At 42.8% G+C, this 72,089-nt stretch overlaps 1 protein-coding gene across 1 annotated transcript; it reads left to right on the top strand.

The window, feature by feature from the left end:
• Positions 1-18,240: 18,240 nt before the first annotated feature.
• LOC309540038 (sodium channel protein type 1 subunit alpha-like) lies at positions 18,241-65,154 on the top strand. The gene is made up of 24 exons (XM_082236625.1): positions 18,241-18,441; positions 19,943-20,071; positions 21,000-21,091; positions 22,072-22,308; positions 24,081-24,153; positions 25,703-25,844; positions 27,121-27,327; positions 28,973-29,260; positions 30,554-30,892; positions 34,077-34,209; positions 34,971-35,209; positions 36,082-36,255; positions 37,167-37,523; positions 39,181-39,615; positions 46,500-46,617; positions 49,269-49,423; positions 50,488-50,661; positions 51,969-52,091; positions 54,506-54,778; positions 55,068-55,121; positions 56,433-56,574; positions 59,331-59,431; positions 59,600-59,870; positions 60,871-65,154. Exons 1-24 carry the CDS (start codon positions 18,371-18,373, stop codon positions 62,028-62,030), a joined length of 5,487 nt encoding a protein of 1,828 aa, XP_082092751.1. The 5' UTR covers positions 18,241-18,370; the 3' UTR covers positions 62,031-65,154.
• The last annotated feature ends 6,935 nt before the right edge of the window (positions 65,155-72,089 follow it).

The following is a 72,089-nucleotide window of genomic DNA, read 5'->3' as shown; positions in this document are numbered from 1 at the left end:
CGTTCACTTTGCACAAATACACATGCAGGTTGTCAAAAGCTTTGGCCTTCTAATGGATCTCCATGGCCAATCACTTTTATAAAGATTCACTTGCAAAAGTGGATTATAGTTTTGTTTTTATGTTATATTTCACATCAAAATGAAATTGCAGGTGTATCTCAGTTGGTCACCATGTAGATAAAGGAGAAGTGATTGTTTCTCCTGCTAAAGGTAGCTAATATAGATGAAGCTCATATGTTTCTGGCATCTTGGAGAAACCACACATTGTGTTGTTTTCAATTATTCATTGACAATAAATATTTTTAAATGAAATTGTTGTTGAATAAAAAATAATGTGGCCTCCTCCTTTGAATGCGTTTGGATAACAGAAATGGATATTCTCCTTTCACCCTCCCCCCTTCTCTTCCTTCCTAGCATATTTATGTATTTATATGTTCAGGCAGGGTGAAGACTGCCTGCCTCATAAATCAGTACTGAAAGCATGAATGCAAGTCTCTTCAGATCATTAAAAAGATTTAAAATGGCTGTGGCCAGGATCCAAAGATCATTTGTGTGCGGTAATTGTCTACTGCTTGCAAGAGAACCTCCCTCACCCCTTCACACAACCAGCTTGAAGTAGAACATTGAATAAGGAAAAAGAAAGCTTTGGCCAGATGTTTTTGTACTTATTTATTTTCAATATTTATGGACAGCTTTTCACCGTGGATGGTCACAAAGCAGTTTATGCAGCAGTTAATAAAACAATCCTTACATCAAAATAATACGGTGTTTAAGATAAATAATAATAATCCACAGCAGGTATAGTGCAACTTATGATGTCCATTGAAATAGAAAGGGGATTCTTCAAGTACCTGAAGTTCAGTGAACAGCAGGACTTTTTGACCTCAGATGGAAAGGGGTTCCACAGAAACCTTAGGGCAGATCCACACCAAACTTTTAAAGCACATTGAACACACATTTAAATCACATGACTTCCCCCAAAGAGTCCTGAAAACTGTATTTCTGTGAGGGGAAACTACAGTGTCCACTCAGTGTGTTTTAAATAGGTCCCCCTCCCATCCGAAAAAAATCCCTCAACTAATTTTTGGTGGTTTTCTGTAAAGCACTATGACACACTTTCCATGCAAAAGTTCTTGAGCAATTAGTTACAGATTGCTTCTGTACCTAAAAAAAAAAAAAAAAAAGCAATGTGTACTGACTGCTGGTTATGATACATTGAACAAAGAGACAGCACTATTATACAAATTTGTCTTCACACTGAATGGTTTCAGCCAGTCGGAAGAGGGAATAATTACTATGCTTATTAAGTTTATAGACCACACTATATATATTAGAAGTAGAAACATGCATGCAATATTAATTTAAGGGTTTTTAAATGGAAAAGTGTAGTAGAGCAGGATAAGACCCTATAAGATTTAGTTGCTTCATGCAGGAGCCAACATACATTTATAGAAGAATTATTCTACTCTTTCTGAAATGGTACATTCTAAAATCAGCCTTCCTCTTGTCTTCACACCTGATCATATCAATGGCACACATTTTCTTACTTGCTGTCCATTCAGCATCCTGTTTTGCTTAATTTTTCCTTGGCTCCCTGCTTCCTCCACCCTTTCTTTCCATTTCCTGCTTCTTCACTCCCAGCCCACCTCTGCCCTTGCCTTTAGTCCTTACAACCGTTACATTCAGGCAGTACTTAATTTATACAGTGACAACTTATTGGGTCCCATCATTGGGGGGGGGGGAGGAGGCACACCCATCTACTCTGAAAATACTTCCCAAATATGGGAGACGAGGAGGCACCCTAGACCTGCTCAAGAACACAGTCTTCTTTACTGATTCACCTAACCCAAGGTCTGGAATCTAACACTGAAAACAGGTTCTGAGTCTAGTAAGCAAATCTTGGTGCAAATTAAAGTGCACACACCATTTTAAACATGGATAGAAATTTGAAACCCAAATCAAAATGTGATCTCTTTTCATAATTTTTCAAGTATGACCTCTGTTTTGAAATACCTTCCGAACCACATTTGTGCATATGCTAAAGGCACTTCCAGCTGCTGAGGTTGTTGTTTATCAAATAAATATGCTTTATTTTATTTACTGCTGATTCAGTGGAGTAAATTGTTAATTGGATGTGTTTTCTTGCTTTGTAGAATTCCATTACCCAATTTCATTATTAGCTCTGAGGGACCTGTAGTAATTGTTGGCCACTGTGCCTCGGGGGATTCAAAAGATGGAGTTCATTTCAGCCCTGAGGGTACCACTTAAGCACTGTTGAATAGAGCAGTGGAGAAGAAACATTTAGTTGGAAGTCTCGTTGCTTTCTCCTCTGATTGTTTAAAAAAATAATGAAAGAAAGAGATCAAAAGAATACCACAGTGATATTTACAAATATAAATAGTCTTATATCTTCAAAAATGTATTGTTATGTGGCAACTAAAGGATAAGTTTGGCTTGAATGCATAAAAGGCAACATCACTTAGTGATTATATTTATCATGCGTGGAAACAAAGGATATTTCTATCGGTGGCATGCTGTAAGGTGGAATTAATTTCTAAAAACTCAATGAAAATGCATTCTAATGGCGCTGTTGCTGCTTCTGCTGCTGCTGTTATTTATTAAGTTTCTATAGTATCCTTCATCCGAGGATCACAGGGTGGTTTACAATATAAAAACATAAAAATAGTAACAAACGAAACCAGCACTTTGAATTGGGCCCGGAAACTAATTAGTAGCCAGTGCAGTTGCACCAAGATTGGCGTTATATTCTCAGACTGAATTCTATACCCAGCTGAGGTTTCTGAACCATCTTCAGAAGCAGCCTCTTGTATAATGTGATGTAGTAACCTAACCTAGAGGCTGCCAGAGCATAGACAACAGAAGTTAGGCTGTCTCTGTCCAGATATGAGTGCAGCTGGGCCACCCGCAGAAGCTGATGGAAGGTGCTCTGGACAGCTGAGGCCACCTGAGCATTAAGCAACAGCAAAGGATCCACACGTGCCCCCAACTGCATACCTGCTCCTTCAGAGGAAGTGTAACCCCATCAAGAGCAGGCAGCTTCCCATCCATCCAGTCTAGGGAGCTACCCACTAGCAGTGCCTCAGTCATACCTGGATTGAGCTTTGGTTTATTTTAGTTTGATATAAGATGCTCCCATTTCCTTGTGAGGGACATACAAAAAGCCAAAACACAGTATTCTATCTCATAGCACCAGTCCCAATTGAAGGTGCTCACTTTGGTCTACAAAAAACCATATGGCTTGAACCCAAGTTCTGAAAGGAGCGCTTCTCCATTGCCTGCAAACCCATGCCTTAAGATCTTCTGGGAAGACCTTGCTTATAGTTCCATATATTAACTGAAGCATGTTCCGCAATGACTTACAGTATGCGGGACCTTCTCGGTAAGGGTTCCCCAGTATCAGAACTCTCTTCCATTGGAGACCCATTTGTCCTCCTCATTGTTGCCTTTTTGATGTCTGTTCAAGACATATCTCTTCCATGTGGCCTTGGGGGCCTGAAGAGAGGTTGGCTGATTCTTGTTTACTGTGACTTTCTATACAGTTGCTATGTTGTGATTGAACCAGGAGCCGCAATATTTTATGATTTTATGTTGTGTTTCATTACATTCTTTTATATCTGCCAAAGATATTTTAAAGATCATATACCCAGTGCCACTGATAATAAATCAGTGCTATCAAGCGGGTGGTCTGAAAATACAGGATTGTATCCAAATAAGCCCTACTGATAGCAGACTCGCTGAAATTAATTATTTCTATTAATCTCAATCAATCTTCTCTAATTAGGGCTAACATTGGATGCAATCCCTGATTAATAAGAAAAAATAGGGCATTTTTTGTGCCCCCATATAATGGATTGAGGACCCCTCAGCACCCCCAGCTCAGAATTACAGTATAAACCACGGGTAGGCAAACTAAGGCCCGGGAACTGGATCTGGCCCAATCGCCTTCTCAATCCAGCCTGCGGACCGTCTGGGAATCAGCATGTTTTTACATGAGTAGAATGTGTCCTTTTGTTTAAAATGCATCTCTAGGTTATTTGTGGGGCATAGGAATTTGTTCATACCCCCCCAAAAAAAAAATATTTTAAAAATATAGCCCGGCCCCCCACAAGGTCTGAGGGACAGTGGACTGGCCCCCTGCTGAAAAAGTTTGCTGACCCCTGAGATAAACCAAACTTTTCTCAGTTCTTTCAAATCTAAACCCCCCCTCATGTTCTTCTCTTTGATAGTAGTGATTTATGGCATCTGACTGCCATCTAAAGGTACAAAGTGTATCTTCTAAAAAAATATTTTTGGCTGCTATAAAAGCCCACTCCTCCCTCCCAATTTATGAGTCTGAGTAGTTTTTCAAGCAGCTTTCTCGAGCCTTGTTTATATTTCAGGCAAGTTGTGTGCTAGGTGCCCTTTAATGGGTGCCTTGTTTAAAAGTAACCCTTCTGATGGAGAAGGAAAATTTGTTACTTAATGTCAAAGGTAGGCAACTTTCCCCCCCCCTGTCAAGGGCCACATTCCTTCAGAAATAATCTGGCGGGGGTTGCATGCTGGTTGTGTGCATGCATGGTTGTGGCCGGTGGTTAATGGCGCCAAAGCACAAAGTGGCTGAGTCCATCCTTTCATCTCTGCCACCTCTTCTCCTTCTCTTGCACTGCTCAGCTGGCTACCAGGGAAGGGACTGGGGGCCACATTAAATTAGGCTGCGGGCCGCATGCAAACCTAGGGTGACAGTTTGCTCACCCCTGCTTTAAGTAGCTGAGGCATCTTCCACAAAGGTCAAAGACACAACAGTGAGATTGCTTGTATGAAACCAAATAAAAACCCAGGAGCAGAGGTGGACCCAAATGCTCTTGTTTTCTTCGCAAGGAGCTGCATCGGCACCCACCCACTCTTGAGCAATGGAGGTGCAGTCTGGGCAGGCGGGCTCCAAGACACTCTGAGCCAGTGGCGTAGCGTGGGGGGTGCAGGGGGGGCGGCCACACCGGGCGCAACATCTGGGGGTTAGGGTTAGGGGGCGCAAATCCACGGGTTAGGGGGCGCAAATTACTTGCCTTGCCCCGGGTGCTGACAACCCACGCTACGCCACTGCTCTGAGCCAGAGTGGAGAGGCGCAATTTTTGTGCCGTTCCAGGTCTGCACCCTTGATGGGGGCAAACATATCCAGCCCCTAAGTATACCTCTGCCCAGAAGTATTCAGAGGCTTTCAGCCTTCTGTCCCCACCTTTCAGTTCTGGTAGAACTGGACAAAAGAACCAGGAGAACATGTGTCTGTTTCAGTGTGGAATCCTTCTGCCCCTACAGCAGGGGTCGGCAACCTAAGGCCCATGGGCCACAAACGGCCCATGGGGGTCTTTTCATCAGCCCACGAGCTGCCCAAGAGCCAAGCCACCTGCTTGGCGAGTCCCCGCATGCTGCGCTAAACAGGTGCAGCGCGGTGCGGGGACTTGATTCTGCTGCGTTGAAAATCATGCAGACACGATCCAGCCCATGGAGGGATGTCTCCTGGAGTGAACCGGCCCAGGTGAGGTAAACCTTGCCGACTCCCACTAACAGGGTGAAACAGCCTTTATAGGGATTGACTCCTTCACTTTCCCTGCAGTGGAGGGTGCAGAGAGTCCAAATTCTGCTCCTGTTCTTTCTCCCGAAAGTGATGCATTATTCAAGCAGGGCTGAAGAACTCAGACAGCAAGAGCTGGCTTTCTGCTTCATGTTTCAACTCAATTACTCTCTTGGAGTTGCTTTGTATTCATGGGGGCAGAATCATTTTGAGTGAGTTCTTTGGTCGTTCATTGGATTAGGGGCTGCTGTTAGCATGAAAAGCCCAGGACCATTCAGGGGGGAGAGGACCCACATGACCTGAATAATAGCATAGGAAGGAGCAAACCTAAGTAAAAATCTACCCTTAATGCAGGTTAATGATGAGTTCCAACTTAAGATAAAATGATTTGTTTGTGAGTCTACCCTCATATAGAAGATAAAAGTCAAAAAGGCCAAGTTGTGTGCAAATTAACACACCCTTACAAAATGTTATTCTGATAGATGACAAGATGGAGTAAAATTGAAGTATCCTTGGGTTCATTAGTCCAATTCTAAGGTTGCCATATTCCAAAGAGTAAAAACCAGGACATCCTGAAAGTTTTTGAGCTTTTTTAGACAATGCCAAATAATGAAAGTCCTCCCTCTTCTGCTGGTGGGCATTGCCTTGGGCTCACGTAGGGACTTTGAAAAATTGGAATCTATCCAAACCCAATTCCTCAGGGCCATACTCAGGATCCCCCCCTCCGTGGCAGGTGCGATCATGAGACTGGAAACCGATTGCCAAGCCTTTAGGTATGTGGCCCTGAAAACGAAGTTATGGCTATGGCTCAAGCTCTGTTTCAGACCGGTGGGTTTGGCCCCCTTGATTCTGAGGGATAACTTTAAATCTCCATGGGAAGGGGAGATAGTGGAGGAAGTGCAGAAGTGCGGGTTGTCCTCCCTTTATATAGAGTCCATGACGTATAGCCACGCAAAGGCGGTGATCGCGCAAAGATTAAGGGATATTGCCAGACAGGAGGACATAGCCCGTGTGAAACCTGGGTTGTTTCTGGGGGAGCAGTTGTATCGGGCTGCTCCAGCTCGCTACCTGGCGGATATCCACTACGTGGAATACCGCAGACTATTTACTGCGGCTAGGTTGAATGTTCTTGACTCGGCGGTCCTGAAGGGAAGATATGGAGGAGTCCCATATGACCAGAGATTATGCCACTGTGCATTGGGTGAGGTAGAATCCACAGAGCACATTTTATTGAGCTGTCCCTTCTACAACGATTTAAGACAGTATCTTATAACTCCATACTTACCCCAGGTCAGTTCCCGACAAAGAGGAAAGCAGACAGCATATCTGCTAAATAAGTCTTCTGGGAAAACAACCTTGTCAGTGGCTAAATTTCTTTTCCTGGCACTCAAGTGTCGGAAACGTATAACTGAATGCTTTGACGTGGGTTATCTGTGAGAGGTCTAGTACTGTGGCCCTACCTTACTTATGTACCCCCTATGATGTTATAGTTTTTAATTATTGTGCAATGCTTTAACTCTGACTATCGGTCGAATAAAGAAATTGATGATGACAATGCCAAATACGCTTTTTCCGTTTACTTGCTGAAAATCCAGGACAAAAATTCCCCCCAGACATCAAAAATTCACTTCCACATGGTAATGTATGGCAGTCCTAGATTATCGTACTGTAATTTCAGAAGCAGAAGAGAATGCAGTACAAACGACTTGAAGATTTCAAAGAATTGCTTGGTTTGGGGTTTTGCAACACTGCAATTTATTAACAGAGATAACCAGTAATTGTATTTCAGGGCCTAAATTATATCGCAGCTCAGGGGCGGGATACAAAACTCATATTTTGAAAGGTTATTTCACCTTTTAAAAAAGGAGCATATGCTTGTCTTGCTTATCTGTTTCTTAGCAACCAATTTTCAGAGGCTGCAATAGCAGGTTACAAGGGAAAGCAGAATAGGAAGAGAGAACCAAAGGAGGTGAGCCCAGACTCCAAACAGTCAGAATTATTCCACGGAATTGAACTTAGATTTATAGCATTTCCTGATTTAAAGGAGTTGGAGCTGAAATTGATTTCAGAGAGTGAGTAGAATGTATATTTAAAATACTGCATATGTAAACTAGGAAAGCAGATATGAAGAAAGGTTTTTTTAATATATATATATATATATAATTTAGATAGGTCAGTTTATTAGAGGCTTTGGAAAACAAGTTAATTTTGTAATAAATTCTGAGGAGCCAAGGTGTTAAAAGTAAAATGAGTCTATTTGATTTATCACCCACATGAAACATCTTTACTGAGGAGTAAATCTCACTAATAAACTCCTTCCTATTCAGTGTGCAAGGGTGCTTATGATTCAAGCCACAGCATGAACAGCCTTGCTGAGGAGTTTGTTTGTGCCTCTGTGCTATTTTCACTTTCTGCGATTAAAAAGCAGGTGTGGTGAAACTACTTCGAAACTGAGCCATGCATCTATTACCAGTGGAGAGCCTGGATTCCAATTTCCCTAGGCTTGGCCTTTTTCATATTTGCATGCTCTTCTTTGTGTATTTTTATGTCAACAGAATCACATCAGTGCCACCTGCTGCAAAGGTAAACAGCGCGATGGAACATGTCAACATTTCTCCCTTACTGCCGGCTACCTGATCAGGTTGCCCCTTTATGTAAACTAAGTGTGCCCTGTGAGATATGAAAAGGCCAGCTGCCGGCTGAAGGGAGCCATGCGCAGCCTTGTGTGTCAAAGCAGCTGGGGGAAAACATCCCTTTGGGATGACTTGCTCTAATTGCTGCTTCAGAGCAAGAGGAGTCCCTGGTACATTCTCTGCCATGGTGATGATGCTCAGGGCACACCCACAACAAGTTCGGCCGCTGGAGGGAGTGCGCCACTTAATTGCTTAAGCCTCAGCTCTGTTGTTCAGCTGTCAGCAGGCAGACACAACAAGCACGATTTGCATCACTTTATCCTACCTGTAGAGGCCTTGCCCTTTGTGACACTGATGACTCTTTTTATCAGTGGCCCAGGACTGAGCACTCTCAGCATCTTCCAGTGCTGAGTTTATAAGAGAGGAGCTGCAAGTGTCCGATCCTTGCATTTTCTCTCATAAATCCAAGACTTTGTTCACTTGAAAATCAATGTATTTTGCCTGTTTCAACAACATACACATAACAAAGAAATACATGAATCAGCAGAATGGGAAACTTAATTTAAGCCAGTTACCTAAAAACCAACCTTTTCTCTTGGTGATTGATATTACCTTGATTGAAACAACTCCAACCTTAATATGCTGCTGGAAATGCAACAGTTAACAAACAGAAAGGAGAAGCTTCTGCTTCAACTATCAGCTTAATTAAATTAGCCAGTATTAATGGTTACCAGCAGTCGTGAAATTTTAAGAGCGTGGGATCTCGGAGCCTGACACTTATTTTGGAAACAGGTTAATCGCATACTGTTATTAACACTTCCATTAATTAAGTTAACAGTGTATATGTAAAGCAGCACAGAATACCATTCTGTGGTTGTGAGTAGCATATCACGGTGGAATATGTGTGAGGTGGAAGCTGATGACACAGAGATGTGTTTTGCTCTGGGCTGTGGCTAATGGAGGAGCAAAATCTTTTGGGGTGTTGGTGCTGTGATCCTCTTCATCTTATATGTAAATAAAGCCATATGTCCTAAAGACACCACAGTCTTTGCTGACCTTCATTCCAAGGAAACCAAACCCCAGGTAAGTGTTTGGAACCCACTTGGAATCTCTCACTGCTTGGAGGTTGGGGTAGCATATAATGATATAAAGGCAGAGAGAGAGAGAGAGAGAGAGAGAGAGAGAGAGATGCAGACACATACACACTCAGCAGGGGAAGGTACATATGGACAAAGAGGAAGAGAGAGACATGCTCTCTCAAGCAGGCCAATAGAGGAGGGAGATTCCCTCTGTTTTTGCTCCCCATTACAGTGCTGGGAAGGAAAGCTCTCCTGCTACCTCAGAGCTGCAATATGGAATTTAAAAAGTTCTTTTCCTCCCCAGCACTGGAGTGGGTAGAGAAAATGTTTCCTGAGTACAGTGGTACCTCTGGTTATGTACTTCATTCGTTCCGGAGGTCTGTTCTTAACCTGAAACTGTTCTTAACCTGAAGCACCACTTTAGCTAATGGGGCCTCCTGCTGCTGCCGTGTCGCCAGAGCACGATTTCTGCTCTCATCCTGAAGCAAAGTTCTTAACCTGAAGCACTATTTTTGGGTTAGCGGAGTCTGTAACCTGAAGCATATGTAACCTGAAGTGTATGTAACCCAAGGTACCACTGTACTTAGAGAGACTTGCAGTGCTGCAGTGCTGCAGAAGAGGGAGACAAGGTGTTTTTGCAAAGTAAGTTGGTGGAAAAGCTCATGGTTTTGAAGGGCTGGTGGAACCCACCACAGCACCATAGCTGGAATGCCACAGGATCACAGTAGAGACACCTCAGCAAAGCTATGTTTGTTTAAAAAAAATAAAAATTGCCAAATTAGAGGGATCTTGGGGAGGCTGCAGAAAGTCTCTCGAGGGGTTGAATCCAACCTTGCATTGGAGGGTAACGACTGATTTCAAGAAATGTTTCCTGAAAGAAGATGACAAGAGGGAGACTGTAGGTCAAAATTAAGTTTGCCAAGAAGCAGGATGAGACGGGAGGAACTAGAAACCATAATTGCATATCACATTGCAAGGAAGCATTTGTCCAGGATGTTTCCTGTGGTTGCACATTCTGACAGGAAGCAGCGAAATGAAGGTGGCTTTTAAGTGTGCTCTTTTGAAATGCAGAATGTAGCTACGTGTAGGTAAAAGCATGGCACCCTTGTAATGCTGTGTACTTGCACTATTTTCGTTGTGTATGGGTGTATGGGTAAAAGAGAGGGGGGGATGATTACATGTGATGATCTATAGACCCTGGACAGAATAACATCCAGCTAAATGAAAGATAACAGTACCTGCCTCCACCCTATTTGTATGAAAAGCAAAGCTTCCATGGTCACAGATCATATATTTTATTCCAATCACATGAGACCTTAATCTGAACTGGGGCTTCAATAGGAAGCAAAGCACAAAGTTCCCCCTTTCTTCTATACCGGGGTCCGGATCCCTCCCTCCCATCCCCCACTTTCTACTAACTTTTGAAATGCTATTCAGACAACTGCTAGTTGCTTCTCATCTGATTTGGTCCTGAATTGTAATTAGTAAGGAAGACCAGATGCATTTCAGAAGAAGTGCTCAGGGAGATAATGGGAGATGGTTTGTGGGTAGGCAAAGTGCAGATCAGTTGCAGCCAATATGGTGCCCTTTGGATGTTGTTGGGTTATAAGTCCCTTCATTCCTGACCATTTGCCATGGAGGGCACCACATTTAGTTTCTCTGTCTGCACCAGGAGTAGCCTAAGTTCATTAGTAGCATTTAGAGTGTTCGTTAAAGTGACAGCTGCGTAGGGTTGCCACATTCCAAAAAGTAAAAACCAGGACACACCGAAAGTACGGTGGTACCTCGGGTTACAAACGCTTCAGGTTACAGTTGCTTCAGGTTACAGACTCTGCTAACCCATAAATATTACCTCAGGTTAAAAACTTTGCTTCAGGATGAGAACAGAAATCGTGCTCTGGCAGTGCAGCGGCAGCAGGAGGCCCCATTAGCTAAAGTGGTACCTCAGGTTAAGAACAGTTTCAGGTTAAGAACGGACCTCCACAACGAGTTAAGTTCTTAACCCGAGGTACCACTGTATAGCTTTCCCCCCTTTTTTTTAGAGTTTTAGACAAAACACGATTTTCAATTGACTTGCCTCTAAGACCCAGGACAAAGCACTGCATTTTGGGAACTACCCCCCCCCCGTCAATTCCATCTTTGAAAACCAGACAAATGGCAACCCTAATTTGAAAGTGCACCAGAACGTTATAGCTCCCACTGATTTGCTTCCACTTTGCTCGCTTGTTTTTTTTCCCTCTCTGTCTTAATGGCAAATGCATTTTTTTATTTCAGTTATAAAACTGTGGAGTATTTTGTGGACACACCCATATTAACAAAATAGCGAACAGTTAATTTTATAGATGGTTTAATATAGTTTTAAAATGCATGCCTTTCATTCTAAGTCCAGTATCAGGGAATATATTCCGAGAAAAGAATGCCCTTTTGACAGTACTGTATAGTCTTTCCCCTCATTGGGAAATATCGTAAACATGGTTATTTCCTAACCAGCAAAGTGACAGGAGGGTGCTGTCAGAAGCAAAACAGCTATTTTTCGTATGCTCAATTTTCATCTCAGTTGCTGCAGAGGATCTGCTTAAGACAAATGAACATCAACACAAAAGCAAAATGTGCAATATATTACACTATTTATTAGCCTTTTTAAAACACACCCACACACACCATGAAGTGTGTGTGTATCATCTTATTTACGAAATGAACCTAAGTCCTGCTTTTCTCTACTCACTGAAATAGCTCACCCCAAGTCCTCAACTGATTTGCTGGTTCAATTTTATGTCTCTGCCTCTTTCAATTATAGAATATAAATCTACTGGGCCTGTCTCGTGGCTATTTTAAAAATAGAATTCAAATGTCGCAAAGTTTTTAAAGAGATGATTTTGAAATATGTGGTCTGGATTGAAAGAAATGTGAAGCTGGCACTTTCCCCCCAAGGGGGCCTTTGTCTGCTTTCGCCTACAAACATTAAACAAGAGTTCCCCCCTCCCCAGTGCTGCCCAGCAAATCACTTTTCAGACTGATGGCAGTTTCAGGTTCGCAAGTTCAGCCTTCTCAGCACCCCCATTGCCCACTGCTGCTCCATGACCCAACAAAATTGCTTCTGCTCACAAACTGGATTCTCACGGCTTGCTTTGTATGAGAAATCCTGATATACCGTATGCTGCTACCCCTCTATTTTGAAAAGCTGGTTGCTTTTTATCCCTGTGGTCACTTCCCTGTGTTGTTTAGAAATAAAACTCCACTTAAGAAATGTCTCTGAAAAGGATTTTCTCCCCCCCCTTTTTTTAAAAAAGTTTTTATTATTAAAATAATTCAGCATTAATACACACATATTACGAATATAGAAGCATACAAACATACATTTCATACAATCCTTAAAAATGTCCAAACATACCTACACTCAATCCCACAGATCATTCCTTTTCTCATCACCATCCATCACCCCTCACCCCACCTTTGTGTTAGACTTCCAATCTACTCAATTGCAATTTCTTTCCACTTCTATTATTTTCTTTCACACACCTTTAACCTAATTTCATGCTCCTTTTTCTAGTACGCATTGTTATCCATCTTATTTATTTCAGTATTTAAAACAGAACTTGTTTATTCTAATAGGAGTTCTGATTTTTCCATATGGTTTTGCAAGTATCCTTTAAACACCTTCCAGTCCCTCCCTGTCTCCTCTTTTGAGATCCTTTTCTAACCCAGCTTTCCCTGGCCTGGCATCCTACTACACATGGTGTGGACTGCAACTCCCATGATCCCTTTGTCGAGTGGCCATATTCAAAGAGCTCATGGGAGTTGTAGTCCGAAATCTCTGGTGGGTATCAGGTTGGGGAAGGGCTACTCTAACCTGTGTCTCACTATGAAGACCTCACCCACCAAGCTTGGAGCTTTTCTTTAATCCTCACTCAACTGATGGGCAAACTACCTTGCTTGCCAGTATTGACCCGCAGCTGCCTTAAACTACCCTTTCCAGGATTATTTGGGGGAAGCCATGGCAGTTTAAAGGGACATGATATGGCTTTAAATGTTTAGTGCAGGTGGGGCCTTATTTGGAATTCTCACAGCTGAGCGGAACAAGCAGAAGGGGAGCACGGTCAAGCCGGTCCTTGGAGCGAATGTGGAGAAGCCAGTCTTCTGTACTCAAGAGGGAGGCTATAGTTAATTGTACAGAAGGTTCCTGCTCAGGTGTAGAATCCAGTTGTCGTGGCTGCACTGTTGGCCACAAACACATTTTAATTTATTACTTATTTGTGTTTTTTTTAAAAAAATCCCATGCTTTAGCCAAAAAGGCTTCCAAAAGAGCTTGTGTGATTGATTGATTGATTGATTGATTGATTTAAGACCCTGCACAGTAGCTTTTCATAGAATCTTAGAATCATAGAATTGCCAGGGACCCCTTCCAATGCAGGAATGTATAGCTGTCCCATACGGGGATCGAACCTGCAACCTTGGTGTCATCAGTGAGATAAGAGAAGTCAAGCTGAGCTGGTCTGTCAGCAGAGCCAGAACAGTGTCCCTGCTTCCCTTCTCGGCCCCCTCTGCTGCCTGATGAATGGCTCGTGACGGTGGAGGGAGAGGAATCTTCCTGCTCAAAAGAAAGTGAAAAGATGCATGTTTTATGCCTAACTGATCTGTAAAAATCAATGGGGCTATTTTTATTTATTTACTATACGTCTTAGGAATGAGCAAAAAGCAAATCCAGTTGTTTTTGGTTCTGCATGCAAATATGACGTAGGACCACACACTGGTTCTCCATAATATATGTAGATGGGTAAAAAAGGCTGGAGGGAAAAATCACATTGGGCAAGCAATGCACCCCTTTGGTTTCAGATAATACCTAGGGAAAGATAAAGAGACCCCTGACCGTGAGGTCCAGTCGTGACCGACTCTGGGGTTGTGGTGCTCATCTCACTTTACTGGCCAAGGGAGCTGGCGTACAGCTTCCGGGTCATGTGGCCAGCATGACTAAGTCGCTTCTGGCGAACCAGAGCAGTGCACGGAAACTCCATTTACCTTCCCGCCAGAGCAGTACCTATTTATCTACTTGCACTTGATGTGTTTTTGAACTGCTAGGTTGGCAGGAGCAGGGACCGAGCAACGGGAGCTCACCCTGTCGCGGGGATTTGAACTGCGACCTTCTGATCGGCAAGTCCTAGGCTCTGTGGTTTAGACTACAGTGCCACCCGCTTAGACCTGGGTAGATGAGTCTAAAAAACCCTGGAACACAAATTTTCACAGCCCTCTAGTGGCTATGGTGGCTCATTTACCAGATGTAATGTATTTAGCATTAACTCAGAAAGTGTATACTCTATTCTGGAGACTTAGTTTGGCTTTTTAGACTTTGCCCTTGTACTATCTGAAACCAAAGGGTTTCATGGCTTGCCAGATGTGAAATATATTGGCATTATTTTCAGCTCTCCTAACCCACTGATAGAAATGGCACCAGCCCATATACTTCAAATGATTTAAGTCCTTGCTTGAGCTCAATCCTGCAAGTACCTGCTAAGGATTGTTTCAGCAAAAGAAAATGTTAGCTTGGGATTTCTGAAAAAGTTAATTAGAAGTTGAGCATCCATGCCTCATTGACTCTCAATGGCCTTTAAAAGTCTCATCTCATTTGGCGGGGGTGGGATCTCAATGGCGTTGTTGTAAGTAACTCAGTTTTTGTGATTTAGGGTTTGTTTTCACATTGCTGCTGCCTCCCCCCTCCCTTTAACTTTATTTTTGTGTTTCTCTGTCTTGTAGGTTATTCTTTCCTAAGAATTAAAAGGTAATTAACATTTGCAGAATGAAAAGATGGCACAGGCACACCTCGCACCGCCAGGACCCGACTGCTTCTTCCGATTCACGCGGGAGTCCCTTGCGGCAATTGAGCAAAGGATTGCTGACGAAGAAGCAAAACAGAAAACTGATCAGGAGCAAAAGGATGAGGACAGTGAGGAAAACAAGCCAAAGCCAAACAATGACTTGGAAGCAGGGAAGACTTTGCCTTTTATTTATGGGGATGTACCCCCAGGAATGGTGTCGGAGCCCTTGGAAGACCTGGATCCTTATTATGCAGATAAAAAAGTAAGTGTTCATGAAGACCAAAGCCTTCAACATGGTTTCTCAGGTCCCGAAGCTATACAATGTACACAAGTAAAAGTATATTTGATCATAGTGCATTATCGCCAAATGTCTGTTGTTGTTAAAATTTGTATACTAGGGGCCTAGGACCCACGGGACCGCCTCTCCTTGTATGCCCTGTGGAGGACCTTAAGGTCCACAGATGACAACACCATGGAGGTCCCAAGTCGCAAGGTGGTTAGATTGGTTTCAACTAGGGCCAGGGCCTTTTTAGTACTGGCCCTGACTTGGTGGAACGCTCTGTCACAAGAGACTAGGGCCCTGTAGGACTTGACATCTTTCCGCAGGGCCTGCAAACAAGACAGAGCTGTTCTGCCTGGCCTTTGGTTTGGACTCAGTCTGACCCTTATGTTTTCCTCCCCTTATGGTTTTGACCTATGGGCTACTTTTAAAATGAGGCTGCATTTTAAATTGCATTTCAACCTGGATTTTAAATTGGGTCCGTCCCTCCCATTATGTTTCTATTGTAATTTTACTGGTGTTAGCCACCCTGAGCCCGGCTCTGGCCAGGGAGGGCAGGGTATAAATAAAATTTATTTATTATTATTATTATTATTATTATTATTATTATTATTATTACTGTCATATACCCACAAGCAGTGCTTTTTTCTGGGGGTACGCAGGGGGATATTTTGTGAATCTAGGTTTGGCCTCATTGAGGGGCAGTATTTCAATATGAGTAGGAAAATGAGAGTACCCCTAAATATGTTTTTAGGGGGGGGGAACATTGGCCACAAGTCTCAGGGCAGTTGCAACATAAACTCACAATATAAAAGTACAAAATACATAATAAAAGCAAAAGCAACCCAATAAACCTCTCCTCCCCAACACATTTTAAAAGGGTGTTGGATGTCAATCAGCCAAAGGCCTGGTTAAAGAGGAATGTCTTTGCCTGGCACCTAAAGGTGTATAATGAAGGCGCCAGGCGAACCTCCCTGGGGAGAGCATTCCACAAATGGGGAGCCACTGTGGAAAAGGCCATTTCTTTTATTGCCATCCTCTGGACCTTTTGTGGAAGAGGCACACGAAGAAGGGCCTCAGAAGATGATCTCAGGGTCTGGGTAGGTTCATGTGGAGAGAGGTGGTCCTTGAGGTATTGCAGTCCTGAGCCGTTTAAGGCTTTATAGGTCAAAACCAGCACTTTGAATTAGCCCGGAGACTAATTGGTAGCCAGAGCAGTCAGACCAGGATCTGTGTAATATACTCAAACTGTCCTGCCCCGGTGAGCAACCTGGCCACTGAGTTCTGCACCAGCTGAAGTTTCTGAACCATCTTCAGAGGCAGCCCTAGATATAACGGATTGCAGTAATCTAACCTTGAGGTTACTAGAGCATAGACAGTAGTTAGGCTATCCCTGTCCAGATAAGATATTAAACGCTAGACAACTCCTCTGCTGTTGCTTCAGTGACTAAATCCCACCCCAGAACTAACTGAATATTCATGCATCATTTGCTGTATGGGATATGTTGGTATTTCATTTAATCTGGCAGGCCTATAAGTGTTGGGACAGCATTCATGTCCTTATGGCATTTCTGTGATAACCAGTGCACAACATTCCGGGAACCTATAACTTAAATCTTCACACGGTGAGGCACCGCTTAGTTGTAATACGAAGTTGTAATACAAAATATGGATTTTCTGCTAAAAATAATAATCTGATTTCTGATGCCGCTATCGCTCCTCCTTTACAAATCAGAGGCAGGAACAGCTCGTGTGATAGGGCAGAGCTGCAGTAATGGCTTCCTGGTAGCAGCGACATGACAGGAAAGTTGAGGCTGTGTGAAAACATGAGTGGAAGTACTGGGGTGAAGGGTTGGGGGAGTTCAATCCTTCTTTCTTCATGGATTGACTTTGCCCATCAAGTCCCACCCATTGACTGACATATCCTGCCAATCAGGGTGACATCACCTGTTTGACAGATAGCCATGGCTTCACAAAATAGCCCTGTGAGCCAAACTGGAAGCTCTGGTGAATCAAGACTGGCCTGCCCACCCCCCAAGATGAGGAGACATGAGACACACACACAAAAAATCCCTTCATTCATAAAATAGGAGGGGAGGGGATAGTGGACAAGCCCACTGTTCACTTTGGTACCAACTCATAATTAGAAACCATGGTTACCTGTAGATGTTGGAACTGGGCCTTAGAGTAAACCACAGCAAATGAAATTGTCTTTTTTTTCCATTTTAAGATCTCCTCGAACGTTATTATAACCCTGCTTTTACATGTGTGTATTTTCCCTCTTTTCAGACATTTATAGTATTGAATAAAGGGAAGGCCATTTACAGATTCAACGCCACACCTGCCTTGTACATGCTAAGTCCTTTCAGTATACTTAGAAGAATTTCTATAAAGATTTTGGTTCATTCATATCCTTTTTTTCTTCTACGTAATACTTGTTTAAAGCACTTCTTTGAGAAACTCAGTAGTAGCATGAGGCTATTTTAATAGTTGGATGTGGTTTTATTTTTTCTTAATTTCACCATTGAAGTGAACACAAAATGTTTTGATGAAATCACTTGGTTGAACTTCAGGAGAAGTAGAATTCTGTGGTCAAGATCCAACGTCATGCGAGCAGACACAATGGGACTTACCCTTCCTCTGCTCTCCCTTTGCAGCCTCCCAATCTGCTCTGGAGTGTGCCCCAATGCCCTGGAACAGGTTTTGGAGGTGCACAGGTCCATAGGTGATAGGAGAGGAATGGGAAGTTCATTGCACAAGTGGGATGCCACAATTACAATACAACACCCTAAATAAATTAGCAGCACATAATTCATGCTATATTATGGCGTTAAACGTTTTCATCTTGGATTTATAGATATTGCTTGGATGGAATTTATGAATTCATATTTACTTAGAAGCCTGTTTCATAAGAAATTATATGCATTTGGGTGATCTAACTTATCTAGCATTTGTCATGTGTTCCTTGACTTAAGCCAACATTATTCGGCATCTTCATCATGTTCACTATTCTGACAAACTGCGTGTTTATGACCTTGAAAGATCCTCCTGAGTGGTCAAAGGCTGTAGAGTAAGTGCATTCTTTGTTTTCTTCCCAGTGACATTTGGTTAAATATGCTCTGCATAGCGCCATTGGGTTGAATCTAATGAAGGAACTTATTGAGCCAAATGACTTCCGCCCATGCAGCAGAACATTCCCTCCCATTCATCACAGGTGTGCTCTCCCCCCACCACCAAGTATCCCCTTCAGAGACCATGGGGGGGAACCAATAGCAGATTTTTAGGGTTCTGGGGAACACACGAGAGAGGAAAGAATGCTCTGTTACACGAGGGGAAGTCATTCCACTTGCGCCATGACTGAATTAGGTTCAACCCATGGCATTGTTTTAAAAGATATACAGTGGTATCTCGGGTTACAAACACTTCGGGTTACAGACTCCGCTAACACGGAGGTAGCACCTCGGGTTAAGAACTTTGCCCCATGATGAGAACAGAAATTGTGTGCCAGTGGCACGGCGGCAGCTGGAGGCCCCATTAGCAATAGAACGCCTCTAGTTAAGAACAGTTTCAGGTTAAGAACAGACCTCCGGAACGAATCAAGTTCTTAACCCGAGGTACCACTGTACATTCCTGAAATTAATTCTGGAGTCCGTTAGATTGAAAAGTAGACATAAGACTCATCAGCAGAGTAGCTGAAACAGTCTGTGAGAATTAATGAGGTCATGGGAAAAGAGTGAAGAGGAAAGGAGATAGATGGATGCTTTAGTTGATATTCCTGCATTGCAGAGGGTGGGACTAGATTTCCCTAAGGGTCCTTTACAGCTCCACAGTCTTTTGATTCTATTAGTATATTGAGAACCAAGTCCTATAGAACCCCAAGGAGAACAGTAGAGATGAGGGGATGTTGGCGAAGCAAAAATGCAATTGCAGAATTTGCTGCCAATATATTGAAGCATGAAGGATTTCGGTCTCTTGTATCACCATTTGTCCTTCTTTCAGACTTCTTCGTTATGTATCAGGCTTTTCCCCCTGCACTCAGCTAAAGGGAAGTAATAATTTTCCCTTTATTGAATTGAATCTGAACTCCGGAACCTCTGATCACGTTTATAAACTTCCCCAGCATTGTACCTTAATTTCTGACCCCTGCCTCTCTGGCCACCAATGCTTAATGAGGACTTAATGACTCCTTAAGAACTGCATCCTCCTCTTCCTCCTCGTCATTATATCCTGCTCCCCCCCCCCCCCGCAAGACTAGGACTGTCTGCACTTCTGCAGTAATGAAAGTTTCAGTGTTCCTATTAAAAAAACCAAAACTGGTATATTTTATGAGTAATATCTTCATTTTAATGACAACACAGATATAGAAAGAAGATGGGTGTGTGAGAAAGAAAAGCAGATATGGCCAATGAAGAACATCAGATTCATATAATGGGCTGCTACGAGCTTCTCTCTAATAATTGTGCAAAAAAAAGAAAGATAATTCTTAAAAAATAAATGAGCAAGTATTTATAATTTGTGATCTAGCCTATAGATTGAAAAGTTTGCTTGGATTTTTTCTCTCTCCCCTGTAGATACACATTCACTGGAATTTATACATTTGAATCCCTCGTTAAAATTTTTGCAAGAGGTTTCTGTATAGGTAGTTTTACTTTCCTCCGAGACCCCTGGAACTGGCTGGATTTCCTTGTCATTTCATTTGCGTAAGTATCCAGCATTTTCCTAGTGTGTCATCTGAGTAGACTTTACAGAAATGAGTTCCACTTGTGTGGGTCACAGCTTTAACAGTTACAGTCAAAACTTGGTTCCAAAACACCTCCATTTTGGAATGTTTCAGTTCCCAAACGCTAAAAACCCAGAAGTGTTCCAGTTTTTGAACATTTTTCGGAAGCCAAACGTCCGACGCGGTTTCCTCTTGAGTGCAGGAAGCTCCTGCAGCCAATCAGAAGCCGCATCTCGGTTATTGAACATTTCGGAAGCTGAACGGGCTTCCAGAATGGATTTTGTTCGACAACCGAGATTTGACTGTATCAGTATTTGAACTGTTATGAAACAGTGCAAAAAAAGATATGTTTTGGAAAATAAAAATTACAAATCTTGTCTTTAGATTTTAGTAATTTATGTTTAAAATTGGCATAGTTCCTCTTGTCGAAACAATCCAACAGTTGACAGTAGTAGGCATACTCTAAGGTCGCTCCTAGGATAATCCTTTAAATGCTTTCATTATTATTATTTTTAAAAAATATGTGGCAAGCCTTTCTGGTTTCAGAGATAAGCTTTTAAAAGTGATGCATATTGTGGCAAATAGCAAAACTGTTGTGTATTCCCAACATGATACTTGGTGCTGAATTTCCCACCCTATTTTTAGGGTCTTGTGGGTAAGGTAGGAAAATATAAAAAGAAGAAATGCAATGGTTTCTAGCCTATGCATGCTTACCTGGGATTACGCTCCATTGAATACTGTGGGTCTTAATCTCAGGTAAATGTGCCCAGGATTGCATTGAAGGCAAACACAGGGTGGGGGGAAACAACTTGTTTAATTGTAAAAAAAAAAAAGTAGATTAAATAAATCTTTAGGTAAGTGGCGTAAAATTTGCCTCGATGCTGAATAACTGTGATTTGATTCTACAGGTATATAACAGAATTTGTAGACCTAGGCAAAGTTTCAGCTCTTCGAGCTTTCAGAGTGTTGAGAGCTTTGAAAACTATTTCTGTAATCCCAGGTAAGAAGTGAGTGGTGTAAAGTGCTAGGTCCCTCGTGCGTCCCAACTGTTCCTTTTTATCCTGTCATTGTGTTTGTGTGTGAACTCCCCTATTGCAGATATGTGACAGAGTTTGTGGACCTGGGCAATGTCTCAGCGTTGAGAACATTCAGGGTTCTTCGGGCATTGAAAACAATATCAGTCATTCCAGGTGAGAGCTAGGTTAAACACGGAGGCTGACTTGTAGATTTGCCACAGCTGCAGGTCACACGACTTTGCACAAGCTTTGCTGCTAACCATGTACTGTTGTTGTTTTAAGGAATGTAGATTTTTAGATGCTACCGAAAAAAATAATTCACATTAAAATAAAAGCAAGTCAGCCTTTGAGTTTAACATATTCTTGCATGAGACAGTATACAGAGTTTGTATTTTGCATATTAAAATACTAAATTTTCTCTCCCACACCAATATGAAAAGTAGTTGCAGCTTTCATATTAAGATAAACCTTGCCGTTTATTGAAATAATTTGGGATGGAAAATTTCAGCATTTGGAAAGCTGAATCACTAGTAGAAATTAAGCCAATATGGTGATAAAGAATAGCATGAGCATTGCATGAAGTATTGCTTTAAAAAATACCTTTCCTCAGCAAACTGTCTTATGGGTTGAAAGGATGTGTGCTTCATGAGTGAAAAAATGTACAATCAGTACCTTTTTTCTTTACATGAGATTGATACAAAGCATGAATAACCATGTCACCAGCTTTTAAATGGCTAGTATAGACTGCTTTTCATTTCCATTTGCAATTTTACATTCGGAACCATTTTTCATGAGGTAAAGGGGCTTTCTCTTTTTACCTCATGACAAAAATAATAGCTTCTTTCATCTAGGAGCTGCCTGCATGACATTTTTAAATTTCAGCAGCCGTACAACCATATTTAACTAATCAACACCTAAAACAATGAGCTGGATATTGTGATTCCACATTCTTCTCTCCTTTTAGGTCTGAAGACCATTGTGGGGGCCCTCATTCAGTCAGTGAAGAAACTCTCGGATGTCATGATCTTGACCGTGTTCTGCCTGAGTGTATTTGCACTAATAGGGCTGCAACTGTTCATGGGCCACCTGAGGCAAAAATGTTTGCTTTGGCCCCTAAGTAACGATTCTGCTGAAGAACCGTACTTTGCACAATACTACAATGCAGGAATAATCGACTGGGATAAATACATTGGTGACACAGGTGAGGTTTACTGAAAGGGCCTCTGTGGTCCAGTGTGGACACCTGGATACAAAGCAAGGCGCTGCCGTGAATGCAGACAACTTGCATTCTTGGGCAAGTCATAATAGGCACCATTCAGAAATTAAGAGTTGAGCAGGATGAACTGCTGAGAGTTCAGAGAAGCAACCTATGTGGGTAGCATTGTTAGGCACCTGCCAGGAGGACTCAAGCCCTAACAGGTGGCCTATTGCTTATTTCTGGAACCTTCTACCCATGCTGTTGAAACTCCTTTTCTTTTCTATGAATCTGCTGTCTGTATCTGTCCGTCGTATCTAGTATTTCTATACCCCCGTCTCATAAAATATCAAGGCGGTGTACTACCTTAAAACTGGTAAAACATCATCAAAACATTTGCAGCACCTTTAAGCAGGCAAACAGTGTCAGCAGTGAAGAGAAGGATGAGAAGCCTCCCCTGGCCTGGCACTTGCCCCGTGGGTGACACCACTGCAGGGATCTTGCCAAAACTCACTTATATCCCTCACCCTCACCCCCAGCCGCAAAAAAGACCTAGAGCCAGCACTGCTTTGTTCATTTGGTGCTTGGGCCCAAAATAAAATGTATACTGCCTGGGTTCAGTGCCTTGCCTTGCAACAAATGCTAAGAAACTGCTTTTACTAGCTTAGGAATTCTTTCTTGATTACTGGGTAGCAGAGCTCCAAATACTGACATCTCAAGTGTGGGGGACATATACATGGGGCGTCCCTTGTGCTTGATCTGGAAGCTGCTGTTGGTGAAGAGTGCTGTAGCACGCTTGCTGACAGGAGTGAGACCCTGCCAGAGTATATATCACCTCTGCTGAAGAGACCTGCACAGGATGCCGATTCGCTACTGGGTAGAGTTTGAGCTGTAACTAATTAGTATTTAAAGCCCTTAAATACTTTAGCCAGTGTGGTGTAGTGGTTAAGAGTGGTAGTCTCCTAATCTGGGGAACCGGGTTCGCGTCTCCGCTCCTCCACATGCAGCTGCTGGGTGACCTTGGGCCAGTCACGCTTCTCTGAAGTCTCTCAGCCCCACTCACCACACAGAGTGTTTGTTGTGGGGGAGGAAGGGAAAGGAGAATGTTAGCCGCTTTGAGACTCCTTAAAGGGAGTGAAAGGCGGGATATCAAATCCAAACTTTTCTTCTTCTTCTTCTTCTTCTTCTTCTTCTTCTTCTTCTTCTTCTTCTTCATGAGTTGGGGCCAGTTTACTTGTGAGATTGCTTTGCCCCATGTATGTCCATTCAGCCACTTCGATCTGCAGAACTGGCACCATTATAGGTGCCATATAGTAAGTATACTGTTGCACGTTTGTAAGAAACCGATCTTCTTAGCATCCACACTTTGGAACTCCTTGCCTGTTGACACCAGGCAGACCCCTGGGGCCAGTAGGACCCCCCTGGTGAGCACTGCTTAAATGGCCATGGGGGCAGACCCGAGGGAAGGCTTCCTCCTCCTCCGTCGGCTCTGCCCCATGGCCCAGCTCATGTCCTAGCCTGCATCCCCATTTGCCAATCTGAGATGCAGGCTAGGATCCGGCCTCTGATGCGCCAGGATCACGCCCCCTATCTGGATGGGGCTCTGAGGATGCCGGGGCCTTGGAGGAGCCTCTGCCGTCCCACAATGCTGCCACACCCGAAAAAGGTGTGAGCAGACTTGCGCAAGCTTTTGCATTGGATTATCATTTTAAAGCAATCGTTTGAATGAAAGCTGAAGGTAACATATTTCTCTCCCCGCCCCTTTCCTTCCTTCTTAGAACAAACAAAACATTTTTATACTTTGGAAGGATCACCAGATCCCTTGCTTTGTGGTAACGGCACAGATGCTGGGTAAGCAAGCGTAAAATTGCGTAAGGGGAAGCCACTGCTAATCATGCAAGTGAAGCTGGCTAATCTAATGGCATAATTCAGAACCTAAGAGCTGTGAGCAGAATGAGGTTAATGGAATTGGGTTTCTCTGCTGTCTCTTTCCGTCCAGAGCCCTTCTCTTCCACACCCCAAACAGCCACTTTTGGGGATTGGGTGGGAATACATTAAAATAGCATGGAGAAGGGCAGCTGGAGGGAGGAATGGGTTCCCCCCATTGTGGGAGGGTGACTCAAGCCATTGGTAATGTTTGGGTTTAACAAGGACTCGATTTAGCACAAATGTTTATTTCCCACAAATTCTTTGTAGAAATGTATATGAGTCCTGTGATAAGCTATTTTTTTTTACTGTTTATACTCTCAGGAGCCTAGTTCATAGTGAACCAGGATTTGTCCCCCCTTTTTTAAAAAAAGGAGAGGAGGAGGAGCCCCCAAAGGTGGAATCGACAAAAAAGAGAGGCAAAGTCTCAAACTGATGCTCAGACAATGGAAATGTGCTTTGGTGTGTTCTAAGCGATGCAACATTGCTATTTAGACAGTGGCAGCCTCTGGGGAAAGGGCTGCAGCTTGATGGCAGGGCATCTGCCTTGCAGGGTAGAAGGTCTCTGGTTCAATCCTGGGTATCTCCAGGGGGCTGGGGCAGGACCTGTCTGAAACCCTGAAGAGCAGCTGCCACTCACTGTAGACAGTTCTGAGCTAGATGTATCAGAGCTTCCTGTGTTCCCAGCTTCTTAGGTTCCCAACCCATCCAAAAGGATTACCACACACCATAGCGCATCTCTATTCTGCAAGCATCAGTTGTGGTTTTGAGCTGGGGTTTTTTTACTTTTGCTCTTTTCTTTCAGACACTTAAATGGACTAACACGGCCCGTTCTATATGCATATATTTGACGTAGTAGTAGCAGCAGCAGATATGGATAGTTCATCTACTTCTGCCTGTTTCACATGTGTTCATTCACAAGTCTCTCCCAGCCTGCTACTGCATTAATCTGTTAATATCTTTTTTAAAAAGAAAAGCCATACTCAAATCCATATTTAAAGATGTACCTTGTCACAAAATATGCGGTTAAATATGCATTTTACCTCAACGTACACGTTTCTAAATTACGTTATGCTAAAATACACATCTTTAATGCATCTTGGTGCTTTATTTTTCTTTTTACTGAGAACTGTATTACAATGACCGCTCCCCACCTCAAATGGGGGGTGCTTTTTGTGGGGGGCGCAGCCACCTGATCCTACACGATCCCCAGCAGTTCAGCCTGGCTTTGCCTCCCCAAGATGGATACCTGGAGGTTCCTGTCTAACCTCAGACAGTTAGCCAATCCCAGCTGGGGAGGTATTGCTAGGGGAGTTGACCAGGTAGGGTTAGGACCGCCCTGCACACACAATAGAGGGTGGATAATTGAAAGCATTGGATTTTATGAAATTCTCCATCCCTGCTTAGTAGGTGGAATGTCGATACAGAAACAAGTCATCTTTTCCCCCTCCCCCTCCATTGCTTTCTTTCACAGCCAGTGCCCAGAAGGATATGTGTGTGTAAAAGCTGGTCGAAACCCCAACTATGGCTACACAAGTTTTGATACCTTCAGCTGGGCTTTCTTGTCGCTCTTTCGGCTGATGACTCAGGACTACTGGGAAAACCTGTACCAGCTGGTGAGAGGATCTCAAAACCAAATTCTGTTGATACCATATATAAGGGGAAAGCCTAATACTACCCATCCTTAAAAACACCTTTCCATCCCTATGAGAAGGGCCATAGCACAGCGGTAGACCATCTGTTTTGCATGCAGGAAGTCTCTGGTCCAATCCGCAACATCTACATGTAGGGCTGAGAAAGACCCACACCCTGCCTGAAACACTGGAGAGCCTCCGCCAGTCAGTGTGGACAATGAGCTTAAAAGGACAATGGTCTGACTCAGAAGATGGCTGCTCTCTACAGTGGCGTAGTGTGGGTTGCCAGCACCCGGGGCTGCATGGATGGAGGGAGGGAAATAGGGTATGCGTGCACATTCAGCTTCCCCTAAGGCATCTGCATCACCTAGGAGTTTGCAGCTGCAGAGATAAGGAAAGAAGAGTTGCTCCATTGTCTGGAGAGGTCACTTCCTGGTTCGCATGGAGAAGCCATTTTCAACGGAGCCCAGAAACGGAAGCACACAGCTGTATTGAGGCAGCACCGGGTGTCAAAATTTTGCGACCCCAATTTTGTGCTTGGGGCAACTGTCCTGGTGTCCCCTGCCCCGCCCCGCCCCACGCTATGTCACTGTCTCTCTATGTTCCTGCTTCTATGAAATGCTTACTCAATTAAAAACAGCAATGACAAATTGCTGCATTTGAAAGCCAGTTTTATTTTCCGAGAGAAAGGGCTGAACCTCACAGACTGCACAGGAAAGGCTGGACTTGTCAATGGAAGTTGTAAATGAAATGTAATTCTGAAATGTTGTTCAAAGCAGCTGTGCTGTATTGCAAATATATTACAAATACCCCCACCACATAAGTGTTTCTGAACACTTGGGTTGGTTCTGGTGTAGCCCGTCCAAGAAAGATGGAAGAGCTACTTTTGTTTGCAGAAAGGGCTGCAATCTAGCATAGGTTCCAGTCTGTGGAAGGGGAAGAGAGGCATCCCCCCCCCCCCGATTTTGCCTCCTCCCCACTTCCACAATATTCCATAGGGTTGTACAACTCTTAAGAGCAGATTTCAGGGGGGATGCTTGGTAACTTACTTAAGTAACATCACAATCCTAACCATGCCTACTCAGAAGTCAGCCCTGTTGAATTCAGTGGGGCTTACTCCCAGATAAGCAGGGTTAGCCTTGCTGCCTTCATACCTTAAGTCCACTGAGTCTAATCTGAGTGTGGCATAGTCACTCATACTTGTAAGTTTCAGTTGTCTTACTGATCCAGTAACCTACATTGCCTATGATTTCCCCAGACTCTGCGTGCTGCTGGCAAAACGTACATGATCTTTTTTGTCCTGGTGATTTTCCTGGGCTCTTTCTACCTGATCAACCTGATCCTGGCCGTTGTTGCCATGGCCTACGAAGAGCAGAACCAAGCCACCATGGAAGAAGCAGAGAGGAAGGAGGCCGAATATCAGCAGATGCTGGAACAGCTGAAAAGGCAACAAGAAGAAGCCCAGGTACTGGAAACTTTTGCACTAGTGCAGCATTTCCCCACAAATTTGAGAATAGAAGGCATAACTACCCAGAGATTCCTTGCAGAAGTTCCATCGTGTACTTGGGCAAAAAGCAACATGTGCAAATGAGTTCATGCATGCAACTTAACTGAAGAAGATGAAAATGTTTTACAAAAATATATATGAATGGATAACCCTAACAGCAGGTAGACAGCAGTTGCACAAAGCTCTGCTGATTTTCAGTGGGATTTGTGTGGGATTCCTGTGCAGTGGGATTCCAGTGCAGATTTCCAGTGGGACTTTGCAGTGGGATTCCAGTGCAATGCTAAGAAAACTCTCTACTAGTAGAGTATACAATTTGGAAAAATTGAAGCTAATTGTGTAAGCTCAGAAACAACAGTGTGTCTTGCACCACCGTAAATACTTGACAATTTCACTGTGGCGCACCTGCAGTAATAGCCTCCCTACAGAATTGTCCCTGCTACTTACTAGAAGAGAGAGAGTCAGTGTGGGTGCTCTGGTGGGAGCACTGGATTGGCTCCACTGATGTGCCCCCAAATTGTTGCTATCTCTGCCCTCTCAGTGAACGTCAACAATGCCACTACCAGGAGGTTATTACTGCTTTGCTGCCCCACTGGGTGAGCTGCTCCTGCGCTGCGTATAGTCAGACACTTACAGTTAATCATTTGGATACATTCCTTATTAGATGTGCTTTTCAACAGAAAATATATTTCTACACCTCAAATATATTTCTACACCTCAACATGCAAATGAATATTGGCAAGTGAATATTCTTCAGCGGACCTCTGTGAATTTCTCAGGGTGTCGATTTGGGGGGGGGGGGTGATTCTGACAGCGGCAAATTGGAACCTCTTTTGGGACAATAAACAATGAACCAGCTTCATTTGTCATTCATATGTATATGTATATGTATATGTTTGTGTGTGTACTGTATATATGTGAGAGAGAAGCATGGGTTTTAGAAAACTGAACAAGAACTCTCACCGACCAAATAACGATTTGGTTTATGGAACAGGGAAGTTTACAGTGTTTGATGTGTGATGATGCTTTTATATTTGTTGGAGGCCTCCCAGAGTGGGACAACCCAGTCAGGTGGGCAGTGTACAAATAATAACATCATAAATATTAATATTATTTCTGACACGAAAAGTGGAACAGCCCTAACACATTGTGCTTTCTGTGCACTAAGGCCAGTGGATTGCAGCATTGTGTAGAGCAGGAGCAGCTGGATTTTGCTGGACTCTAACTCCCATCAGCTCCCAGCATGGCCAGTGGTCAGGGAGATGGGGATTTTAGTTCAACAACATCTGGAGGCCAACATGCTGTGTAACCTGGTATAAAAAGGAAGCAGTCTACCAGCATACTATCTTCAGAGTATATATTACACTGGTACATACAAAAAATACTCCATGAACAATAAATATATACTGCCAAGCATCCTGGATCCTCCTTCCAGATCCTTATTTGGAAGCTATTTTGTTAATACTTTGTCAGAGGAAACCATCCATCTTCTTGTATTCTTGAAGCATTGATAACTCATCCAGAAATAGTTCTACAATAACTATGTGGTACTTGCAAGTCTTCATCGGCAGAGCTATGACAAGCTTGACCTCTCTTTATACAACAGGCAATAGCAGCCGCAGCCGCTTACAAAGACTTTAAGGATGATGGCGCACTTGGAAGACTTTCCCAGACTTCTTCGGAAATGTCGAGGCTGAGCTCCAAAAGCGCTAAAGAAAGAAGGAACCGGAGGAAGAAGAGACGGCAGAGAGAGCTGTCTGTAGGAGACGAGAAAGCCAACGGCAAAAAGTTTCCAAAATCTGAGTCCGATAGCAGCATCAAAAAGAAGGGGTTTCAGTTTTCCCTGGAAGGAAACAGGCTCACGTATGAAAACAGGGTCACCTCTCCATATCAGGTACGTTGTGGCGCTAGCTGTGCTGTTGCAAAACGTTCAACTTTCAGGTGGGTTCTGGGCAATGGGACTGATCCATTTTAGGCTTGATGTTTCACGGCAGGAGTGGGCAACCTGTAGCTGTTGTTGGATCACAACTCCCATCATTCCTGACCATTGCCCATGCTGGTGGAAGTTGGGAGTCCAACAGCACGTACAGGGGAGGAGGAGGAGGGCAAAGCCATGGGAACAAGTGCAAAGGACCAAGACCTTCTACCAATCTCTTGTGTTCTACAGGTTTCAGGGATTAGTATCATCTGAATCCAATACATAATTTTTGGGGGTTTAGTAGAGAAGTAATTGGTGAAGCCCAGGCCTTGACACCTTTTAACTGCTTGATGTTTAAGCAAAGAAAAAGAAGCAGGGGGAGTGTGCAACTTGGTACATGAGGGCATCAAGAGGGACGTGTGACACAGAAGAGCAGACTTAGCCCTTCTCATATTTGTTGCTTCTCCCCTACATACCTCTCCCTCGGTGATTTCCCCCCTTCGACTTTTTATCTTTTGGTTTGTTCATCTTCATTACTTGTTCAGTTGTTTGTGGTGTAGATATTCAGAAAGAAAGGCTAGTGCCAACTGAGTAAATTGTATCAGCCTTCAAAATTTGCCAGGCGCATTGTGTGCCTCACTATTTACCACTTTGAGACCAAGTGAAGATGCCCAGGCATCGGGGTGGTGCCCAATGTCCCCACCATCTGGAGGGGCATACCAGGGGACCCTGGGATCTTGGCTTTTTTCACACACTAGCAACACATCCTGTAGAATGCCATCCATTATATTTTATCTGCACAGTCAGAATGAATTTCAGGAACCAAACAGCCGTATTGAAAAATACGACTTTTGAACCGGTCTGCCCCCCAAATAGCAACTTGGCATTCCATTTTGGCGGCTGTGACCCTGGTTTAAGCAGCCTAGCTTATATATCTGAGTTTCTAGCACTGGTTATTGTATTGAACCTGTTTTGAAAAATACATTCGCTTTCATAACGTAAATGCTTAACCAAAGAGGAATGAATGTTGCTGTTGTCATTGTGAGAACAAAGCTGGGGAATGCATATTCTTTTTTAGACATTGTCTATTAACTAAATACTATCAAGCTCACTCTTTCCCCCACTGCCACCCCAAAACCTGAAAAACCAAAACCTGAAAAACCTGGATTTGGGAAGAGTAATCTGGGTTTTTTTCTTAAAGCAACAGCAGTGAGGATTTAGCTATGGCTTCCTAAGTTTCATGTAACCGTTCTGTTTGTATCTCCTTAGTCAATGCTGTTTTCCACGAGACGGAACAGCAGAGCAAGCTTTTCCAGCTGCAGAGGCCCGACCACTGAAGGGGGCTCAGATGCCGATAGCGAACAGAGCACCTTCGACGACAACGGGAGCCGTAGCGGTTCCTACTTCATCCTACGCAGGCATAGCGAGCGGTGCGGAAGTAACATTAGCCAGACCATGTTCCCTGTGTTTCCAGTGAACGGGAAGAGGAACAGCAGCGTGGACTGCAATGGGGTGGTTTCCTTGGTAGGAGGGCCCCCGGCGCTCCTCTCGCCCACTGGACAGCTTCTCCCAGAGGTGATAATAGATAAAGCAACTACCGATGACAGTGTAAGGATGTTTTAAGTAGCATAGGCATGGTGGGTCTACAGAATGGAATCCAAGCTGCCTAAATGCATCTGCATCCTGGGGTTGCAGCGGTGGTGGGGAAGCAAGCTTTCATGCTGCAACTCTCCGGGCTTTGAAAACTATGCGACACAGAAAGGAGTGGCCCTGCCTCTGCCTGCATGTGCTTTTGCAAACACAGCCCAGAGTCGGGCAGTTTAATATGGCCAAATGTACATTTACTTTGTGCACAGCAAATGCTTGTTCAGTGGCAGAGGCCACTTTCCTTTTGCATTATCCCTGTTCCTGCACATCCTCTTCCTCTCACTCCATCCGTCTCCCTGATTCTCCTCCTATTTCACCTGATCTCCTTCGCATTCCCTCAGCAAAACATGTACCATTGCCTTCCCCAATTACCCTGAGAACAGTAAAAGAGAAAGGGGCACCTCCCATCACCTTGCAGGCCATGTGGCCTTCCTTAAAGCAGCTCCCCTGCCAGCCTAGCAGGGAAGGACAGGGAGGGAGGCAACAGCCAGTGCCCTGGTTTCTATTTACAGTGGGACCTCGGTTTTCGAACATACCGTATTTTTCGCCCTATAAGACGCACTTTTTCCCCTCCAAAAATGAAGGGGAAATGTGGGTGCGTCTTATGGGGCAAATGCAGGCTTTCGCTGAAGCCTGGAGAGCGAGAGCGGTAGGTGCGCACCGACCCCTCTCCCTCTCCAGGCTTCGCGGACCTCTCCTCAAGCAGCGGGAACGTTCCCGCTGCTTCGGGAGAGTTGCCGGCATCCCGAAGCCTGCGCGCGCTGACCTCAGCGCGTCCAGGCTTCGCGGATCTCTCCCCAAGCAGCAGGAACGTTCCCGCTGCTTCGGGAGAGTTGCCGGCATCCCGAAGCCTGCGCGCGCTGATCTCAGCGCGTCCAGGCTTCGCGGATCTCTCCTCAAGCAGTGGGAACCACCTCTGGGCTCCCACGGCTTGCAGAGAGCTGCCTGTTTGGGGGCTGGGGTCGGCGGAAGCTCGGGCTGCCCCAGCCCCACACCTGGGGGGGAAAGAATTTTTTTCCTTTATTTCCCCCCCAAAAAACTAGGTGCGTCTTATGGGACGGTGCGTCCTATAGGGCGAAAAATACGGTAATCCGTTCCAGAAACCGTTCGACTTCCGAAACATTCAAAAACTGAGGAGCAATGGGTGGTTGGCAAAATCCATTGAGAAAAAAGAAAAATACACAGCGGAAGCCGTTTGACTTCCAAGGCGCATTCGAAAATGGAAGCAATTACTTATGGGTTTTCTGCGTTCAGCTTCCGAAACATTCGAAAACTGAGGTTCCACTGTATTTATCATTTATAAAGCTCCACATTTATGGATGTGTCTCTGTGTGTGTGTGCGCGCGCGCTCTACTGCTGGAGAAAGACCAGACATGATACATAAAGGGGGGAAAGGAACAGAGGGAAACTGGGCAGCATTTGAAGATGGATATGTAGCTCTCCATTAGTGACCTCGTGGGTGATCATCAGCCCCTGGCATTGCTGCAATCACACTGTGTTCATTTTGAAGCCTAATGTTGAGGGGAAATGGCATTTTCCAAGCAGTAGAAAACTATTAGGTATGTCTGCGTGGATTTTGAAGCAACAAATATCATCTAGACTTAAAACGTGATAAGGCCCCAGTTTAAAAAATTTGCTCAGCAATGGACTTGCTGGTAGTAGCAGCTGGTGTGGGGGTGTTGGTGGGGCACTGCTGCTATCCCGACACAGCATGCGCATAAGGAGCTAGGTGTGGGGAGTGCCAAGCTCTGGAGCCAGTGGCTCTCGCCATTATGCCATTACACAGCACCAAGCTCCCCTCCTCTTTTCTCTCCAGTGAGTGCCAGCTACACATTGTACTTGGAAGCCAGGAGAACAGCAGTGCCTCACCTTTGCTGCCTCACCAGCTGCTTCTGCTCACCAGAAAGCCTTTTTGTCTTAGTTCCAGAACCCCATCTGTAAAAATGGGAGCAATTGCTCTTTTTCGTTTTAAAAAAGTGCTTCATTTAGTTGTTTCAGAACCATTCTTTGTAGTCCGTAGACACTGATGGAGGACTCCTCACTTACCTATGCATTGTGTTTGAAGATACATACAACATTTTATCCCACTAATTCTTCCCTGGTTCTGATTGGCGTGGTAAAGCTCAATTAAGTCAGACTTTTATTGCTAATTTACTTAGACAAATGCGACAAGCTCTAAATGAGAGAAATCAGGCATTTAACTTTGCTAGATGTTTTAATAAGGAGAAGCAATCCAGAACGGATTGAAGACCTGAAGGAACACTTGTTCACAAATTGGATGCTGATGAGTGAAATAATTGTTGTTCTCATGTGACCTTTCTTTCCTTTCCTTTTTTCTTTATTGACCCCCATGTGAAAGCTATTTGGATATCTAAGCATAAAAACTGGAGATTTCTGAGCTCTGGTTCAAGTTCTTCATGTTTTAAATAACGTAGTTTCTTCTACCTTCTCCAGGGATGGAGAATCTGTGGTCTCCTAGATGTTGTTGAGACTACAACTCCCGTCATCCTTTAACATTGGCCATGTAGGATGGAGCTGATGGAAGTTGTAGTCCCAAGAGCAAAGGCACGGCTCCATTTGTTGAAGGGCTTTTTGATAAATAATCTAACAGCCAGGTCAGATGTTTGGCCCAGCAGTATGGTTCTCCTCACAGGCAGAGTGAACACCATACTCAAGATGTTGTACGTGAGTCAGGAATGTGTGCAATACTCACATTCCTGACACCACTTTGGAGGAGCAGAAGGACATCAGACAGTTCACATCTAAAAAATACCAGGCTAATGCATATGCTCCTTTACATGATAACAAATGAGAGAGTTCCTGAGATTTGGGTCTGATTCTGCTCACACACATCCATTACACTAAGCCAGATGCCTGAACTGAGCGACTGAAAAGCTGTAAGAGTTCAGCTGGCTCTTTGTGGCATGTACAAAATGCATTCTGCTATTTAAATTATTTCTTTAAAACCAGATATATGAAACATCTTTTTTTTTTTTGGAAGGGCTAGATATTGTAAAAAGTCTGGCATAACAAAGGCAAAACTGCATGTGGCATGAATGCTTTGATATTTTGTGGGGTTACCTTTACAATGTATGCTTCCCTGTATAGTTTATGTTGATAATCTAGCTGCTTTACTCCACTGCAGAGCACTGCTTCTGAAGTAGATAGCAGAAAGAGGAGGTCAAGTTCTTTTCAGATACCAATGGATTTACTGGAAGATCCTGCTATAAGGCAAAGAGCAATGAGTATAGCAAGCATAATCACAAATACCATGGAAGGTAAGTGTGTGGGGTGTGTGTGTAAATGCACTGTGAGGGTTTGGTTCATGAATGAATGGAATCTTTTCAGAAGATGAGAAGTTCTGAGAGACGTTATTAAAGAAGTAAAATCTGGTTAAAACTTATTTGCAGAAATATTGTAAAATTTTTGAATGCTGATGACATTGAAATGAACTGAAGGGGTTCTAGCAACAAGGTAAAATGTAAGATGGGATTAATAATAGATAAACTAAAAGGACATGAATTTGCTGAACCAATTTTTAAAGGGGATACAAAAATGGGAGACATGAGGAAGTCAGGAAAATAAGTTAACTAAAGATGAGAAATTAAGAAAGAGGGAAATTTTGGTTTTTTTATATGTGCTTTTTATTCTTCTTTTTCTTTTTTGTGTCTAATGTTTGTATTTTTGTATTTTTGTATTTTGTAATTGTGTATCTTTTTGTTTTTGTATTTTTCTAAACTTTTCTATTGGTAAAACATAATAAAATATTTTAAAAAAATAAAGAAGTAAAATCTGGGAAAGCACTAATTATAATGATTAGGTAGAGACAACTCAGAAATAAAGCAAACTTTTAGTGAACATGCATGTTCAATTGCAGGATCAAATGATCAATGCCTCACCATAGAGGTAATGTTGCCAACAGAACTTACGTAATTAATTTTGCAAATATTGAATAATTTAGTCAAGTTGCATTTTCTTAATTAGCAAACAGCATTGAGTGAATATTTGGTCCTCATGTTTTCAATATGCCTCTCTTCAGAGCTTGAAGAATCCAGGCAGAAATGTCCACCATGTTGGTATAAATTTGCCCACAGTTACTTGATTTGGAATTGCTGTGATACTTGGTTGAAAATAAAGAAAACTGTTCATTTCATTGTGATGGATCCATTTGTTGATCTTGGCATCACCATCTGCATTGTCCTAAATACATTGTTTATGGCCATGGAACACCATCCCATAGATGATGCCTTCAAGAATGTTCTATCAACTGGAAACCTGGTAAGTCAGGGTTGTTGTTTTTTTGCTTTTCAACCCATCTTATCATTTTCTAATTAAAACTAATTCTGGACAACTGAAAATGCTTTCAAAAATGGTTGTATCTCCACTGGGTGTTCCTAAACCTGTTGAATATATGAATCTGCCCTTTACTGAATCAAGACATCAACTAGTGCAGTCTTATGTAACCACCACTAGCTCTCTGTGATAGCAGGTAAAGGGGTTTTCCCCAGCCCTGCTATCTGAAGTCCTTTAAACTAGGATGGAACCAGTGTCCCCAAAGTCCTGCTTCCTCCTTCTTCCCAAAGTTCTGCTTCCATCTGCTTCTGTCCTGCTTCTGTCCTGTCTGTGCAACCAAGCATCTACCTGGGGTTTGCTTGCTGCTGCTCCAAATTCCTACCAGATTTAAAGCCCCTTTGAAAATTCCCAGCTTCCTCACCAAACATTTAGCCAGTAAACTTCCTTGCAGTAAACTCTTCCTCAGATAGCCAAGACCTACTCTGTTTCTCTGTCTTCTGCTTTCATACGATGCATCTTCCACATGGACTGGCTCCACTCCCATCAACCTCTGTGTGTTTGACAAAAGCCTAAAGGGAAGTCAGTATGAATAGGCTCCTCCACACAGTCAGAAGTTCTGAAGTTAAACAAGAATGGCTTCTCTAAGGAGCACTTCCAGCCCTGACTGCAAGTTGGTTCTTCTAAGTTCAGAATCAGCACCCTGCCGCTTTGAACAGGGCAATGATGCAGTCCCAGCACTTTCACTATTAGATTACATCCATGCATTGTTTATTTTTAATACAAAGCATGCAATTAAATGGGAAGGGGAAGACGGAGTAATAAAATGCAGAAGTTAACTTATTTCATTCTGCACTTAGGTCTTCACTGGGATCTTCACTGCAGAAATGGTCCTCAAGATAATAGCCATGGATCCTTACTACTATTTCCAAGAAGGCTGGAACATTTTTGATAGCATCATTGTCAGCCTGAGTTTGATAGAGCTGGGTTTTTCAGATGTGGATGGATTATCCGTTCTACGGTCATTCAGACTGGTAAATAAGAAGCAAAGTCTCATTACTCTATGACTCCTTAAGTCATAGACTTAAGGAGGGGAAATGGTTAAAAACCCTCCCTCTGACTGGATCTGAGGAAGGGCACAGAATCTACAGGAAAGCAGTGAGTCCTGAGCTTACTTTGGAAAGGTTTCCACCCTTTATCCCAACATCATTAATTTTAACCAAGCTGAAGCTAGTAGCAAGCGTGTTGAATGGGTGTGAAGACCTAGAACTGCCAGCTTCACTCGTCTCTCCGAGGCCTCATAACCAGAAGAGAAAGAGTGCAAGCTTTTCTTGGAGCACCATAATCTCATATTTTCTTTTGATTTATGCTGCCCATTAACAGCACACCTTTGTTTATCCATCCAAGATGTCTTCTTACATGGACACTGGGAATTCTTACGCTCAATAACGTCGTTCTGCTGCTAAAGAAGGGAAAAGTGTCCATGCTATCCTTACTCTATATCCACAGCTACATCAACATAGAAGCCACACTAGCTAGGAGGATTGAGACATTAACTTGCACCTCTGCAGGCAATTCCTTATTGGGAAAGCCTGCCTTACACTGTGACAACTCTAGTTACAGGCCAGGAATGGGGAACCCATGTGGCCCTCCGGCCTCCAGCTCCCATCAGCCCCAGGCAGCAAGGCCAATGGTGAGGGGTTATGGGAACTGTAGTCCAGCAACATCTTGTGGGCCACATGTTCCTTACCACTGCTATAGGCCGTAAGCTAAGTAAGTGTGTCATATGGTTGTCGCTGGAGCTTTCCCAAATAGAGCTATGGAAACACTTGAGTTCATGGCTCTTTGTCCAAAATATAGCTGGTGATGGGATGTGAGTCTCTGAATTGCAACCACCGTCCGTATCTCATTCTCATATAAATAAATGCCTCATTGTCATTTTCAGCTTCGAGTCTTCAAGCTGGCGAAATCTTGGCCAACTCTGAACATGCTGATCAAGATTATTGGCAACTCTGTGGGTGCTCTGGGAAATCTGACCTTGGTCTTGGCAATTATTGTCTTCATTTTTGCTGTGGTTGGCATGCAGCTGTTTGGCAAAAGCTATGATAATTGTAAGTGCAAGATTTCAGAGGACTGCTCACTTCCGCGCTGGCATATGAACGACTTTTTCCACTCTTTCTTGATTGTGTTCCGAGTTCTTTGCGGAGAATGGATAGAAACCATGTGGGACTGTATGGAAGTTGCAGGCCAAGCCTTGTGCCTCATTGTGTTCATGCTGGTCATGGTGATTGGAAACCTTGTGGTATGTAATCAACAACTGTCTTTTCAGTTACCGTATTTTCTGTTGATTGTCTGATTACCTGCTATTATGATCCATTTAGGCAAACCAGTATGAATACTTGCTTAGAAAATCTGTTGACCCCCCTTTCTTCTGTAAATAGCACCCACGGTGCTATTTCTATAGAATCGTATAGCTGTAGGGGATTTCAAGGATGAGCCTGCTCAGCTGGCCGCATTGACAGGCACTAATTATTTGCCCACCAAAATACCAGATTTCCTTTTCATTGTAGGCATCACCTGGGCTGCAGTTTGATGTCTTATGGCCCATTCCAGCAAAAGGGATTAAGTTATTATTTGTTTGTTTGTTATGTTTGTTGGTCACCCAGTCACCAGGTTCTCGGGATGGCATATAATTTTCAATGCCTGGAAGCAATTTTGTTGTGCTTGGCTCTTTTGCCTGCACTCATGGCTGATGGCCAGCAGTGTGGGCAGAGGAATCCACACGTAATGCTCTCCTTGCATTACAGACAAGACAGCAGACAAATGTTCAGCATTAAAGATACATTGCAGATAAGAGAGTTCCTTGAGTGCAGCAGAAGGCACATAGCCTGTTGTTAGTTTGGGTGCTTTCCCGGCCAATGCAGCAATGTTAATTTGTTTGATTTAATCCATGTTTGAATTTGCAAATTAGCAACCCAGTGAGTCAAGTAGTAAAGCATAACCTGGTGCTAAAGACCACTGAAATATACTGAAACAAATCAATTGGTTTGTTGTTATACAATTCTTCATTCAAAGCATATTGTTACATTATTTATTTTTATTTTTTATGTCAGAATGTGTACTTCATTCAGAAAGCACTTCAGCAGTGTACAGAAATAGAATATATTTGAATAAATTGAATAAATAATAATACAGTGGTACCTCAGGTTACATACGCTTCAGGTTACAGACTCCGCTAACCCAGAAATATTACCTCGGATTAAGAACTTTGCTACAGGATGAGAATAGAAATTGTGCTCCGGCGGCGCAGCAGCAGGAGGAGGCCCCATTAGCTAAAGTGGTGCTTTAGGTTAAGAACAGTTTCAGGTTAAGAACAGACCTCCAGAACGAATTAAGTTCTTAACCCGAGGTACCACTGTAATCATCTGGCCCAAAGGGCACTGCTGCTGTATCCTAGTTATGTCCTAACATTCCAAATTTACTTGTGCTTTTTCTGTCATCTTTGTATGGAGCACTTCAATATATTGGGGTGTATTTTTGCAAATATCCTACTCTGTTTAAGAAATAAGTATGTTCCATTGGTGGAAGTGGTTAAAAAAAATAATGATGACAAGATAAATAGGTCCTTCTCTTCAGTTTCTCTGATACACAAATTGCTAACATTTGGTAAACTTGCAGACACAACACACGCTGGATTGTTTGTTTCTGCTAACAAACAAAAGCATTGTCAAAAATAAGACAGCAACTATGAAAGGATAGATGACCACTGATTTCATATCCACAAACCCTGGAAGTAAGCACTTAATCAAAGAATAAAAAAATAAATAAAATTATTCAGAAATTGAAATACGAATTCATGAATTCAGTTTGAGAACACATGGGGGGAAATCTGACTTTTAGGTTTTAGGAATTAACTTAAAAGGGGGGAAGAGCCTAATTGAATTATTTTCCCCCCACAGGTCCTGAACCTTTTTCTGGCCTTATTATTGAGCTCTTTTAGTTCAGACAGCCTCGCTGCTCCAGATCAGGATACAGATGCGAACAACTTACAAATTGCCATAGCAAGGATCCAGAGAGGAATAGATTATGTCAAAAGAAAAATATATGAGTTTGTGCAAATGACCCTTTTGCAAAAATGTAAGGCCTCCACTGGAATCGGCTCAGCTGATGGGCAAAATGGCAAGAAAAGTGGGTGCGTCCCCAACCACACTGTAGCTGACTATTACAATGACAGAACCACAACTACCATCTATGTGGACAGCGGTGATCACATGTCATTCATCAACAACCCAAACCTCACGGTGACAGTACCGATAGCTGCAGGAGAGTCTGATTTTGAACACCTGAATACGGAGGAAGTTAGCAGCATATCCGAGCTCGAGGAAAGTAAAGAGGTAAGGCAAGGGGTCATTTTCCATATATACACTTTGCCCTTCTGTTTATACGTTATCAGCTATGCCATAAAATGTATATGCACTCATATTTTAAAATATAATCTTCATTTTTTCCTGAAAAGCCTGTGAGTATTGAAAGCAGCAGTGTACCTACCTCCCCATTCTATAAACATGGAATAGTCTGGTGTCGTTTCATTACTTAATGACGTGACACTGGCTTTGCATCTTCACATTGTTGAGTGCAGGCTATGGACCAGGTTCTGTGAAAGAGCATTTCTTCACCAGAGTGATATTTTAGAGGACTCTGGATGTGTGCAGGGCAGGGCACAACACATGCCAAAACTGGGTGTGTGGTATCAGCATCCTAGTTGCCATGAAGTAGCTCTGAATCTGTTACTGTTAATGTTCTGAAGTAATGAATACTCAGATCTTATTTATACTGCAATTATACACTGCCCTGGTAAATGGCACAGCAGACGAAACCATTCAACTTATCCAGGCCCATGGTAATCATTAAAGTATTCTACTTTTGAATATGTAGCTTACAGTAATCATTCTCGTTTGGATACCTCATTTGGACATACTGACTGTCTATATCAATTCATATGTTCAAGTCAGTACCAATGGGATATTATTTTTTTTCATTAATGCCAGGTGACGATGTTTCTCTCTCTTTTCCTTCTGTTACATTTTTTAAAAGACAAAGCCATTGCTCATATTTGTCTTTCTGTGAAAACATGATTGTGTTTATGCAGAATAATTTTTAAACGTATAAATCAGAATTGTTATTTCTTACTTTAACAAATGATCATGATGTGCTCGGTGTGTATATCTCTATATGTCTTTGCTCAATTGCTGTGTTTACCCTGCTTTTTCAAATGTGTTTGTGTGAATAACGTATTAGGAAATACTTTCGCACCAATGTTTGTGGTATTTCCAGGACTACAAACTCAGAATTATTTGTGCCTTCAATGTTATTTCCTACCATTCTTACTTCTCACAGGACTAAACTCAAACTGGATCAACCAAGAGTGCAGCTCTGGTGGTTTTTAACCAGGCACAGCAACGTGTGTCAACCATTTTGAACAGGTTACCTCAGCAATTCATATGTATACATGATCACTGTCGAACAAAGATTGACTGGCATGCATGCTAATCTGTATATTCCCCTCTTCATCCATTGTGATACCAACAGAAGTATGAACAAGCTGATCTGCAATTGGAGTCATGCGACGCTCATCCCAGCATGATCAGCACACTCCAACATTCACTGTGTCTGATGATTCCTACATAGCATTTTGATATGTGAACTGCATGGTCTGTGGCACTGGTTCTCAGGCTGTGATCCGCAGGCCACCAGAGCTCCGCAAACCTCATTCAGGTGGTCTATGGTGTGTCCATGAAAAAGACTTGCAGTTTGAATTCTTGTAGAAATCTATGGAATTCAAATTGCAATACAGTAAAATATAAGAAATAAAAGAAGTGATTTTTTTATTAAAAAAATATGAGTCATACAGCACCTAGCACAGCACACTACCATTGCTATCACAACAGAAAGAATAATTAAGTAGTCAACCCATTTTCATGTGGTCTTGGGCCGGGAGGAAGGTTTGGTCCATCAGTATAGTTGGGTCTTGAATTCTAAAGTTCCAAGCCTGCTCAAGTTTAGTAAGAGCTAGTTGTAATTTTGAGAAATTACATAACCGGTCGGAATGTGATGAATATTAACATTGCATTTTCATTAGTAAGCTCTTTAATATAATAAACTGATATATGCATTCCTTAAGGCATAATTCATTAATTTACAGTGCATATTTATGCATATTTGCATACGTCCTAGTATGCTCAAGAAGGCTTAATGACACGTAAGTTTGAAACAGGATCTCCTCCGTTTTTCATGAGTATAAAAGCATGACAGCTCTTTTCTGTTTCATAATGACATTTTTAGGGATGAATAGGAATCAAATGAGGGTGTTGTTGCTTTTGTTCCCTAAGTGCTCATGGTAGTGTTTAATTTAAATTTTGATAGATGCAAGTGGGTACTGGTGGACTTTTTTGTCCTCTTGTCTTCTGTGGAAGACTAGGAAATACAGGGACGGGCCATTCTGTAATTGACAGCAGAAAAATCTTGCCTTGGAAGTGGATGTAGTGGCCATACCCTATGGTAGACTTACATTGACATCACCACTAACAGTAATTTGCACTTTATCGTGTTTCCTGTTAGGTGTTTGGGCAATTGGGTCTTCTGGCTACATTCCAGTCAGGTAGGGAACCTTCAGGGATGAAGGATCCTTCACTACCTTTCCTCTTAGCCATGAGGAGGAGGCCTGGGGCTTGGCAAACTAACTGCTACCTCAGTGGCTGCAGCTGAATATGGTGATGGCCAAGGAAGTGATTGTGAGTGCAGCTTTCCCATAATGATGTGGCTGTTGACAGTCTTTGCCAAAGGCCCTGGAAGACCCGTGAGGGGGTTTTCCGTGCCATGAGGAGTTTAATGAGTAGGAGGCAGTACCTCTGCTTCTAATCCTGTTTCACCACCTGATGTAAACTCATTCATTCACTCAAGATTTTGCTGGCAATGAATACTTTCCTTTCTTAACCTTTGGTTTGGTTTTACTGTTTTGTTTTGTTTTTACAATTATTGTCATACAAGTTTTACATTGCGCTTTGAGATTTTGAAATGAAAAATGGTATAAATATATTTTAAAGTAATTTATTTTTAAAGGATGACTCGTTGTGCCAACAGATGCCACAGGACTTGCCCCTTTTCCCGTTCTCCCCACCCACCCACCCTCCCATGTGCTTCCATAATCAGCTATGTGGAATCCTGGAACCCTACAGAGCAGATTTTGGGAATGCTGGGCAGTGGGGGGAAGAGAGGAAGTGCTGTTGTACAAGCAGAAATCCATTGCATAGGTGAGGTGACACCGTTGGATGTCACCCTATGCTTTTAAAATCTATACATTTCATTGTTGTGAAAACCGCTCTCTCGCAAACCTTATTTTAAGGCACAGGGTGCAATCACCGAAAGTAAAGCTGGTAGAGTACCTACTTGAGTTTAGCTAGCGCATCAGAATCTGCAGCCTTGCTGAGTTCTATTTCTAAGTTCCGAAGATTTAATAAATTCATGTCAAAACAGAACCGGCTGGCTTCCCAAGCCAATCCCATGTGTGCTTCATCATAAATGCTGAATAATAATAATAATAATAATAATAATAATAATAATAATAATAATTTACTTATATCCCGCCCTCCCCAGCCGAAGCCAGGCTCAGAGTGGCGAACAACAATAGAAGTAATACTACATTCTAAAATCAATTCATTCTAAAATCAATTCAAAATCAAATTAATGGCAGCCATTAGGCTAGAGTTCTATGAAGATTACCAAAGGAGGGGGTCAGGCTGTGCCTTGGCCAAAGGCCTGGTGGAACAACTCTGTCTTGCAGGCCCTGCAGAAAGATGTCAAGTTCCGCAGGGCCCTAGTCTCTTGTGACAGAGTGTTCCACCAGATCGGGGCCACAGCCGAAAAAGCCCTGGCTCTGATGGAGGCCAGCCTAACTTCCCTGTGGCCCGGGACCTCCGAGATGTTTTTGTTTGAAGACCATAAGGTCCTCAGTGGGACATACCTTTCACTTGCTAGTTTGTGTGCCCTCTCACCATGAGCTGATTTAACCACCGGGTAAATTAGGCTGCTGCCTAGGGCAGCAAAATTTTAGGTGTAGCAAAATTAGAAGCTTAGTAAAATTCAAAATGGCTGCTCCTTCCTAACCACTCATATGGAGTGTGTCCTGCTCTTGTCAGGTGTGGCTGTCCTGTTTTCTCCCTTCCCAGGGTCATTCTGACCACTCTCCATTTTGCTGCTGTCAGGGAAAGAAGAGACTAAGATGCACCCTTCCATGGACTCAGAGGATGTTGGGTAGCTGCAGCTGCTGATTAGCACCTGTAGTAATGTCGCTTTCACTATTCTGCATTGGACCAGCCTAGGAGTGGCTCATTCCAGATTGGCAGGCCCCACAAATGCATACAGGGCAGGCTGGCAGGCTGTTATGTAACAGAAGAGGAAAATGTAATACATATTGATCACTTGTGATTTTTATAATCCAGTTCAGAATTACTTCACCCTGTCTCTGCTGCAGCATCTTACAATAAAAATGCTCTCCATATTAAAATGATGAAAGCAAATGTTCATGTAATTAATTAGATTTGAATTGGTATTTTCCAGTTCAGAATAATTAGAAGAGTATTCATTGTTGCTTTTGTCTTTTTTATAATGCTTCTTGTGTATAAAGACCTTCACAATATTTACACAACAGCCTCATGAGGTAGATCATTCATAATTTCATTTTACAGGCAGGGAACTGGATACAAGTGTCTTGCAGTTTACCAGTTGCTTGTTCATCTGGAATGAATAGCAATCTAACTGTCCTCATAAAATACCTGAGTAGCAAATAACATCGGAGTCTATCACAGGGATAATTTGTGCTCATAAATCTTTCTGCTATCTTAGGGTTGCCATATGCCTGGAATTTTCCGGACATAGCTGGAATATGCCAATCGGAAGCAGTGTCTGGGTGCAAATCGCTGAAATGCCGAATTACCTGAAAAATAGCTTTTGTGTCCGGATTTTCACTTTTTGAACTATGGCAACCCTATGCTATCTGCAGCAGATTGAAACTAAAACAGAAAAATCCAAGCTAGCATTTGTAGGTACAGTCAATAAGTATTTTTTCACCTTTCATTTGACATAGGTTTTAAAGTGAATTGGACCAACAGAGGTTCTGCTCCATCCATTTTCCCAAGCAGCTCCCAAAATGATGACCTTCCTCCACTTGAGTTTGATGGACTTAGGCTACATTGATCAGGATACCTTCATGAGAATGAAAAACCACAAATTATTTTTGTGACAATTACTTTCCCAGTGATTAGCTTTGATGGAAGGAGAATTGGCAACATATTAGTATGGGCAGGGGCTGGAGTGTCCTTGTGACTGGTCCATTTCTGAGTAATTACTTACATGGTTGGTTATACACACCCATCGGGTCCATGGCAGCACAATACTTAACATCATATTCAGGATAAATATCTAGATTGTCAATAAGATTATCACTTTCAGGGAAATATTTGCTTTTCTAAAAAATGATTAGGAACAGTTCCTTTCAACATCTTAAATAAGTTTTTAAATAATTGGAATAAAAGTTTGAAAATCACGGAAAGGTGTACATCATCCCTGAATCATGTAAGTCAGAATGCAATAACTGTGATTAGAATCGCCCTGTATTCTTTTAACTGTGCTTTCATCATTCCCCACATTCATCCAGCTCTTGGTGCCATTTCTGATGTTATATACTGTATGGTAATAACATTGTATCAGGCCAGAGAATGCCATAATCACAACTACTTTGGTTAATTTTGGTACTCAGACCTATCGTGGGTCATGCTATTTATTTTGGCCCTGTCTTAAATTCAATTGCGTATTTGATCTCGATGGTCAGGTTCAAAGGATGCCAAACCAATTGCAGTCACAACCTAAGATGAGAGTTCTCTAGCACCTGAATCGATAATTCTCTGAATACTTCTAAGAGTTGGTCTGAGTACCAGAGTAACAAAGAGTTTAAAAATGCATAGAAACCAACACATCTATGCACTTGCAAGAGAGAATGCAAAATAAAGGCCATGGGAATGAAATAAATATGTTTCTTTCATTGTTGACATTTCCTTTTTTTTAAAAAAAAAAAAGTAGTTTGTTTGGGGGTGAAATGGTATTCTGTGATTATCTGTTGTCTGGTGAACCCCAGTTTACTGCACCATATCCAATATTGTTCTGGAGGGTCCCCCGCCCATCAGGAGCTGTTTTTCAGGGAAAGAGGGAATGGATAGGGAAGACAGCCAAAAATTGGTTACCATGCCTTGCACAAGTGTTTTCTGCTAGCATAGAGCCACCCCTAGATAAAACTCAATCTTTGTGGGGGTGGCGGGGAATCAATCATTCACATCCAAATTGAGAGCAATTTGGGTCTTGCTGCTGATTTCAATTTTTTTTCCGGGGGGGGGGGCATTCCTGCCTGTGGTGCAAGCTTAAATTTAGCATTATAAATAACATTGATTGATAAAGCTGTTTAGCAGTATTTTTTTCCTGCCAATCAACTAATGTCAGTTAAGTCAGAACTACTATGACAAAATTGTTCTTTTTTGAAAAGAACAATTTTAAGAGCAGCAGGAAAAAAATTGCACCCTCTATACATTTATTGATAAATTATACAGATTGACACCAGTTAAAAAAAATTGGGGGGGGGCGGGGATATTCTTACCATCATTGCCCAAAAAGCATTTGAAATTTCCTTTGGTAAGTAACAATGCAAAGCTGCATATGGGTATGTTTAGATGTTCTAAGGCACTTGAACCCTATTCAGGTGTTGCAATTTCCACCCGGTGTTTACAGAGTCTGTCCCCACCTGCACTGCCCCCAAACAGTGGCTGCATTCCTGACTTCCCATGCTGATCGGGAAAGTCTGAAGGGAACAGGGGGCATGTCTAAGTTCATTTGGTTGTGTGCATTTGGAAGCCTCTCCTATTGGAAGTCTTGTATTATCAGGGTTCCCAGTCACAGGGAGGCTTCTCGGAAGATTAATTTAAACTTATGAAGACCCTTCAGGGCTTCCCACTCAACACAGGAAGCTGGGAGGGGGAGTGGACATACAGATGGGCTGGCATGTAAAGGTGCCGTAATCTGAAGTAGGCTTTTGTGAACACAGCTTTGCTTTTCTGGAAATCTGATTTGAGATGTGTGAACATACTCCCATGCATGCCCAGTCACATTAACCTCAGCTCAGAATACAATACATACTACTTTTTTAAAAAAATGCATTGTGTGATCTTACTTACAGAAATTAAGTATTTCCAGCACCACTGAAGGCAGCACAATTGATGTTGCTCCCCTGGGAGAGGAGGAAGCGGAAGATGCAGCAGAAGACCCATCACAACCAAAGGCTTGTTTTACAGAAGGTATCAAGGGCAGCAAACCTAATAGTGGGGATTGCACGCAGGACAAAAATATGTATTTTGGAATTGCTGTACCCTGTGTGTATGTGAGGAAGCAGGGGGGAGATGTTCAGCCAACTAAGGCTTATGACTTTATGCTTATCACAAAGTGGGTTGTGGCCTATGGAAGCTTATGACAAAATAAATGTGCTGGTCTTATCGGTGCCACAGATCTCTCTATTTCTTTTGCTACAACAGACTTAACATAGCTACTCCCTCTGGGATTTTTCCTTGAGGAAATGCTATTTTAAACACAGTTGCTACTTAGAGTAATGAAGCTGTTTTAAATTTACATTGTGTGAGTCAGTTTAGCAAACAAATGTAGGTATGGGCAGAATGTCTGGCACCAGCAATATGTCTCTGGGTTGTATTCAGCATAGCGCTACAGCTAAGGTTCCATCAGGGCAACAATTTTTCCTGCAGGATTGAAACTTCACCTCTTCCCCAATCCTGCACAATTGTTCTGGGCTTTCCATAAATCATAAAATTGGCTAACAGCTATCCGATCCATATATTGTCAGGAGGATTTTTTTCCCTCTTTTAAGTCATTTCTTTAAATGAGCATTTGTGGTGAAACATATCAGATTAATGGCAGACTATCAATCTGTTACAGTGACGTTTCTCCCTTTGGAGTTGAGAATCAATATGTTGCCCTGTTCCTTCAGGAAGGGCGTCAAGTCTATGCACTGCTCCAGATTGTCAGTTGGGGAAAAAAATTCCATCGCTTTGAAATTGGAGTCTAGAATAAGTTTGCTGACTTTGTCCCAGAGGATTTCCTACTCTTCAGGATGCAGTTAGCAAATTGTTTCCTGCTTCCAGACTCCATAGGAAGAGCCTTTCCATTGATTCGTTTTTGTCCTGTCATTAAGCAGAATGGTAGAGAGTCCTGGGGGTACTCTGTTTCTTTGTCTGAGAAAACAGAAAGTAGAAATGGTACCGAAGGTTTCCTTAAAAAGAGGTATTAAGCCGGAGCGTTGCTAGGTACAGACCTCTGATGACAAATTAGCAAAAAATAAATAAAATTGCATATGCCATTTTATATGTATAGATGCAAATTTAGACTGACTTTCAGAGGTAGTAGTAACAATAGTGTGAGGGGAATAATGCATGCTGTCACATGACACTGGACATTATGGCCAGAAACCAATAAGGCCAGAAACTATAGTTTCCCACTATGAGAATGAACCATGGAGAGCCTCAGGCTTGCAGGCTCCTCCCTCCCACATCTCTCAAGTCTGCAAGGAGGCCAGATGCTTTTGCTTTTGCTCTTAAACAAAACATGACTCCCATTATGCTGGAACTCAGAAACTGTGGTTTGTATTAAGTCTAGTTAGAAAAAGTCAATCTGAAGCCACAGTTTGATGCTGACTTTCCCCTGCTGCCTAGAGTTAAAGCAAACCACAGCACCCTGTTTTTGTTGCACTAGAAACTAAGGTTTGTTTAAAAGCGGAAGCAAATCTTCATTATAAAAGAGTTCTAGTAGAGGTTCTAGCGCTAGTTCATTCATATAGCAGAAAATCATGTTTATCTGATTACATCTTAACTGTAACACTGTACTCATTATACATGTGGAAACACATTCCCCACAACAGTCATATTTGCAAGGGTGAAATAGGAGAATCACATTTTTCAGGAACAAAGGACTATAATTGGTGTTCTGGGGAAATGCCACAGAGGAGGAAGATGATGTAACTCCCTGACAATGTATCTCTGCACATATATGAAATCAGGTTCTCAGAGCAAGAAACTGAACTTATTATGTTTGTTATTCCATAATACACATAAAATACATAATGCCATACACATTGATGATGCTACATTAATAATCACCATCATTGTGCACAATGAATTTAGAAATACTGTTGTATAATGTTTAATTAGATAAATGAATCTGGCAACAGTACAGTGGTACCTTGGGTTACATACGCTTCAGGTTACATACTCCGCTAACCCAGAAATAGTACCTCGGGTTAAGAACTTTGCTTCAGGATGAGAACAGAAATCGCGCGGCAGCAGCAGGAAGTCTCATTAGCTAAAGTGGTGCTCCAGGTTAAGAACAGTTTCAGGTTAAGAACGGACCTCCGGAACGAATTAAGTATTTAATCCGAGGTACCACTGTAAAGACAAAAGAGCAGAAACTCATAGTCTGTGTCTTAACACCTCAAAGACCTGTGTTGGTGGTCGATTTTATAGCCTCCTTCATCGGATTCATACATTAGTTTCTACAGTGCCACAAAACATTTTGTTTCCATAAACATACCTTTGATTACATATTTCAGTGTTGTTCATTTACAACAATGGCTTCAGGACATGAGAAACTCTTGAGGCTGGATCCAGAGAACTATGAGCAGAACTATGAATGGAAAGGCGGTGGGGCAGGGGGGAGTCACAGCCTTGCGGCTAACAGAAGTCTCTTCTAGAGAGTTGGGGTGCCTTTTGTAAAACTGTGGGAGGTGGCACGTGAGGCTTTAGGGAGAAATGAAGATCTATGAGGATTTCCTTCCATTTGCAGAAGGGCAGCTCAGGGCCCAATCCATATCCTGGAGTTTGCCTAAATATTTTACTTTATTTTATTTTACTTTGATCATTTCATCCGCCAAATATTCTGATTCCAGGCTGTGTAAGGAGATTCAAATGCTGTCAGGTCAGCATAGAATCTGGAAAGGGCAAATTATGGTGGAACCTTCGCAAAACCTGCTATAAGATAGTGGAACACAACTGGTTTGAAACCTTCATTGTCTTCATGATCATTCTCAGCAGTGGTGCTTTGGTAAGTGGAATATAGATCATTATGTTGTAGAATGGAGTATATTAATTAATTGGGGTGGGAGGAATTGTCCCAATTTGTACACAAATGAATTTATTTTGGGGTGGTCTTCTATTCCCTTCTAGTTATATGACTTTTTTTACATATATTTCTCCCTTTGAAATCCAAGTAGCTATTCATGAAGATTCTCTTATAGTCACAGTTGGGTTTGTCTATTACCATGCTACCATTTTCGTTTCCTTTCCTAATCCTGACCTTCTCACTTAAAACAAGTTGTGGGAATGTGTCCCTCTAGATCAGCCTTTCTCAACCTGTGGGTCCCAAGATGTTGTTGAACTACAACTCCCATCAGCCCTAGCTAGCAAGGCCAGAGCTCAGGGATGATGGGACTTGTAGTCCAACAACATCTGGGGACCCACAGGTTGAGAACCGCTGGTCTAGATGGACTACAACTCCCATCATTCCTGACCTTTGGCCATGTTGTGTGGGACTGATGAGAGCTGGAAGTCCAACAACATCTGGAGGGCTATAGGTTCCACATTCCTGCTTTAGTTTTCAAGCCTTTTTTCGGATAAACTCCTAATTCCTTCCCATGAATTATACTGCATTATGCCGTATTTTGGGTATTGGATTGCTAGTTTTAATGAAACAGAATTGCATTTCATTTTGATTTTTTTTATGTTGTTTGTTGCATTTTGATGTATTGGGATGAATTTTATTCTTGAGAGGCTATGTTGAAATCAATTAAATAAAATAGCAGGAACGTCTTTAAAATAGTTTTTTTAAAGAGTGTTGGTAGCATCTAGATGTCTTATAACTTGTCAAACAGTTTGGTTCAGGTACATGTTTTGATAATGTGTAGATTCTGCATTTCAAGCAAATGTTAGAAAATGTTCCAATGGAATAGCAAGTCACAAGTGTCCAAAATGTAATTGAGATGTACATAAATATAAAGCATAGCCTTTAAAAATATCAGGCACAGCAGAATGAGTGACATTTTGTCTCTCCATGCCCCATCCCCACCCCAGCCAATATGACCTTATTTGTAGTAGCATTTTCCTTCATAGGCTTTTGAAGATATATATATAGAACAGCGCAAGACTATCAAGATCGTACTTGAATATGCAGATAAGATCTTCACATACATCTTCATTCTGGAAATGCTTCTGAAGTGGGTAGCTTATGGGTTTCAAGCCTATTTCACAAATGCCTGGTGCTGGCTCGATTTCCTGATAGTTGATGTAAGTACTTCCTTTGCCTAGCAGCTTTGTACATTGAATTGTTGGTGAGCCATGCTTTCATCATAATGCATCATAATATTTAAAGTGGGCTATTTTGGCTCAGTTACGCATCGCAGTCAGAGCAAGATGCATTTTTGTACTCCCAGTCACCTTCACCGGTTTAGGTATCTTACCTAGTGGGTGTTTGCTTCAGCGACCTAACACATAGTAGCTATGGGAAGGAACTGGTAATAGAAGTCCCTTGCTTTTTATCCAGGTGTGTTCAGTAGATATAAGGATTTGTTCAGGTCTCTCGTGAACTGGGCTGCAACACTTTGCCCTCTGTTTGTGCTCAGCGCCCTTTCTGCAGTGTTACCCAAAGTTATCAATTTCTCATCCGATGCGTTCTTGTGTACTCATGACAGCCTAGATGTGGGGATGTGGCAGCGTTGTAGTGCTGTGCCATGTGACTTGATGTGTTCATAATATCCTCCTTCTATATCTCACGTAAGCTTGATTCTGTGCTACATTTGGCTACTGGGATAGTCAGGAACCTGTACCTTCTGAACCCATTACTGAATTGTTTGTCATCTACAGTATAGGTGGGTAATTCAGGGAGGTGAATAACAGTAAGATAATTCGGACTTTAGGTGCATCATTTGCTGGAACACTGTCCTGTGATGGTGCAAGACCCATATGGAGTGAACTTTGAAAGGCACCATCTCTGATGGCACCATATTTAAGGGCAGGAACCTTACTAAGCAGACCTAGGTCTCATCAAAGATAACCTGGGAAACCCATTTCATTGCCCTAAGTTCCACCCCGGGGGGAAAAGGCAGGATATACAGGTAGGTAGGTAGGTAGGTAGGTAGGTAGGTAGGTAGGTAGGTGGAAACAGAAATAGTTTGCCCAGCAGTGGCTGCAACAACAGCCTCCCATCAGCAATGTTGCTGCCACTTAATGGGAAAGGAGGGGACAAGGAGACAGCACAGCGTTGTGTGGGCAAGCTAGTGATGGCAATGTGATGGGTCTGCCAGTTCATCTACACAGCCCTAACCTTGTAACCACCTCATCTGTCCCCCTCTTAGCATGTGGTGGTGTTGCCGCTGTTGGCAGGCTATTGTTGTGACTCCATCCCACCAGGCGAGCTGTTCCTGGGGAGGAAGGAAGGAACATTCATCTCTGTTTACTTGGCGTAATGCAGGTTCCCCTTCTGGTTTAAGTTTGCTATCGAGCTGATATTTGAATTCTCTCTGTTGTTTTTGTTGTTAAAAAGATATAATTTATACTTTTTCAATAATTCTGTAACTGTTGTCATTTCTGAATAGGTTTCGATAGTGAGTCTAATAGCCAATGCCTTGAACTTTTCTGAACTTGGTCCCATTAAATCGCTTCGGACACTGAGAGCCTTGAGACCTCTGAGAGCATTATCGCGATTTGAAGGAATGAGGGTGAGCAAGACAACATTAAATAACAATTGAGGGACTCGTGGTCAGAAACAGCAAGTGGTATCTCTGTTTCTTAATGTAAGGGTATCGGTGCTGTTTTAGTTTGCAGTTGCTAGCAGGAAAATTGCTTTCAACCAGGGATGGGGGGTTGAGGATAACCATAATGCCCCAAAAGGAGTCAGTGGGATGTGTTGTGAGCCACTTTGTGGTCTTTTGATAAAGAGTGGTATAGACATTTAATTAATTATAGTAAACATTACATCCAAGGCGTGCATTACTTTTTTTGTGTGTGGCATCCACACGGAAAATTGTTGTTACTGTGATTCACTTTTATCCATCCTTTTCCAAGGACCTCAGGACTGCACACATGGTTTCCCCCTCTGTTTATCCTCCCAGCAGCCCTGCCAAGTAGCTTAGACTGAGAGAGGAAATTCCCCCAGTAGGCTTTGTGAATGAGTGGGGTGGTCCCAGTACCAAAACCCTAACTGAAAACCAGTCCCACCCAAAAGTGACTAGAGACCACCCACTCAAGAATCTTTCCCAGAAAGGGGGCATTTGCAACCATTCTATAGTTGTTCAGATCTCTGAGCTCCAGGGAGAATTTCTGAAGGAGTGGTCTTACTGCAGCCTCTTCCAGGCAGCCCAATACCATTCCCTCTTGGAGTGAGGGCATTGATAAGCTCTGCCTTCTCCTCCCATCACCAGCCATGAGGGTCAAGGGTCAAAGAATGCAAATGGTCACCTGCACCCACCAGGTACCCTGCCAACATACGCAGGCTGTGCTTGTGAAATTCATTCAACAAAACTGAACTACACAGCATTCTGGACACCCCTTGAGATTGACCTGCTACAACAATGGAGTCAAGGTCCAAGCAGATTGCAAGCAAATCACAGCAGGCCACAACCTCCTTTGGGCCAGTATGTAAGAGCACTTGCTGCATGCAATAAAACTGAACTGCATGGTATATAGACGGTGTGGTGTAGTGGTTAAGAGCGGGAGACTCGTAATCTGGTGAACCGGGTTTGATTCCCCGCTCCTCCACATGCAGTTGCTGGGTGACCTTGGGCTAGTCACACTTCTCTGAAGTATCTCAGCCCCACTCACCTCACAGAGTGTTTGTTGTGGGGGATGAAGGGAAAGGAGAATGTTAGCCACTTTGAGACTCCTTTGGATAGTGATAAAGTGGGATATCAAATCCAAACTCCTCCTCCTCCTCCTCCTCCTCTTCTTCTTCTTCTTCTTTGGTGCCTTCACCACCACTGAGTAGGCCTGATAACAAGCACATACATATCTTCAATCAAATTCACCAGGATATTTTCTGCACTTGCATTCTAGCTGCCCCCCACCCTCCAATACAGGTGTCCCAGACAATAGCCTCTTACCCAATCTCCTTCTTTTGGTTATAACCCAAGTGAATATCATCCCTTCCCACCCACTCTGCAATAAACTGATATCTCCGCCTGTAAGAGATTAGCTCTCCTGTTATATTCACAGCCTTCTGTTCTCATTTGTTCTCTAATATACTATTAAGCACATAATAGGATTCCACTTTCCCTTCCTCATTTTTTCTAGAGGAATATATTTATTTAGATAGTTATTTGAATACGTAATATTCACATTACCTTTTCTATTAGACTTAAATAATTATTTGGGCAGCAATAACAATCTTCCTTTTAAAAATATTTTTAAATGCAAAGTGACAATATCATATTAGAAAGATGTGGTCTTCTGTGACGTAAGTGTGCATCATCACAGAGCCAGAAGATGACTCATTCCGTCTTAGAAAAGGGATTTTGTCTTGGGGGAAAGAGGTGTGGGGTGGGGTTTGCCAAGGGGAGCTGTTCTTGGTGGATTCAGTGGCAGTAAACATGCTTTGGATAAAGACTTCAAGTTTTATACATGTAATGCAAGAATAAAGCATGAAATGCACATAGGTAGCCTGCTTCTGAGCATAATGCACAGAACTAGCCTGCATAAAGCACATTAAAGCATGATTTGTGCAATAAGACCACATCATCCTAACTAACTACCTAAGGCATAAGACCTTATCACTGGGTAGGGTTAAACATAATAAGGCATAAGGCAGGAGCCCACTGCTTTCGCTGGAGTTGCTAAGAGCCCCCAGGACAGCGGCAGACATGGCCTCTTAACAGCCATGATGGTAATGGCTTGCTAATGGTTTAGAAACTTTCCCCCAGAACAGTGGTTTTTATTTAAATGCAGATTTATGTTAATCAAACTGATCAGTTGATTAAAATGCTTCAGCCAGTTGACTGGGATTTAATTGGAGTTTACTATTAAGTATCTGATAAAATCTAACACCAGCATGAGAAGCTACCTAAATACTTTTCCCAACATCAAATCTTTTGCAGTCGTTTCAATAACTTCTGTTCACTTCTTTTGTCGTTTTGTCTAGGTGGTTGTGAATGCTCTGGTCGGAGCCATACCCTCCATCATGAACGTGCTTCTCGTTTGCCTTATATTCTGGCTAATTTTCAGCATCATGGGCGTCAATATGTTTGCTGGCACGTTCTACTTTTGCATGAATAATACAGATCAGAAGATGATTTCACATGAAATAGTTGCGAATAAATCAGTTTGTGAAAGTATGCCAAATGTATCCAGATGGACAAATGTTAAAGTAAACTATGATAATGTGGGAGCCGGATACCTTTCTCTACTTCAGGTTGTAAGTAATCCCCCCATTAGATACCAGTAATAACTTCCATTGGCAGTAGGTTGGATGCCAGTTTTGTCGGGTGGAATCCCACTGGTGTCCTTGCGCTCCTAGAAGGACATCTGCTATGAGGGGGGGGGGAGGCAATCTTTCCCAGTTTCCTCCTACAGCTGTGCATGTGTGCTAAAATGGTCACCTGTATATGCAAGAGTTTTAAGCTCTGCTTTGGAAAATTTGCACAATATTCTCAGCTATTAGAATTTAGATCGTGGATAGCTTTTAACTTATTGCCTCTTTATAGGCCACCTTTAAAGGATGGATGGAGATAATGTATGCTGCTGTGGATTCCACAGGTGTAAGTACATGATGGCGTATCTCTCTTTTTCTTTCTCAAATGCTGATTATAAGTGTGTGTGTGAGTTTTAAAGCGCTTACTATCATATTTATTCTCTTAACAACGAGAATAGTCTTGTCTTTCCAATTTGTTTTTAAAAACATCATCCCCCCCAAAATTGGGCATCTTGTCTAAGATTTGGTACTTGGCAAGTAGAGGAATATTCTGGAAGTGGAAATTGCTTTCCTAAGGACCAAAGAGCATGAAGTTAACCTTTTACTCTTAAGTCTGTTTTTTGCCTTGGTTAGCCCCAAATCTGGGAACAATTCAGGGTACCCTACTAAAGGGGTCCAAGGTTTGGGTTCTGTCCGAAATCTCAGATGGGGGCCAACATGCCATAGGACATCCCTAAATGGCATCCTAGTGGGATTTCTCCATTAGATCGGCATAAATCCTTTCACCAGGATTAAGCCTGATGGTGATATCAGACAGCAATCAGGTTTGCTGTTACGGGACACAGACTCAATGGCCTATGCCAAATCCAGTTTACATCTGCTGTCAATAAAATTGTGGCCATTTTCATCCCAAGCTAGTCTTATGTCTTTCTTACTACGTTTACAGTGTTAGTTCCCACCCCACTCTCATTAACTGACCCACTGACAAATTTGCCCACTGACAAATTAATCTTAAGTCTGTTTCCGGCTTGGTTAGGAAAGTGATTTGAGCAGCTCTGCCTCCTGTTTGACCTTACTTTCCCTTTTATTTTCTCCCTCACTTAAGTCATTGTTTCTATTCTCTTCCCCCCGCCTCTCCTTAGTGACAGCTAAGGGAGAGTGGGAGCAAGCACTCATGTACCGGAGGCCCAAACCTGGGAACATAAGAGGCTGCAAAGTACCATAAGACCATTAGTTCATCTGGATCAGTATTGGAAGCAGCCCTCCAATATTTCAGACCGGGGTCTTTTCCAGCCCTATCTGGACATGTCAGGGATTCAAGTCCTACTGTACCATTAACTCTTAGAAACAAATGTATCCCTAATTTAAATAGCCAACGAAACATGGGAATAAACTAATCCAAACTGTGGTTCTGATGAAGCAATTGCAAGACCAAGGCCATTCTATAGAACATTTTTCAGTATCTATAGGGAACATTGGGTTTTGTTTAAATATGCTCTAGTTTTGTGAACTGGCCTTATGTATTTTCTACAGGCATTTATATGCTTACTCTTATTTCCTTGGTATTGGTGTTTAAGCAAGCACCTACGTGTTTTTCGAAGATAATCTATGCAGCCCATTGGGCACTGATCTATTTTTATGTTTCCTTGCATTATAGTTGGATAAACAGCCCAAATATGAGGCCAACCTGTACATGTATCTTTACTTCGTCATCTTCATCATTTTTGGTTCATTCTTCACGTTGAATCTTTTCATTGGTGTCATCATTGATAATTTCAACCAGCAAAAAAAGAAGATAAGTGTCCAGATTATTCATTTCTACTTCACACAGTGAGCTGTGTTTCACAGAAAATACAGTGGTACCTCGGGTTACATACGCTTCAGGTTACAGACTCCGCTAACCCAGAAATAGTACCTCGGGTTAAGAACTTTGCTTCAGGATGAGAACAGAAATCGTCCTCCGGCGGCGCGGCGGCAGCAGAGGCCCCATTAGCTAAAGTGGTGCTTCAGGTTAAGAACAGTTTCAGGTTAAGAACAGACCTCCGGAACGAATTAAGTACTTAACCTGAGGTACCACTGCAGTCAAAATGTCATAGTTGCATACCATTCAAGAACCAGCACTATGTTTTCTTACTGTCATAGGATTTGGAGGTGCTTATACAGTATGACTGGTGTGTTACTTAATTTACACCAATATTCAGTTTTCCGAATGGTCAGCTGAACTTTTTGTTACAGTGTAAAACCTGATTGGCAAGTTTGCAATGAGACATTTGCTCTTTTCCAGCATCTCTTACAAATGTATAAATGAGCGTAAACCATAAGGCAAATGGAGTTCCTGAGTGCACCTCACGTTATCCATTAGCAGCAACAAACACTGCTTTAGAACTTGACCAGGTTACTTGACTTTAGAAGGAATTAAGTAGGAAGGAAAAAGAGAGATAGAGTTGGGTGTCATCAGCATATTGGTGATCTCAAAACCCAGACATCCTCCCCCTGTGGTTTTGTGTACATACAGCTTGGGGAAGAAGATGGAACCCTGAGAGACACCATAGACCAAAGGCCAAGGTATCAAACAGGTGTCCCCTAGCACTTCCTTCTGAAGCTGCCCCTCCAAGAAAGTCCAGAATCACTGTAAAACTGTGTCTCCTATTCCCACCATAAGGTCTAGAAGGATAGCATGATGGTGGTATCGAAAGTCATAGAGAGGACCGCAGAACCAACAGGAACACACTCCCCATTGTCCTACATAGATCATCCATCCAGGTGACCAAGGCAGTCTCCATTTCATAACCATACCTGAAGCTTGACTGACTTGGCTGTAGATAATTTTCCTCATCCAGGAATACCTGGAGCTGAGGTGCCACAACTTACTCAAGCCCTTTGCCCCCAATTGGGCAGAGAGCTTCACATTCTGGTATGTATGGGGAGAAGGGATAGGAACTCCAAGCATCATGGCTCTGAAGTTGATTAGTTAGTTACAGATATATATGATTTTTTATGGATCTCGTTGTTCTCTATTCAGTCCTTCCCTCCCATAAACCACCACTATATTTTCTTTGGGAGCATCAGGGATTCCATTTCTTGAATAGAAGGAATTTCATTGGAACGAGTTTTTCTCTGACAGAAACTCTTTCCTTCTAAGGAAGCTGCTTCCATCTCAGGAAGAGGGAATATTTTGATCCAATCCAAACTGTTGATAGAATTACTATTCCTTCTGCTGGAGGTCAACTGATACAACAGCAGTGCAATTAAATCAACATTCTGCACTGTATGCAAGCTGTCAGTATCCTCTAATACAATTTGCAGTGACCTATGGAAGATGAAAATAAATTAAATTGAAACGTAAAGCGTATGTACCAAAAACCACCACTAAGCAAGTACCAGAAGTAATTCAATTCAAGAAGGAGTTAACTGAAGCCAATAAACGGCTTCTTTCGAGGATATTCCACCACTTAGGGAACAAAGGGTATTCATCAAATAATGATCCGCATCAAATATTTTCATTTTCCTCTTTAAAACAAACCCTACAGGAATGCAAAATAATGCCTACACTGGTAGACTGGGCAGGTGAATGTTGCAGGGTTAATCTTTATGGATGGAATTAAATGCTGATGTTCCATCTACATGAGCATATCAGCTTTTGAGACAGAATGATGCATCCCCCTTTCCTCCCATAGTCCGTTCTGGGAGTTCTTAGGCACTCCAGAGCCAATCTGAGGGGCACAGGGAGAGGGGCGGAAAGCCCATAGTGCAAGCAGAAGTCCTTACACAGAGTTTCCACACAGGGCTTGTTAGGTGAATCCTGCCCAAAGTTTTGTGGTTAAAATATACCCATGGAGAAGTCATGCACTTGCACATCTACTTGAAATAAATGGGGTTTAACCATTTATATATGTATTAAAAATGTGTCATAAAATATCAGAGTGGTGTACAACAATTAAACATAAAGCACTATTTTAAAAAGTCAAATAATCATTAAAGTGACCAGCTAATCAGTTTAAACAGGTGCAAAGGCCTACCAACATAAAAAAGTCTTCAAGAAATGCATGAAAGTCAAAAGTGAAGGGGCCTGCCATATCTCTAATGAAAGAGTGTTCCACAACATCTGGACAGTGACACTAAATTCCTGACTTCTGTTTGAAGTCAGTTGGGCCTCTGTAAGATGGGGAACAACAGGCAGCACTCCTGCAGATGCTCTCAGTGATGAAGCTGGGATATTAGGGCTCAGGGTCCTTAAGGTATCCTGGACCCAAGTTGTTCAGGGTTTTGTGTATTAATGCAAGAACCTTGGAATTTGAAGCTGGCCCATGACCACATGGGCAGTCAGTGCAGATGTTTTAGCAGATGTGTCACAAGCTGTCTGGCATCTGCTCCCATCAGCAGTTTAGCTTTTGTAGTTTTCACCTGCTGGAGCTTCCGGGGCAGCCCCACATAGAGCACATTGCAGTAATCCAGCCTCAAGGTTATCAATGCATGGAGTACAGTGACCAAGTGTGTATTCATGAGTCTAAAGTTATGGTTGTAACCAGTGGTTTTCTTTAATTCCTTTACTTAGGAGGACAAGACATTTTTCTTACAGAAGAACAGAAGAAATATTACAATGCAATGAAAAAGCTGGGGTCCAAGAAACCACAGAAACCGATACCCAGGCCAGCAGTAAGAATGTCTTGTATCTTTTTAAAAAAAACTAAAATTGCATTAATCAGGCAAAAGCTTTCATTGAAGTTTAAAAAGCAAGTCCACCGAGAAAAACAGCTTTCCCTTGCCCATGAAATGACACCACACCCTTTTGCTGTCTTACTTCTCTCTGTCTTGTTTCTGCAGAATAAATTCCAAGGCTTTGTTTTTGATTTCGTAACCAAGCAAGCCTTTGACATCGGGATCATGGTTCTCATCTGTCTCAACATGATCACCATGATGGTAGAAACAGATAACCAGGACCCCTCTGTGGAAGACACTTTGTACTGGATCAATGTGATTTTCATCATCCTTTTCACTGGGGAGTTTCTCCTGAAATTGATTGCACTCCGCTATTATTATTTCACTATTGGTTGGAATATATTTGATTTTGTGGTCGTCATTATCTCTATTATAGGTAAGAAATATTTGGGGCTGAAAGGATGGATATAAGTTAAGAAAAGGGTCAGCTAAAGAAATAATTTTGGAGATTTGTCATAAACTGTTGTAAATGCTGCTGGTACCCACTTAATTCCCTTTTTCTCCACTTGAGACTACAAAGTCTACATTGCAGCATGCATGGCGAATTGTTTTAACATTGTACATAGAGGTCTTTTATAAGTACTTGAGACTTTGTAGATGCAGGGGATTCAATTTAGTGGGGTCAGAAATTGTATGAAGAAAAACCTATGTCAACTCCTCTCATGATACTTCAGGGGCACCCAATGAAATTGATTGGCAGCAGGGTCAGAATGGGCAAAATAAAAACATTTCTTCATACAGATAACAATGAACTTTGTACCTGTCAGGTGCAGTGATAACCACCAGGTTAGGCAGCTTTCAAAAAGGAGTATTATTTCATAAATCACTATTATTTATATCCTACTTTTCAGGACATAAAACCTTCCAAGGTGGCTTACAAGGCCTTCCTTCCTCTGTTTGTGGAGGGGACTTTGAGCTCCTACTGGCAGAAATAGGGGACCATGTTTGTCTGTTCCCCTGCAGTTCCCCTGCCTTACAGATCTGAAGAGCAGATGTTCAGTGGCCACAGGGGAGAATTTCAGCAAAATTACCCATACCCCCTTCATCTAGCATGGACATCCTGTGAGCAGGATAGAATTTTTGAATCCATCCCATAGTATACACAGAGAAAATTAATGATCTCAGTGACGGCAGGAGCTGTAGACCTCCCAATGTCAGCCTAGCCTAGCATTCTCTCCTTGACCTTTCACAGGACAGTTGAGTCAGAAAATAACTACAATATGTGAACTAGAGCCAATTCCAGGTAAAAAACAAAACATGGGGATAGTGATTTGCCATTTCCACCTCACACTGAAGCCCCTGATTGAAAATGATGTGATTGTGTATTACATTAATGTGTAATATTATAAAATGGTTTGCCCTATTTTTTAAAACAGGTCTTTTCCTGTCCAAACTCATTGAAAAATACTTTGTGTCGCCCACCTTGTTCCGAGTGATCCGACTTGCCAGGATAGGTCGCATCCTGCGTCTCATCAAGGGTGCTAAAGGGATCCGCACTCTGCTTTTTGCCTTGATGATGTCTCTCCCTGCCTTGTTTAACATCGGCCTCCTCCTTTTCCTGGTCATGTTCATCTATGCTATATTTGGAATGTCCCAGTTTGCCTATGTGAAAAAGGAAGCTGGGGTTGATGACATGTTCAACTTTGAAACATTTGCCAACAGCATGATCTGCCTCTTTCAAATCACCACCTCTGGGGGCTGGGATCGCTTGCTGGCTCCCATTCTCAACAGCAATGCACCAGACTGTGACCCTGAAAAAGTCCACCCGGGAAGCACAACCAAAGGAGACTGCGGCAATCCTTCCGTTGGGATTTTCTTCTTTGTCAGCTACATTATCATCTCATTTCTGGTTGTAGTCAACATGTACATTGCTGTCATTCTGGAGAACTTCAGCGTTGCCACAGAAGAAAGCGCTGAGCCTTTAGGCGAAGATGATTTTGAGATGTTCTATGAGGTCTGGGAAAAGTTTGATCCGGATGCAACCCAATTTATAGAGTACTGCAAACTCTTTGATTTTGCAGCTTCTCTGGAGCCGCCTCTTTTAATACCAAAGCCAAACCACCTCCAGCTTATTGCAATGGATCTTCCCATCGTCAGCGGCGACAGAATTCACTGCCTTGACATCTTGTTTGCTTTCACGAAACGTGTCTTGGGCGAAAGTGATGAAATGGATGCTCTCCGTGTACAAATGGAAGATCGGTTTATGGCTGCCAACCCTTCCAAAGTCTCCTACGAACCCATTACAACTACTCTGAGGCGGAAACTGGAGCTGGAGTCCGCTAAAGTCATCCAGCGAGCCTACAGGCGGTACCGTGCCTCAAACCCGGTGCGTGAACCTTCATTCATATATGACAAAGGCAAAAACAAAATGGACGCTGATAAGTTGAGTTTGAACTTGCCCCTGGAAACGAGGAAGAGGAACTCCTCCACCACGTCACCACCTTCATATGACAGTGTGACAAAGCCAGACAAATACGAACAAGAAAAGTCAGAAAAAGAAGAAAAAAACAAAGATGACAAGGAGAGCAAAAAGTAAAAACGAAAGTGAGCGTGTGATCCTGTCTATAGCAAATTTGTTTACAGCATAAGGAAGTTACCACTGATAACTGATAGGGACTGTGCTGGAAGTTTATGCCAAACTGCCTGTTTCTACAGTTATCCAACATAGTACACTTGTGCACCCAAGGCCAGCGTTGAACATAAATAAGGCAATCGTCATCTTATTGTTGGCTGTATAGTAGGGTAGCAGACTTGTGAGGACAATGCTGTGCTTCAAACCAAGAGGCGCGGATGGAGATGGATGTGCAAAATAGCTACAAACTGTCAGGACACGTCCATAATTGTGTCTATCATAACAAAACAAAAAAAATACCCACCACTGCTGAAGTAATTGTATCCACTGTGTGCATCCCAGTCGCCACATGTGTCCTGTTTGACAAATTTCTCTTGGTGCCGCCATTTTTCTGTTTACAAATCACTGTTTAATTATATGTTGAGCAAAGGAGCGAGGTGCTCTCTCTCATATATTTGTTTACATGCATTCCCTCCCCCCCCCCCACCAACACACCACCCTTTATAACTTAGGATATGGATGTGATATTTTGGACTTCTACTCATTGTGGGTGTAGTCCAATACAAGCATTTAGCAGAAAACCCTGGGTCCGCTGCAAAGAGATGGCGTTCTAAAGAGGCATGTCGGGTAGGCGGAACAGTCAGAAGAAAGGAAGAAGTGTCAACATGGTTAAAGGATGTTGTTGTGTATGTGCCAGGTTCCGTTTAGATATTAAGTTAAGCATCGGCTGTGCTTGCATAGACATGGCATAGGGCTTCAAAATCAAACTGCCTTTGTAGATATGCAGAAAAGGACAAGTTTAGTTAAAAGTTACACCCCACACACCCACACACAATCCATGCAGTCCCCAAATTCTGGCTCAAGAACAAATAATGGCCACTGCTAAAAAAAATTAATTTTTGCCCCACGTTGGGCAAAAGATTCCTGCAGTGCAGGAGCTTGAACTAGGTGACCCTAATGGGTCGAGTCCAGCTCTACAATTTTGTGATTCTATGAAATAAATTCAAATCCTGATCTGGCCTACCTTAGTCTACTCCAGAGAGCTCCATTGTGAGAAAAGAAACAGGAGGGTGAACAATTCAAAATTCCAGCGTGAAAAGAAAAGCTGAGAGCGACTCCTCTGAACAACCGACAGGTGCTCAGCTCCTCAACACAAGGAATCAGAAGGGGCAGTGAGGAGGAAATGCAAGGCAGGAGAAAAGCCCAAGTGGAAAGCAGTAGCTGAGAATGGCATCAGCCAACACTTGGCAGGCTGGAGAGGAAGCACAAGCATCTTTGCAAAGGAAGGTCCAATCCAGGCAGAAGTGGCCTATGAAGTGGTTCTCCAGGGAGAGCCAGCAGCTGCTACAGGGGTGCAACCCTCACCCATAATCCCTGGGGGGAAACTTGAGGCATTGCGGCCAACACCATAAAGGCATGTGCTCTCTGATTTTGGTGGGGCTGCTAGACTGCAACTGTCCACTTCCATGGTGTTGGCTGTTATGCTTGCTGTTTCCTGGCACTTACAGCTGAGGATAGGAATTCACCCTTGCTCTGCAGAATTAACCAGTAATTCTGCCTACTGAACTGCTTCGCTGGCTGCTGCTCCTCCGCTTTGAAAGGAACCAGTGCATCTCACAGATAAGGCCATTGGCTTATTTAAATTGCCTGAAACTTGCTCAGTGCCCTTAAAGAGGTGAGATAGTAATATCGAAAGCCACCAGGCACTGTTTTCACCTGGTAGTTCTAAGGATCCCTCTGTCGCTTCCCCTTTCCAAAATCGTTTAGTTTGGTCAATTCCGAAAACTTCAATGGCTGCTCCTGAGAGATTCTCATGGTTTGGGCCTAGCATTCGCCAACTTGGTGCATTCCAGATGCTGTTGAACTGTGGCTCTCAGCATCGCTGACCATTGGCTGGGGTAGGCTAGTTGGGCCAATTCCCCTTCCTCCAGCTCTACTACAGTGGTACCTCGGGTTACATGCGCTTCAGGTTAAATACACTTCAGGTTACAGACTCTGCTAACCCAGAAATAGTGCTTCAGGGTAAGAACAGAAATCGTGCTCTGGCGGCGCGGCAGCTGTGGCAGACCACATTAGCTAAAGTGGTGCTTCAGGTTAAGAACAGACCTCCGGAATGAATTAAGTACTTAACCCGAGGTACCACTGTATTCTGATGTAATTTTGGTTTGTGTGTGCGCACATGCATGCACATTTATACTAGAGAGGGAATGCTGAGGTGATATTTTCCTTCTTCAGATGAAGAATGGTTCCAGGAATTGCTGTGAAATATGGTAAAGCCACATGGTAGATCAGAGTATGAAATTTCCACACTTCTCCTCCCTAAGGATAGAAGGATGCCATTGGCAGAATCAACCCAGAATACATATACATCCTATTCAGGCCTTTATCACAAGGCTTTAACATGTGAGGAGTGTTTAATGAGTGTGCTAGCTTTGTCCCCATTTTTCCCCACATGTTTAAATGCAACTGTCTGCGGTGGGGGAGCCTCCTATGCTGGTGGAAATTCTTGTACATTTTTGAACCCTGGTTTTCAAGGTTCTGAAATGTGTGTGAGCCTGCAGAAGGACAGGAGGCTTACTTTGTGAAAACCATTACCCCTGAACACCTGGAGAGTGATGGGTGTGGAGCTACCACACTCCCTTTTTCCACATGTTTAAGCCTCAGTTTGAATGCCTGAATAGGGCTATGCATATTCTAAAATATGGCATGGAATATGCTCTCCCCAGGTATGCACGTGCCTAGGTTCTATCTCAGAAACTAGGCACATGCATGCATAACATGATTGACCATGGCAAAATATAGGTGGAAGCTTGCTTTCAAAACTGCACTTAATATCTACACAGTCCATGTAGCTTATATTTGTCCAGTAGTCGTTTTGGTTAGATTTCTTTTTTTAAAAAAATATTCTTTAACTTACATTGATTTAACTTACAAAATTGATTTGGCAAAAACAAAAATGAAGTTTAATAATGGCACCATTAAAAGACTAACTGATTTACAAAGTGTTTCATTTCATTTTTATTTTTTATTTTTTTGGCATCACAAGAATCTTATGTGTATTTCCTGCAATAGACTAGCATGGCTTACTTGGTAAGTTAAAAGGTAAAGGTAAAGGTACCCCTGCCCGAACGGGCCAGTCTTGACAGACTGTGGGGTTTGTGCGCCCATCTCACATTTATTGGCCGGGGGCCAGCGCTGTCCGAGGACACTTCCGGGTCACGTGGCCAGCGTGACATCGCTGCTCTGGCGAGCCAGAGCCGCACACGGAACGCCGTTTACCTTCCCGCTGGTAAGCGGTACCTATTTATCTACTTGCACCCAGGGGTGCTTTCGAACTGCTAGGTGGGCAGGCGCTGGGACCGAACAGCGGGAGCGCACCCCGCCGCGGGGATTCGAACCGCCGACCTTTTGATCGGCAAGCCCTAGGCGTTGAGGCTTGGTAAGTTAGTTTACCCTGATTCTCTCTCACGTACACATAAGAGATTTGCATGTAGCCATGCTCTACTCTATAGCTCATGCATAGAGGGGGAAAATTGCTAATATCCAAAAAGAGAAGCCTAACATCAGGTTTCAGGGTTGCATCACTTCAGCTATTTGCAGATTGAAATGCCAGGATAAAGTTGCATTAGTGCAGCTAAAAATTTTGCTACACACTTTAGGGTAGTTGGGTGGATTTCCCCTCCCCTTCCTCTCCCCTCTTTTATCATGAAACATTGCATTTTAACCAGTACATTCCACAATTCATCCACTAAACTGGACCAGTTGGTAATTTTATACTTGCCTTATATTGCTATGCTTCGGACAAACGTAGCCAAGAATCCTAACCAAATGTTAAATCCCTCCAGGATATGAAATTGTAGCCAGGGGGAGCCACAAGCCAAGACAAAATTTGGCCTCCATTGTTCTGTAGTGCCCTGCACTGGAGGGAATATTCAAATATGTAGCTGCTTAGCTTTGTCCTGAAACAACCATATTCTTTCCTGTGCAAAACTGACTGTGTGTATCACTGCTTGCCCTTTTGAATAAATCCTTGGCTTTTGAAAAATAGCATTTGTTTATGAAAAAAAAAGAGAGAGGAATGATTGCCTTAACACAGGTAGCATTTACTGCAAGAAATGTGAGCCTTCTGTTTAGTGTGCAATCTTCCAGCAGCTGTTAACGTTCTTTTCTATGACATTATCAGCTGGATAATAAAGCAAGGGCTGTGTGTATTCTGTGCAAGTGTGGGTTTGTAGTGGAAGCATCCTCTCTGATACTGCGGTCAAAGCCAGGTGTTCTGAGGACCTCACCTTTTTCTCTCCCCACCCTTCTCTCTTGTTGAAAACCAAATAGTCCACTGGATTGTGGGGGTGCAACGGTTGTTGTGGATTTAATATGGCCAGAGAGTGGAGCTTCAGTGCCTTATTTGGCTGTCTCTTAGGTGATGCTTATTCCCTGCACCCCGGGTCTATAATATGAACCTGTTAGCTGATCGACAGATCTAGAGAACAGCTGTTTGCATATTTTCCAAAAGAAAAAGAAATGGTGAATCTGACTGTGTTTCTTCATCCCAGCATCCCTGGGTGTAACTTGCAACCTGCATGGCACCTTGGAGAGCCTTATCTATGAAGTTTGCTACCTCTTCCCAGGGTCCACAACAATGCAGACTTTATAGCTTTAACAGCAAGTCAGATTTTCTCTTCTCCCGCTCCTACCCAATGAAGAGTTCTGGAGAGCTTCCTTACTGTGATATTTTGGTTGGCCCAATAAAGGCATTGCCATACTGTGGAGTTTGTTTGTTTGTTTTCTTATGGGCCAACATGCCACATCTTTTGCTTTTTTGCTTTAAAACATTTTCATCAACAAGTGCCTGCAGTTAATCAGTTGGCAAATTTACTTTATTTTACTGTAATTTACAAATAATCTCCCAAAATGGAGATGGCAAGCACCGCCTTAGAAGAAGCTTTCCCCATTCACTGTCACACAGAAGGGAATGCCTCTCTTACAAACCACATACCTTGCAGGCCTCTTCTAAAAGCAAATGTATGTGTTTTGCTTTGGGCCTATTGCTTTAGTCACACGCAAATGTGATCACTTCATTACTTCACTAATAAAATTTACAGTTGGCTGAATATTTCTTTAATCAGGTGGCAGCCTTACCTGTATTCCTTACAGGTAATATAAACCAGGAGCTGGAGAACCTGTGACCCTCCAGATGTCAGTCGACAGCAACTCCCATCATCCCTGACTCTTGGCTATCCTGGCTGAGGCTGATGGCAGTTTGACAATATCTGGAGGCCCAGATATATAAGTTGTCATGCTTTGCCATTCCCTGCCTCTTTCCCTCTGTGCCTACTGCTTCTCCAGTCTTTTGCAAAAAGAAAAATCCCAAATCCTTCTAAAATACCCTTCTTTGAAGTGTGGTTGACATGTGCAAAGGCAATGAAGTTCTGCAGTATATACTGGTTACAGAATTTAGGTTTGATTTTGTGCAGCATCTAGAGCTGGTATAGACTACATACAGCCTTGCACAGGGCTTTCAGAAGAAGATTGTATTCTGGTACTCTTTCCTGTGTCCTAGCATAGGAAATCATGCATCAGTGGCAGAAATCAATCCATTGTAGAGACAAGAGTTTTGTTTTAAGTTAGCAACAACCTGATGCCGCTTAAAAGTGTCCTTTTTAATGACCGTCATGTGCTGCAAAATCGTTTCTATAAAGATGTGCTGTAAACAATTGCAATACTTTACATGTCTACTCAGAAGCAAGTCCCTTTTGTTTTCAGCTGGACATGCTCCTGTCTAAGTGTGGATGGCAGCCTTAATTGATTTAAGAATATACATTTATATAACGTTTTTATATTCTCAAAGTCACCTTGCTTTATGTTGCCAGTTTGCAGTTATAATAGGATTTGTGACTGCAATAATCACTTTCTAATTTATTTATTTATGTATGTATGTATGTATTAGAGCATTTGTTTTATATCACCACAGTACAACATTTAACAGGTGCAAACAAGTTTGACTTCTTCCTTACCCGTCCCCTTGTTACCTCTTCTTCAGTGGGTCATGTAAGGAGAAAAATTGAACAAAGTTGTAGATGAAATAATTTCACGTTACAAGGGGACCATGTTCACTTGCCTCTGAATCGCCTGATCTTTGTAACTGACAAAAAGAGTAAATGATTGGTTTTTTCCTCCTGACATTGCTTTGATCAGACATTTTGATCTTATAATTTATCAACTACTCCATCTGTTGCAGTATTTCTTCATAGATAACTCATTTTTTATCCGTGCTGTATTTGAACTGTCCTGCATGGAGCCCACAGTCTGTAATTTCATCTCCTCCTTCCACAAGAACAAAACAGTAATACTAGAATCAAATCGTTATCAGGACATTTTCTGTTTTGTTTTGTCGGTTTCTTACAGAGGGAAAAAGCGAAACTTACTCTTTTACTTTTGCTATTGACTAGTAATCTATATTGATGAACTGCATGTAGAAGACTATTTTAGCATAAATAACTATCAAACTACATTACTAACAAGCCAAAAGAATAAAGCTAATAATTTTTATCATAATGCAGATTCATTTTGTGTCTCTGTTGTCTTAAAATGTCATGAACAGTCATTGTCAGCTTGTTTTACATGGAGAAGATTAGATTCATTACCCACACAAATGCCATTACAAAGTTCCCCTGTCTTCAGTCATTGGATAGCCAATACTTTCCTAGGGCAGTGAATGTTCTCCTGAGCACTGTTTTCTTCCAGCTACTTTTCCCTCTTCCCCATCACTCCTATTCTCTTGCTAGTTCCTTCCTTCTTTCCCATTACTCTGCCCCTAAGCTCTTGACTTGCATCGTCCAAAAAAGGATGTTGGCAGCAACCCTGGCATATATTTCTGAGGAGCTGCCTTGATCCCAGGGAGTGGCTGGGAAAAGGCACAGGTCAAGGCCATGGCAGTTGTTAAACAACTTCCAATAGCTGAGCTGACTGAAAGCCACACTTGAGAAATGTCCTTGCAAGCCATTTGAGGCTGCCAAGCTTGCTCTGGCCATCCTAACAACAACAACAACAATTTATTATTTATACCAACAAAATATTAAAATACAGTAGTCCGTCAAACATTAAAAGCTTCCCTAAACAGGGCTGCCTCCAGATGTCTTCTAAAAGTCTGATAGTTGTTGTTCTCTTTGACATCTGCTGGGAGGGCATACCACAGTGCGGGTGCCACTACTGAGAAGGCCCTCTTCCTGGTTCCCTGTAACTTGGCTTCTCACAGTGAGGGAACCGCCAGAAGGCCCTCTGCGCTGGACCTCAGTGTCCAGGCAGAACAATGGGGGTGGAGATGCTCCTTCAGGTATACTGGACCGAGGCCGTTTAGGGCTTAAAGGTTAGCACCAACACTTTGAATTGTGTTTGGAAACGTACTGGGAGCCAATATACTTCTTTCAAGACCGGTGTTATGTGGTCTCTGTGGCCACTCCCAGTCACCAGTCTAGCTGCCGCATTCTGGATTAGTTGTAGTTTCCGGGTCACCTTCAAAGGTAGCCCCACATAGAGCGCATTGCAGTAATCCAAGCAGGAGATAACCAGAGTTAACCAAGCAGGAGATAACCACTCTGTCTGCAGGCAGATAGGGTCTCAGCGTCTGTACCAGATGAAGCTGGTAAACAGCTGCCCTGGACACAGAATTGACCTGCGCCTCCATGGACAACTGCAAGTCCAAAATGACTCTCAGGCTGCTCACCTGGTCCTTCAGGGGCACAGTTACCCCGTTCAGGACCAGGGAGTCCTGCATACCTACCCACCTCCTGTCCCCCCAAAACAGTACTTCTGTCTTGTCAGGATTCAGCCTCAATCTGTTAGCTGCCATCCACCCTCCAATCACCTCCAGACACTCACACAGGACCTTCACCACCTTCAAAGAGAGGTGGAGCTGGGTATCATCCGCATATTGATGAACAGCCAGCCCAAACCCCCTGATTATCTCCCCCAGCAGCTGCATGTAGATGTTGAAAAGCATGGGGGAGAGGACGGAACCCTGAAGCACCCCACAGGTGAGAGCTCAGGGGTCTGAACACTCATCCCCCACCACCACTTTCTGAACACGGCCCAGGAGGAAGGAGCAATCTATCGGTTGCTTTAATAATCCATATATAATGTTCTCACTAGAGAAATATAGGAATTTTGGACAAACTGTGGACTTTCTCGATGCCTGTCAAAGCTGAAGCATGGCGTTGGAGCACTGCACAGTTGCTAGAATTCTGTTAGCACAGGGTAATTTTATGCTACATCTTCCCTAAATGTTCCCACCACTGTTCCACCATATAACTCCACCTATGAACTGGATGCCAAAGAGCCCACTGACACACAAATTGGATTGCAAAACTCGTATTGTCGTTTGGGTTTGCTGCTTTAGAGTTCTGCTCACAAATACATTTCTAGATCAGAGAGAATTCTCCACCAGCCCTTCATACCTTCCTCAGTATGTTTCCACCCCTTTACTCACGTCACACTCCTTCTCTTCCAACTGCCTTTTACTGTTCTTTGATAGCTGACCACTGCTTCTCTTACCTGCCTGTTGCCTTGGGTGAAAAATCACATACAGCGTAGATGATGGAGGGGCAAAGCTGCATTCGCCGCCCAGAGTCCTTGTCACATCTCATGTGAGTGTTATCTTTCAAGATCATCAGTTTAGTGGCATCACCATGGCTGATTCCAGGTTGCAGCCTCCATACCATTGTTGATGTCTGCCTCTGACTCAGCACAATCCTAGACACTGATTTTCAGAGGCTACCTACAGTGGTGCCTCATGCCCATGGGGACTGGTAGGGCAGAAGGAAGGGAGTCCATCAGTAGGTGGTGCCAGAGCCGATGACCGGTGGAGCCAACTAATTCTGGTTTTGTTCCCATCCTCCTCCCTGCTGAAGGAGAGCAAAATTGAGATGGAGGAGGAAGGGTCAGGGCCACCTCAGTGTGATGGTTATAAGTAAGAAGGCAGTGTTGAGATTTCCATTCCACCTTAAGAAGCAGACGTGTGGAACTGTTGCGTGTCACATGTCTGTTTACATTCCAGCACAGCTTGCTGGGAACTTCCGTTGTGTGTATAGCTTTTGCTTTTCCCGTTCTTGCTGAGAAAGACGAAGAGAGAGCTGACATGTTTCTTTGTCCTAATTTATGATTAATAAATCTGTAGTTGTAGTATGCTTTCACAAGCCTCACGCCTATTCTGTGTGCTCAGTACAATCTGCTGATAGTGTGCTCTGGCTTTGAAGCTCAGGTCCCTGACTTATGTCAGAGCAGAGGCTAATGGTCTTCACAGCAGGATGACTGGAAGGTGACGGCCCAGCTGGGGCAAGCCAGCTGGCCTCCCACCCCTCTGCATGTTGACAGGCAGATGGGTGCGGGCTGACTGAAGGCCGACTAAGGTTGGTGGGGTGGTGCGCCACTCACCTTAAATGACCAGCCTCCACGCTGACATATTGTCTCACACCTAGGTGTCTGGGATGGGGGGAATTCCTAATATTATTTTGCATCTTGTTGAGATCTTCTTTGGAGCACGTTAGGCATTTTGCACATGAAGCTTTGTCTTTAATTGCTGGAGAGAAGATGCACGTTTTTTCCATGCGTCAGTGCAAAAGCAGACCACAATGTGCTAAAGTGGCAGTAAGTTGGGGTATTATATGCAAGCCGAGGGTTGTACCAGATAAAAATAACACAGAATACCTCTAAAAGCCAACCACCAAGGGCCCAGGTGTATTGGTTGTTGCATACCCTAGAAACAACTAAATTGCTCTCATTGCAGAATGCATCCAGGAAAAAAAATCATCTACCTCTGAAGTACATTAGGAGAAATCTCACCGTAGCAAAGACTGCAGTACAAGAAATAATAATGGCTGGCAAGCCTCTGCATTATTAACAACACGTTCAGGAGAGAAATGATGGGAGCACATTGCTGCTTTCCTTCTTTTAGCACACATCTTTATTGAAGTGATGCAGGTACCCTTTAAAAAAAAATCTCTCTCTCACACACACACACCTCTATTT

This window comes from Podarcis vaucheri, assembly GCF_965113315.1.
Source record: "Podarcis vaucheri genome assembly, chromosome: 1".
Taxonomy (NCBI): Eukaryota; Metazoa; Chordata; class Lepidosauria; order Squamata; family Lacertidae; genus Podarcis; species Podarcis vaucheri.
Note: the sequence above shows the minus strand (reverse complement) of the source record. Positions and strands in the feature narration are given on the sequence as shown.

Coding starts and splice junctions, on each gene's coding strand:
- LOC309540038 (XM_082236625.1), top strand. CDS start 18,371: ATGTTCACTATTCTGACAAACTGCGTGTTTATGACCTTGAAAGATCCT. Junction 21,092..22,071: donor AACTATTTCTGTAATCCCAG/GTAAGAAGTGAG, acceptor CTCTCCTTTTAG/GTCTGAAGACCATTGTGGGG. Junction 25,845..27,120: donor GGGAAAACCTGTACCAGCTG/GTGAGAGGATCT, acceptor TGATTTCCCCAG/ACTCTGCGTGCTGCTGGCAA.